A 72,089-nucleotide genomic window follows, 5' to 3' on the forward strand; every position below is an offset into this window, starting at 1 on the left:
ACTTTTATGGTAACGCTGAATGTTTCGGTTAACACGAGTAACGTTAATTCATTTCACGGTCGTGATTAATATAGCTAAAAAAACACATTTTTATTGAATCCTTCACGCTTTTATTGTTGAAGGTTACATTAAAGGTGCATTATGTAATAGATCTAAAGCAACTGGCCATAAAATCCTCTTGATATGTCACAGAGACTCAAGAATAATGTTCATATAACAAACTGAACTCATCAACAACAACAGTACAGCCAAAATATTTGCATTAAAAAAGTATTTTGCAGACTGCAAATCAGGTTTATGTTTTGAAATCATGTTTTGGCATGTGGCGCCACCTACCGCCGACTATCAGTCATTGCAGTCAGTAGAGTCTCAGCTGCCGAGCAACCATGGGTTGCCAGTTACGTCAGAAAAACGAAACCTAAAAGTTAAAAATTTTGAATTTGAATGTAGTAACACGTTTTTGGCCACATTCTTACATATGGCGCCTTTAAATGTAGGTTAACATTTTTTAGCCTGCTGTGAGGTGGCAATCAAATCCAAACTGGTTTCATTCGGTGGGTTTGATCACCAGAAATAAGAATCCCATTTCGTTTAATGACTTTAAACGAAAGTCATTAAACTTTCGTTTAATGACTTTTTTAGAAATAGGTAGCTAAGCACTTTAGACTTAGCTACCTATTACAAATTCCCGTGAATGAACCTCATTCATGAAGTCAAGAGCTTATCTGCAGCAGAAATACTTGGTGCCAGTTTCGGCGCAACTTTGTCTGCACTTGGTGCTACTGCAAGTTGTTTCTGAGCTAAGGTAAAAAAAAAAAAAAAAAAAAGGAAAAACCTTTTTTTGGGTGGGGTTACCTCATTGACCTTATCAGTCTCGCCTGCCTGAGCAAAGGAGAGCTCCTCTCACATTCTGTCACGTTCATTATTCACAGAGTCTGCAAGTGTAGATTGAGCTCGACGCGGCCAATGAAGGTCAGGGAAGGGGTGAACGATGTGTCAGGGACCCAGGGGGTCAGCTGGAGGAAAACAACGAGTCAAGGAGCTGCACGGACCAGGAGTATCTTAAATAGATAATAGAAGCTCATTAGATTTATATGTAAAATATATATATATATATATATATAGGGACATGTAGGCTACATTAAATGTAGGTTAAAAATGGTCGGCCCATGGTTTTAAGTAAGTTGATTTCCATATGCTTTACAGTACAGCACTTTATGACTACAGCTCATCAGTTTTGACAGGTGACAAGTAACAAGGTAAGTGAAGTGAAACTGACACTTTGATGTGAAGGCTTTAACCTGGTTAAAGGGCATATATATATTCCCTTTATTTAAGCAGGTGAAAGCCTCACTGCATCCATCATTTTGGCATCTAAAAAGTGAAAATAAAATGTGTCTCCCCCTCATTAACCAACTTTTTATGATCATTTTGGGGGGGAAAAAAGGAGAAAAACTGAGTTTTAGGCAATCTACGCTCCAAAAATACAACCTTTTTACATGTGGTTGTGATCATTTTTACATGTTCGCATTTGCAAATACAGCTCCTATATTACGTAGAGGAGCAGAGATTTGTTAGGACTCAGAGGTGAGCCAGGCCACGTCACCGTCAGCATCGCTGGTTTTGGGTCTGACCTGGGCGGACTGCTGTCAGGTGGGCGAACTTTGAGAATGAGCTTATTAATGAGGTCCCGAAGGAGTGGCGTGAGAATTTTTGAATGTCGTGATCATCGCTGCTGTCACTTGTATAGTTATGTCCATACATCGAGGGTGAGAGGTCAGTCGTTGTTGTTGTTGATGAGGATTCTGATTGGCTTGTATGGCTTTCTCCTTCTTCCTACGCTGCCGCCCACAGGCTTGGCATAGTTATGATGGCTCTCGACAGCTTATTTATACGGGTTAATATAAATCATCAATATAGATGATGTGTGCACAAAGTTATTTTGGAAAATATCCGTTTATAAAAATATCCAGCGAGTGTAAACGTAGCCTTAGTCTCAGTGCTATCCGCTCTTCATCCCTGTCCCGGCCAACTCAACAGCCTTCCGTCTGCTTCCCCCCCCCCCCCCAACGGAGTCTCTGCCTGTCTGCTCTTTGCCATAAGTGTCGTTCTAACCTTCCTGAAGCACTTGCCGGGTCTGTCCGCGCTCTCCGTGCCCTGCATTCTGTTGAGCTCCGGACTGGAAAAAAAGACTCTTCTTTGGGAGGTCACCCAACTCTGCGGTGTCTCAAGACAGTGAATTGTGTAATAACTTCCAACACGTGGGGCTACACTCTGGTGGCTTTTTCATGAAAGTCCATTACAAACTGCCTTTCTGTGTGACTGTGCTGCACTTGGGTCCCATTAAGTCGGGTTTTTACGCGCGTGGCCTGTAAAGCCTGTATATACTGCACCTGCTCAAGCCGTCACCTATTTGACCCTCTCTTTTCATTTACTTTCACCTTCTGTCACCTCAAAGCATTGACTTTTCTTCCCTCCCCTTGTCCCTTCCTATCCAGTAGCATGAAGGTACATGTGAGGAGAATTATAACCACCTATAATTCAGCTTGTATGAAGTTTAAACGTGTCTTTTCCACAGGTAAAAACCACACGTGATATTCTGCAATGGGAAATTGTGGAAGGATAATTCTTTATAATGCTCGATGCTGACGATATTGCCCACAGAACTCATTTACAAGGACACATTGTGGGCTCATGGGAAATTACACTCTTGAATAAAATAGAATTTTTGTAAGAAATAAAGACATGAATCATTACTTTTATAAGCACACTGTTGCACCAAGGCTGAATCTTTAGTCACCTGTATTTTTGTACGTGTTTCTTTCTTTCCTGTTTCTCTGAAACCGAGGTGTTTTTTCCATTTTTCTCTTTTTGACACCCTTCCAACCTTACAGCCTCGGCAACATCGCTGCTCTCAAATCAAAGAAGATACTGAGGTGTTAAATCGTGCACAGAGATCGCCGGAGGATCAATAAAGTGGTATAAGTCTTTCTTGTGGTTTGTACTATTTTTTTTGTGTGTGTGGAGCATCTGTTTTTCTGTTGGTCACTCATTCTCTCAGCAAGTCATGTTATTTATGTTCACTTCAGAAACTTATTTCTCACACTAATAATAATAAATGGTCTTGTTGTTACCATGCAACAAAAAGCTGCAGCCAACCTGTTCTGTGGTGAAATATATTCTAAGACAAATAATTGATGGTTATTCATATTATTTTACATCTTCCATGGTCTGGAAATGACATAAAACTGTATTTTGTTTGTCAAACCATACTGCTATTGTGACTTAAGCATTAAGAATGACAGTTAGTGCCACAAATAATAATATCCTTTTGTGTATTTATACTTTATTTATATCATTTATGTAAATGTACCAGATTGACTGTATCTGTATTACTTTCATCTGCAGTCCCATGTAAAGTATTAATCTGCATTATTGATGACTCAGTTGATCAGTGTTTGAGTGTCTAAGTTCATACAGTTGTGAACGCATACATATTATTTCAACTTTAAACAACCATATGATCTTATGCAAATAAGTTAACTATAAGACAATAAATCATGTTTGTAGACAAATTAAATATGTGATCTGGGTCTGATTTCTACATAGTATGTCAGAAACATACATCAGGTCGGAAGATGGGGATTTATTTTTTTTGTTTAAACTATTTTCCGCTTGTTTTTCCCCCTCCAGAATGACAGTGTTTGCATTCACTTCACAATTCAAAGACACATCACAGCAGCAGTTACCCTCTCTGCTGGAGTTGCCTCTGCCTTTATCCAAAGTGCCTCGGATATAGATCCACACACAATTGTAACCAACAACTTAAATCTTTAGTGCGTAACTTTTAAAACGTAAATGTCCGTTCCGTTGCTTTCGTAGTTCTTATGTCTCATACGAAGCGAGAATGGCGCGATAAAAAACTGCATCTGTGTTAAGAGTCGGTACAGAAGCACACAATGCGACAAATCGTTCGATGACATCAGAAGAAGCATCAGTCCTGACAATGATTCCTCTTTGTGTTGTTCTTCTAACAAATGGCTGAAAATGTGTGGTGCAATTAGACTTCCCTCATGTCGCCCTGACCTGAGAAAGAAGCCAAACACATCTGGGCCTCTGTGACATTTGTAATCAGTGTCTGTCCAAATTATAGTTGTAATTGCATTTCATTAGGAAGGAAATTGCCTGTGTTATTTATAAAAAAAAAAGAAAAGGGATTGTGCTGGATGCTATTTATATTATTTCCCGCTACTTCAGAAGCGATGGTCAACTTTTCATACGCAGCAAAAGTCTTAATAGCCTTCCTCCTATTACTCTGTGAAGCAAACCTATTTCGTTTTGATTTTCGTTGAGACCAAACAGGCTGCATCAAATGCATCCCATTATCCATACTGTCCATTTCCCTCACCAGTTTAGTTCCCATTATATCTAAGCTGTACATTTCCATGAAGCTGGAGGCCACAGAAAACCCTCATGTGTGTGTTTATGTTTGAGGAAACCTTTCTTTTAGCAATTTCAAATGGCCCCAAATTGGAGCAATTCACAGAAACATATCATCTCTTAAATAATTGTGCAGTGTGAGTCATAAAGAAAAAAAAAAGGGTATGACTTGCTTGCAGCTCATTTACAATCAACTTCATCCAATTGTAAGTATCTGAATGAAATATGTCACAAATATTGATTTACATATTCTCTGAGGCTTTCATACCCAGCGGAGATAATTAAATGTACGCGCTTCCGCGGCGTTGCAGAAACGCGTGAGGTTATTAAAAAACGTAGGAAACGGGAAACACGACAACTGCAGTGTTAAATACAACCGTGAGATAATAAATTGGAGCTTCTTTAGTGGGGCAAACCGCCACTGGGGGGCACCAGGGGGTCATCAGGTGAGGAGGGTGCCAAATTTATCAAAGATACGGAAAGTATTATTCTCATAGTTCACAAATAAAAACCAGTACCTGAACAAAAAGGTTGGGTAAAACATCACTAACCCACTCCTGTGTCTGCACAGCTGGTAGCTTTTAACACTGACTCCATTATGTTTACACTATTAAACAATGCTATTAACCTAGACCCTCTAGTAATGCTTGAAAAGGTTCATACATAAAGATTTTTCATGTACTGTGTATTCTCAGCGACACACCAAATTAACCTCAATCCCATTGTTTAGATACATTAACTGAAGTGCTCTATTGAGTCAAAGACTGTCGCTTACATATCCTTTATGTGTTGTGCGGCTCTTCATTTATTGTCTCGTTGGGTTTAAATAAACAATTTAAATCTTTCAGACTCCTGACAGTGTGTTTTGGATTAAATGGATACATAGCCTTAGGGAGAAAAGTGTTTTTCAATTTTCTCCCCCCTCCCGTGCTCAATCAATAAGTCATTACAGGCTTTGTACAAGTCACTACCAGTCGGGTTCCGCAGATTTGTGAATCCTTCTCCGCACAAAAAAAAGTCACAATTGCTACAAATTCAAAGCTATTATGTCTTTTAGCCTCTCGCGTTAGTGTGTTTTAATCCATACAATCCATACAAGACTGAGGATAAGGTGAAAACTCCGGGAAAAAAAGGCAGTAAATGAATGCAGTAAATATTGTTGACCTTTCTAGTTACAAAGGTCAAAATTATTGATGTTATTGTATCTGCTGTGTGTCCAAAAACATCAGTTTTTGTCATTGTGAGTTAACCAATATGAGTTCCTTCTCTACTAAATGACTATAGACAGTTTATCTTGCCTTTGGCTGTTGCAATGCAGAACATTTGGTACTGAACAATGTAGCAATTAACAAAATACAGTATTTACATGTGCTTATTTTCATTTTAAAAATAATAATAAATAATAATAATATATCTCCCAAGTTGAAATCTCACTTTTATCTCGCAATATGGGAATTTACACTTGCCACTTTATTAGGTACGCCTGTTCAGGCACTTGTTAACATAAATATCTAATCTGCCAATAACATGGCATCGACTGAATGCATCAAGGAATGCAGACCAGGGCAAGATGACCTGCTGAAGTTCAAACCAAGATTTCGGAACGGGGATGAAATGTGAAATTGAACGGTTCTTGTTGCCAAATGGGCTGGTCCGAATATTTAATAAAGTGGGATTTTCACACAAAACCCTTGGTTTTTACAGAGAATGTTCCCAGAAGAGAGAAAATATCCAGGGAGCAGCTGCTGTCTGGGCAAAAAATGCCCTCACATATTTAATTTCCATTTCCATTATTAGACATCAGACCAGTTATCAAATTATAATTTGAGGCTTCACACAAAAGTAAAATTTGCATGAAATTTTCCGTCAGCCTGACAGACCTTGTTGGATATCTCCAGCAAAGAGCCAGTATCTGGACTCAAGGACAAAAGAAAATATACATGTGCATCTCTGATTACTTGGCGACAAAACAGGAAGACGCACCATGTACCACATAAGGACATGCCTCAGACTATTACAAGACACCCAACAGCTGTTTGGAAATGTAATGTACCTTCACGTGACCCGTCTCAGAGGCGACCATGCCGCTATGTGCACAGCATACTCATGACACTCCATGTTATTGTCCATTGATTGAAGTGCATCGCTCTCTCTCTCTCTCTAGTCTGCACCAGTGAGGCTTTCAGTCCACTTATCTGCTGTGATGAGGATAATAATGGTGACTTCACTCCCTCATGGGCTCATCCAAGAACAGCCGCCGGTGGGCTGGTCAAGCCTGTGACAAATGTAAAAAATTGTTTATGCATATTTCGAGATTCAACTGACACACGCCGTCTTGCAACGGGGTCATTTCATTCAAGATTTGCTGCGTGTTTACCATTAGTGTATCAAAAGGAACTCGACAGATAGATGTCGGCTACTTTATTATTCAAAGGCCACATTGACAAGCTTTGTCTGGTCTGTTTTTTAATTGAGTTTCAGTGCAATCACATAGATTAAATTTATGATGACAGATTTTCATTATTATCTGATTATAATAAGCTTAGATGTAATATCTAAAAATGTAATTTGAGTTTAAAAACGGGGGGTTCCAGCTATAACTACTAATGTTAAACAGAACAACAAATTCAAATTTAGGAGGCTGTATAAAGGTACATTTACATAGCAAGTAAAGCTGAACTTTCTAATCATGAACGTAGGATTTATTGCAGCCTCATTACATTCAGCCCCAATCAGCAAAATACATTTATAAATCAAATGTGATTGTCATCAAGACATTCAGATTTAAATGTGTCATAGTGTAATGACAGTGTATTTATAGTGTTTTTATACCTACTTACCTACACATTTTTCCTTATCAGCCAGTGAGTAAGGTTTTACTGTTCTATTCTTTTCACAAAACATTAACCATCGGTTATAATAAAACCAAGTTTATGCAGAACTTGCTGCAGATTCTAAAGGCCAATGTCCAAAGATAGACTTCATCATCATTATGAAGACAGTTACCTCACGTGACGCCTGCTTTTAAATCACAGTAGTCGCAACTGTCACGGAAATAAAATAAACTTTTAACAACTGCAGACACGTTATTGAACTATTTAATGCAAAACTAAATGTATTAGCTTGAAAAATGCAGCAATTTAACACTCAAGCTCTTCTTCATCTTCACATCGCTGCACTGTTACTTCACTTCCTGGTTGGGAACCAATGACAGTGCACACACGAGGTCACGTGTTACGCTCTCCTGCTCTACTCCGTCCACAGTGTTGACCTGACCGGAGGGTGAGTGCGTTTCTATCGTTGTTTCGAATAAGAGGCTGTGGGTACATGTTACAAGTTATACGTTATATATTATACTGTTTATAATGACACTCTGTGACGTGAATATTCAACGGTGTTACGTAAAAACGAGCTGCGTGGCTGCTGTACGTGCTGTATACTTGTGGTAAACTTGTTTTTTTTACAAAGTGTGAAATTGGAAAGGAAATATGTGGATTCGTGTAGGACACATAGACAAAATGCTCCCTCTATCGAGTCCAATTTCGTCCAAAAACCATCAAGAAACGTAAATGACGTGTTCTTCTTACCTAACGGTACAAATCCGTTAACCTGCAGCATCACCTGAAACCCACGACCCTCTTTTTCGCACTTTGTGTTAAAAAAGGTGACACTCCCCCTTGTGGCGGGAGGCTGACAAAACAAAAACAGAAAATAAACCAATGAAATTAAGTGTAAATTGAATATTCAAAACTGTATGCTGCAATGGTTTACCCTACTTGTACCAAATCAAATAGCAATGAATTAAACTCTAGTAAGCAGTAAACCCATTTTCCATATTCCTATTGTGTCTCTTTAAATATATAAAATACTGCAACATGTGTCTGTTGTTTATAACCCTGTGCAACTTACTGTATAACAGTTTTTGTAGAAATTAATGGCCTGTTAAGTATTTCAAATTAAACTATTACCAGCATGCACAATACTGATAATGTTTCCCATAAATTGCTGCTCTCATTTCAGTAAATTAGAACAATGGGAATGTCCTTAAGGTTCCGCCTTGAAAACCAAACACTCTTTTTCTTTTCATCTATTAATGCAGCGTGGCAAATGTCAGTTTTGGTTTATTGAAAAAAAAAAATGGACCACTGCCTTATGAATATGGATTCAGAAGCTCTGGCACAATCTAATCTCCATTAGAGGAATAATAATGTACAGTAATGTATGGGTGGTCACTTGTAATTCTTCCCTGAAGCTGTAAGGCTTCGGCCTACTGCCAAATCATTATATGTCTCTGCGACATCTGTTGAGACACAGCCTGTCAATTATTACATCTTGGCTTGAAAGGTTCAAGGTGGAGGTTTTTTTTTTGTTTTTTTTAGCTTTGCTGTCTTATTTTACATATAAATCACACGATTGCACGTTATGTGTGTTTGAATTAATTAACTGTGATTATTTCTTATTACTTTCTGCTAAAAAAATGAACCCTGCATACTGGGAGGTGTTTCCAGTAGGAAAAAACTAAATTTTCTTTAAACAAAATGAAACTTGTTATTTTTCATGTTTTGATTCCAGAGAAACGGATCACTATGGGGCGCCTGGACGGGAAAGTTATTGTGCTGTCGGCCGCGGCGCAGGGAATTGGACGTGCCACGGCAATAGTAATGAGCTTCAATAAGCACTTCTCACAGATTTGTTCATTTGATGGTGGCATTCCCGCTTAAATGGATGTATATTTTCAAACAACGTATGTGCATGCATGGCCATGCATGTTCTCCCTGTGTGTGCGTGTACAAAAACATGCAGAGGATAATTAGACACTAAATAGCCCATAGGTCTCTATATGTTGGGCGCCTTTCACCCTATGTCAGCTGGGATTGGCTCCAGCTCTCCACAAACCCTCATGTGGAGGATAAAGTGGTAGACAGCAGATGGATATGTGCATGCAAACTGAAGGTTTTAGTGCATTTTTCTTTCAAATTACTGTTTCAAAAGAAAAATCATACATATTGTTTTATACATTTTGAAAAAAGCATTTCTGTTTTTTTATGATATGCTGTCACTCTCTATATATATATGCTGTAAATGACTGCCGTAATAGTGATTTCTTGAGTTGACTCAAAAACCATTGTCGAGACACTCCTCATACACAATCCTCTTTCCAGAGAGATGGCAAACAAAACACTTGAACATCTCACACCCATGCCTGTAAAGACGGGGGTCATCATCACTTCCATTCCCTTCAAGTGATGTCTTTAACTGTAATGCCGCGGCTCGTATAACGGCGGCTTTGTGTCATGTGGTGGAATTCAGCTGTAGAGATGCGATGTCTGTTTACTCTGTCTCAGACCATTACTTTCAAATGACATAGCATTACCGGTTGCATATGGCGATAAGTCTTTTTTTTTTTTTTTTTTTAAGCGTTTTCCATTTCAACCTTAAGAGTGATCTTTCGTTGATGCGCCCTGCTCTGTGGTTAATGATGCAGCCACTCTGCTGTCTGCTGTCAACTGACCGGAGAAATGGTTTGACAGTGAGAGAGTTGTGTCTATGGATACATGGAAATCAGTAGAAACCCGAATGATCACGTCAAATCCCAAGAAGTGACTGTGTGTGTGTGTGTTCGGGCTAGCGATTCAGAATTGATGAGTTGGGAAAAAACAACGCTCCTAATCATTTTCTATAATCAAAAAAAAAAAATGTCTTTGACTGATTCTTTTCAACTGTAGGCGTTTGCAAAGGAGGGAGCTCACGTCACAGCCACGGACATCAATGGAGAGAAGCTGAAGGAACTGGATGTTATTCCAGGTAATTTCTCTTGGTCTGCAGCTGCCACCTGCTGGTTAACCGGTGTGATGCGCCCAAAGTGACAGCTAGAAATGACTAAATATTTTTACAAAAACCCAAGAACAAGCAATTATAAGGGAAAAGAGAAATGAAAAAGAAATCTAAGCCAACTGGTGATTGATTACAAAACAATGTTATTCCTAATAGACTGTTTAATTGAACAGAAACGTTCTATATATATGTAACTATTTGGACATATGAGTGTTCTCCACACAGCATATTCATATTATTGTATGTTTGCATTGACTGTATATATAAACGTAAATAAAAGTGATTTAGAGGACATTTACATGTGTGGAAAAAAAAAAAGGCAAGTAAAACAATATCTTCCAGTCTCTGCAGGAACAGGTTTGAATAAATCCAAAGTCAACACTCTTTCCCCCTCTCAACACCTCCTTTCAGGCAACTCAGCGGAAAATCATGTCACCTCCAACTGCTCTTGTAGAGCTGTTGAGTGGCCATGTAGGAAAACACCGAGGATGTAGCAGTTACTCGGTTCTGAGCAACAGATAATTGACTTTGAGGCTACTGCAAATAGGAAAGCAGCTGGAAATTCAATAAATGTTATCTGACCATGCCAAGTCTACATTAATCTCATAATAATATAATAAAATTGGTGTCATGATAATCAATTAGTCTCTCTTTTCCTGGTCATTAACAGGGATCAAGACCAAGGTGGTGGATGTGACCAAGAGGGATCAAGTGGAAGCCCTGGCCAAGGAGCATGACCGCGTAGATGTGCTGTTCAATGTAGCTGGGTATATTTATTTTCTTCTACTGATTGAGATTCATAAATTAGGTTGCGTTATCTTGCATTAACTTTCTCGTCCGTCACGCACTGCACACAGGTTCGTACACCACGGCTCCATCTTGGACTGCGAAGAGGCCGACTGGGACTTCACGATGGACGTGAACGTTAGGAGCATGTATCTGATGTGCAAGGCTTTCCTGCCCAAGGTGACCTTTGCCCACTTCCATCGCACGCTTAACACAGTTTATCCTGTAATTGAGCAACTGAAATAGGTTGGAAATTGAGTGACATATGTTCATATATTGTTTTTTTCTCTCTCATCCTTTGTTCGCTGGGATTACCTGCATTACTCTGAGCCTATGACATGATTGGACAGTCACTGCCCAATCACTAATCCAGCTTTAGCTACAAACGCACCAAACTGGCACTATGGGACATTTTAGTATGGATGATTTAACTTTGTCACATAAAAAATGTCGACTTAAATTTGGTTTTATAGTTTCATAGTTTAAAAAGTCAATGAACAGTTTATTTGCCAACTTTTTGATTTGTCTTGTCATTGTAGATGTTGGCAAATAAATCAGGAAACATTATCAACATGGCCTCTGTTGCATCAAGCATAAAAGGTAGGAGATATTCTGCACATCTTTCCAATGTAGATGAATGGAGAACAAACATTATGCCCAATTTGAGGAACACTTAAGTATGACCAAGATCAGTGTAATCCTCTTATCTTAGATTATTGCTTGGCGTGTGTGTGGGTGACATGTGTTTCCTTGACACAGGTGTTGTTAACCGGTGCGTGTACAGCACCTCTAAGGCCGCAGTGATCGGGCTCACCAAGTCTATCGCGGCTGATTTCATCGATCAAGGCATTCGCTGTAATTGTGTTTGTCCTGGTAAGTATACAGTATTGTGCAAAAGTCTTGGGCCACCATTAGGTTTGTCCTAATTAATGTCACTGGTAAAAACACATATTTGTCCTTTTTGATGTTGAAAAATATCTGCTGTGAAAAAGGTTTATTGTACCTGTTTTATGCAAGATATTTTTAGGCAGGATAAGAGAGTTTAGGCTGCTCTTTTGTATTTATTCAGGGACGGTTGATACTCCATCACTGAGAGGCAGGATCCAGGCCCAACCTGACCCAGAACAGGTAACTGTAGGCTCCGATGTGATACAATAGGTCCTCCATTGTTAATCCAAACTGTGTAATGCCTGTTGAGTCATGTTACAGGTACATCTTCACCTGTACTGCCTCCCTACAGGCTTATAAGGATTTCATGGCAAGGCAGAAAACCGGCAGGATGTGCACAGCTGAAGAGGTGGCGTACCTGTGTGTATACCTGGCTTCAGATGAGGTGAGGGCTTGCAGAGTTAGTGTGTAGGGTTAGGGTAACGTAACCCAAGGTAACCAGTAGTCTGGAAAATCTGAAATGTTTTAAAGATGACAATTGTCAGTAGTGAGAGAATGAATCTGATTAATGTGTTGGATCCTCCTCAGTCGGCCTACGTGACAGGGACGGAGCAAATCATCGATGGAGGATGGAGGCTGTGAGAAGCATCATGGCAGTGGTGGAAACACTTGTTTGCTTTTTGAAATAAAAACTACAAGTGCACGACGTGATTTTTTTAAAATCCGCAAACGAGCATACACTTTAGGTCTTGTTTTTCTGCCTGTTTCTCTGTGATCAGCATAACTCAAAAGATGAAGAATGAAATGAAAACATGCTACACATGCCTCATACTTTAATAAATCAATCCACACATTAAATGTGTTCTTTCTTTGTTTTATGCTGCAATCAATGCAAATATGTGTTTATAAGTTAATAGCATAAGAGATGTAGTTTCCACTTTTCTTGGACTACATATTAAAAACAGCAAAGACACACTAACATAACTATAGAATACACACAGTTTACAGTCAGACTGATGGGTTTAGGAAAAATATGCAATTGCAAGTTTTCTAAACAGATATTATAATTGCAATTTGATAAGTTGCCTGGCTAGTTGTCCAGATTCCTTCATGTAAACTACGATACTATTATCTATATGACTGAGAACCTTCATGTGCGAATGACTTATATTACTAAGGAATAATGGCAAGCGTTGTGATAGACTGTATATGAAAGTGTAACAACCTATAAAGTAAAACATCCACTGTTATACTTTAAAATGCACTTTACATTATAATACAGTAACAACATGCTAATAGCATCTTCAGTAGGTAGCTAGCTAGCAAGTGGACTTGCTTGAGTCCAATTACACACAGGTGAAATATGATGTGACCTCGGCGACTGAAACCCTTCACATACACGTTAACCTATTACCTTATTGTCACTGTACTGCAAAGTTCACCGACTTCACAAAGTATTTTCTGTGAATCTCAGCGTGGCAGATAATGAACGCCTCCCCCGCCAGTCACCACCCCCCAACAAGCGCGCCTGTGCTCGGTAGTTCACACTCGCTTGGACACACCACTAATCCGCCTCATTCCGATTTCCCCAGCCGGTAAATCTGTCTCGGGAGAGGAGCCAGGAACGTTGCCGCTTCTCGTTCACAGGAGACGACGGCGACTACGATGTGAGGTGAGCTGCCTTCTTTAAAAAAAAAAAAAAATTACATAAAACGCCCAGTGTATCTGTGATTCTCGTCACCGGGAGGCAGTAGCTGTGGCTACTGTGTCTTTTTAAGTGGGAGTGGAGAGAGCTCCAGGAAGCGCATGGGCAGCTACTGTTATGAACACCGCTTTGCCCTCGCGTAACTCGAATACCAGCAGCTGTTAAACGTGTCTGTGCCTAAAGTCAAATTGCTGTTTTTTCTACTACAGACACATAACTCATTTACTATAAAAACGTAAGCTCACGGCGGTAATTTAAAGGACATTGTCCGATAATAGATCTACTGCTAGGTAAACGCTATGGAGCTGCTTCTTCGCCGACTAATTATAATATAACTTGAGCAATGACTTGAGTTGTCGCTGTTCCCACAGGCAAAGTGAACCGTACACAGTTCCACAGATATAACACAACTATAAATACGTCTTCACTCAACCCAGTCCGCCTCCAGGCGTCTAGTTGCCTGCTAGCTTAATGGCTTCCCAAGGTATAGGTTTGTTGTTGCGAGCGCCATATGGCGCACCTGTAAACATTGATTAGCGTGTTCTGTTCCAAATTGGATTAACCAGCGTCTGTCACTCCAAGCAACTGTCAAAACATCGTAGTAACCTCAGATTAGAGAACACTAATATTTATATGGATAGCTTGACCAAAGGTCAGTCAGATACTTGACCAAAGTTTGTCCAAAATAAGAAGTTAGCTCGTCTATGTTAACTTTGCTGTGGTGAGGTGACATTGAATGTAAACAACTGTCATTAACACAGTGGGTCCAATACAGTCTCCTACACAGATCCCCATTCAAGCTTTAGTCATGTGACTTGAATTGAGGGTTATTTTCTCTACACTCATTGGCCACTTCTTTAGGTACACATAATACACTTACATGGTCCAGTGTGGTGCTTTGCTGCTGTAGCCCATCTGCTTGAAGGTTCCAACCCAGTGTTGATTCTTTGCATAACCTAGTTGTAATGAGTTGGTATTCCTCTCCTATTGAACCAAGAAGGCACTATTGCCTCTGATAATTCTCTATAAACTCTTTGGTTATGCATGAAAATTCCAATTGACGGATTGTTTCTCTATAAAATCAGTCCACCCCGTCTTGCACCAACAATCATGCCAAAGGCTCCATCAAAAGTAATCAAAGTCACCTTTCCTCCCCATTCTGATACGTGCTTTAGTAAGTTGTCTTTACAGAGTTTACATGAGTTTATTTATAACGGGACAGTGCCTATAAATGTAAGTATGCAATATTATTTATTTTTTTATCTGTCATGATGTGCAAAAGTCCACACCTGTATCAACATCACCTCAACAATAATTTGTTTTTCTACTACAAAAAAAAACGCTGCTGTACAAATAGGTTCCTGACATCACACAGCAGACGTGAAGGAACTGCCCCTCAAATGGCCAACCCAACCCCTCAGCTGGATGTGCTGTGACAGAGAGAGAGAAGTGAGTGGACCACAGAAATACTGACGCATACTACCATGGAAGACACTCAGCCCAAACTTGCTACAACTGAGGCCAGTCCTGTGCCCAGTCCTGCAGCCAGTCCTGCTCCGAGTCCGGCGCCCAGTCCAGTACCTAGCCCACTTCTGGACAGAATTGCTGTACCTGCCGGAAATCATGTGGAGGTGAAGTATTTTACTAATATCATTCCACTATTTGCTCAAGTGTATCCCAATTCAGTTCAATCATAACTGTCTTTATCAAAGGTAAACATGTGGTTATATTTGGTTGTATATAATAATACCTTTTGTGTTTTTTAGTCCTCAGTAAAGAAGACATTTTATGCCACAGATAAATGATGTAGTGGTTGTAATCTGGCGCGACTTCTTTGTCTCCTCTATTTCGTTGTTTTGATATCACCATGTTTTATTACACTGTTATTTTACCTCATTAAATTGATTGGATGCGGTCAGTTCCAAAGTCATAATACGACATGGGGAGTCCTGGGATTTATGAATGGATATCAGAGATCCTGGGCAAATTCATATCTCCACTCTTTTATTTGCCAAGAAACAGCTGGGTGTAATCTGCTGATAGGAAGTACCTTTGTGTCAACAGTATTGATAGTGCAAAATCCAAGGATTTTTCAATTAATGTTTCACGTGGACATGGACGAGAGTTCTCATCTTCCCAAAAACACTGTATTTATGTACTGCGTAGGACGCCTCATTTAGACAAGCTTGATGGCCTAGTTTCTTTAGTTTATTATCTGCTTATTCTTTCAGCAAATGATAAGAGCTGTAGGCTATTCAATAATTGAAGCTGGAAACTAAAACATAGATAAAAATGAAAATTGTGTGTTTACAGATATGGTGTGTAGGCAGCAGAAAGTAACACATGTTATCTCTATCCGTGTCCTGATTCTTCTTCTCCAGCACCTAAGCGTGAACCAGATCCAGGTGGTGGTACGGCGCTGCTCCAGTCCAAATGTTACAGAGGAGACGACATATTTTCTTCCCCGAAACCCAGTGGTGGATACTGGCACGAACACGGACCCACCAGTGGTCTGCTGCCCCTTGCTCCGCAAATTTTGTCCATGTCCGCCAAGAGGCCTCTGGGCCTCTCTTATTACCAAAGGTAACAAAGCAGTGAAGGTCTTGTAGTGGCTTTTTTGTCAACAACTGTCTTCTTGTAATGTATATAAAGGAACAATAATTATCGCTATTAACATGGTGTGTCTTTAATTTCATTCACCTCTGTCCTCTACAGTCCTTTTGGCAGCTGTACTCTTTGGAGTGGTTTGGTCAATCACGGAGGACGAATGTCTTCCAGGGGGAAACCTGTTTGGCATAACGGTGCTCTTCCTCTGTGCGCTCATCGGTGGAAAATTGGTGGCTCTCATCCGTATTCCCAAACTCCCGCCGTTCCCACCACTCCTGGGTAAAAAAACAGAGAATTCACTGGTGATAATACATCATGATAATGTCTGTATTTGTTTGATTAGACCAACGAGATAGATTAAAACGTTCAAATGTAGTCATTATATACCACTGCATTTACATAAACGGTGTAAAATTATGTTTAAAAGTGCGTTCATTGGTCATTTAGTTTAATTTTCAGCAATAGGCAGATACATGCACTGCACTGGCATGACATGAATGGACCACATCTATCATTCATGTACACGCACGGCAGCGCTGCTAGAATTTGCTGCTTCAGTAGACTCCAGAAGCACATAGATGGATATGGGGAATCACCAAATAGGTGGTGATGCAAAGGATTGCTGTGTTTTATTATTTTGTATTCGGCTTTAGTGTGGGAAAAATACTCTGTCTCAACAAAGCTCTCGTATGTTGGTTTACAAAACCAAAGTATAACAATGTACTGTGAAGATATGATTGCACATAGTGGGAAAAGAAAAAAACGGTCACTGTTATATTAGTGTTTTTCCGTCCACGCTGTGCTTCATTGTCTCGGGTGTCCGGTTGAAGTACTGTAAGTTCATAAAGCAACAGGGGGGGACACTCTTGTTACATAGGTACCCTAAGCAACTGCCCTGAAGAATAAACAGCATTTACCACGTTTGAAAGGATCATTCTCCTCTCACACTCTTGTGCTGTGTTGCAGGTATGCTGCTTATGGGCTTCATGCTGAGGAACACCCCAGTGGTATCAACAGGAGTGAACATTAACGTCAGATGGTCGGCGTCACTGAGGAACATTGCTCTGGCTGTCATTCTTGCCAGAGCTGGTCTTGGGTTGGATTCCACGGTATGCCTCACACCCCACAACTGTAGCTTAGTGCAAAGTTTACGTATTACTTGAAGTTGTGTATGTTGGTCGATAAAAAAAAATAAAGTATGGATACCACTTAAAATAACAAAGGAATCTCTGTGTATCTCTGCTGTCAGGCTCTGGTGAAACTTAAGTCGGTGTGTATACGCGTGGCAGTGGGACCCTGCATAATAGAGGCATGCACCATAGCTCTTGTTTCTCACTTCCTCTTGGGCTTGCCCTGGGTGTGGGGCTTCATCCTCGGGTAAATATAAAACTACTGCATTTTCTGTTCTGTCCACAGCACCATTGTCCATAATTGTGTGAGACACACCCACACACACACAGTTTCAGTTGTGCATGCAGTAGCTCCAGGAAATGTCCAAGAGCTCCTAAAAAAATAAAAACAACCAAAAAACTAATCACAGAAGCAATAGAGGCTTATACAGAGCAATTTTTTGTATTTAAATAATTTTCTTTGTATTTGGTCAATACGTCATTTATCAGTTGTGTGAGCAGGCTTTCCAGCTCTCTGTGGTACAGGACTACAGTATATTCCTTCTGTAGATAGTTATAGAGCATGTGGAGCTTTAGTAATTAGACATGAAACATTTGGAGCATGTGGAGCTTTGGTAATTAGACATGAAACATTTTTTTTGTATGCTGTAAAATGCACTTTGCAGCATCACATCACATCACATTACATCCTCTTATTTACATGCGGCTTACTGCTGAGGGATGTTTTTCAGTATTCATGATGCAGCACAAAGATTTGTCTATGTTGGCTGGACTTTTGTGTCAGTGCAATAATGAAACAAAATGAAAGCTGTATTTCTTTCTTATCATTTCACGTTTGCTTTCCTCTTCCTAAGTCACTTGCCATATGGAGGCTGTTCTTCCTCCGAATGCTTTGCTTATCAGTGGTTTGAGGGTGGATTAGAGCCAAAACTAATACTTTTTCAACTGCCCAACTCAAACTCAGTTTTGAGGCCCACTTTCAGCCTTTGAGCAAGAAAGAATATTACTGTCATTATAAAATGGGGAAATCCTTTTCTGTTAATTCTGGTCAAATTAATAGCAGAGTTGTACTTGAGGCACATTAACAGTACCATGATCAAGGCTTCATTCAAGAATCATAAGATTAAAAATTATAGGCAATTTGATGAACATTCAGTTTCCTCCCCACTGTAGATTTGTACTGGGTGCCGTGTCCCCAGCAGTGGTGGTTCCCTCCATGCTGCTGCTGCAGAAGGACGGTTATGGCTTGGAGCAGGGCATCCCCACTTTGCTGATGGCTGCAGGCAGCTTCGACGACATCCTTGCCATCACTGGATTCACCACGTGCTTGGGCATGGCCTTCGCTACAGGTAACCTGTGACTACCTGTACGTATAAAAAGACAAATACTAGAGTTCTGACTGTGACTTGTATGAAGCTATTATTGCTTCCTGTGTCCGTTATGTGGTGTTCCAATTACTGTAATCTATGTCACAACCTTGTTGGACTAGGATATGTAAAGTTCTTGGTAGATTGAGCAATGTTTACTTGAGTTGTCCGAACTTCCTGTTTAATGGTGAAACTTTGAAATTCACCATTTCACTATGGCAACACCGTTTACATTGCAAAGTCAATTCCACTCTGTGCTTGGGTCGGAAATAAGCCACTTTCATACATAGTTTGTCAGGTGCTCAGCAGGGGGTGTAAGTGAGCTATTGTTACAGTGTGTTTTGCACAGCAATGTCTTGGAATTGCTTGAATGAAGGCTGCCATAGTTTACCACGTTAAACCTGTCAGATCATACATTTTGTACCCAGCTCCTGACACACACATTTAAATGACATGTATGTTATCTACCGGTCCTTTCAGGCTCCACGTGGTACAACCTCCTGAGAGGTGTGCTGGAGGTAGCTGGTGGGATGGTCGCTGGGATTCTCCTCGGCTTCCTCATCCAGTACTTTCCTAGCGTTGACCAGGTAACCTAAGCATGGTCTCTCAGCATGAACACAATGTCAACCAGTTACACCTGTTTCATTCATTCTTGCATGACAACCTATATTTACCTACATATACGACCTTGAAAAACTTACATGCCTTCATAACTTCTGGCTCCCAGTAAACCACAGGATCAATTTTAAGTTGCTATTGTCTGTGTACAAGTGTCTCAATGGACTTGCTCCACCTTACTTCAGCTTTACACTCAGGCCTCATCACTTCCTGTTTGTATGTCTCTCTTAAAAAATTGATTAGATTGGATATTAGGAACAAATTATAAAGCACCAACAAATGCATGTGAAAATGCACTTTATGTTAATTTCAGTGTTATATTTCCCCTCAGTGTTTTCTTTCATAACAGGAAGTTATTCTTCACTATTTTGTACATATTTCCTTAAAGTTAAATATTCTTTATCTATATTAATCAAACCTTTTCTTTCTGCTAGAAACATTTAGTGATGAAGCGCTCCTTCTTGGTGCTGGGTCTGTCCGTCTTTGCCGTGTTTGGCAGCAACGTCGCCGGCTTTCCTGGCTCTGGAGGCCTCTGCACCCTGGTGTTGGCCTTTCTGGCCGGGCTCGGCTGGGGCGCAGAAAAGGTAACATTTGCATAGAGTAACTGTTGCACACGCGCAGTATTGTTTTTGTGACTTTAATTCACATTCGTCAAGTTACAAGAATACATTTTTAAAACTGCTGTTAGTGATGTCTGTTTTTTGCTAATCATCTATTGCTCCTGTTAAGACACCCCTCCTCATGTTACTCCAGTAATGTGTTTGATCTCCCAAGATCAGGATATAGAGCTATAATACATATCTTTCACTATAAAAAAACATTTATTTTCCATTTGTCTAAAGGCATGTGTGGAGGAAGTGGTGGGATGGGCGTGGGATGTGTCTGAGCCACTGCTCTTTGGACTCATCGGAGCAGAGATCCAAGTTTCTCAGCTGGAGGGACACACAGTTGGTGAGAAGCATTCACACACACACTCCAAAATACACACACACACACACACACAATGTGATGGCTCTTATCGCTGTCAGGGATTCAAATATGACTTGATACATGTCAACATGTTTGCATATTCAAAAAAGGAATACTAATGCGGAGCTTTTCATCCCTGTATCAGTAGATAATGATACCTGTGTTAGTAGTAGTTCCAGTATGAGAGTTACTGATTGGACAGTTTTTAAAAATAAATAAATGTAAGGTTCACTACTGGTGTGTAAAAAAAAAAAAAAGGGTGAAATAAATGCAATCAAATTCACTATCACTAATTGGTGTGTGTGCAAAGAAACCCCAACTAATTCTAATCAATTCTATCTGGGAATGGTTTCCAATGTGTATTGGATCAAGGCCTGAACTTTTTCTGTTGCTTATGTCTCTGGGGAGGAAAAATCCAGTGTGACATCTTGTTCGTCTATCTAGGTCTGGGCATCGCCACTCTACTCATCGCCCTCACGGTGCGAATCCTGTTCACCTACGTGTGCGTGTTGTGCGCGGGCTTCAACATGAGGGAAAGGGTGTTCATAGCCCTCGCATGGATGCCCAAAGCCACAGTGCAAGTATGTCACTGCTGAAATATTCGTCTTTCTGTCTATTTTCCACTTTTATAACACAGCATTATCCTTACTTCTTGATGTTTATTTTTCGCTCATTAGGCAGCCATAGGCTCCACGGCTTTAGACATGGCCAGAAAAAAGGATGACGCACATCTGCAGAAGTACGGCCTGGATGTGCTGACAGTGGCCGTGCTGTCCATCCTCCTCACAGCTCCTGTCGGAGCGATTATTATAGGGCTTTCTGGGCCTCACCTATTACAGAGACCGAAGAACTCAGTCTGTGGTGAGCGAGTCAAACACAATTTATCGGCTTCTTTCTTAGGTGGGTAAACGTCTACATTCAACTCTTCCAACTCAGCTCAACAACCCCATCCTGCCAAGCTTCGTAGCTGTGTTCCGAGTAGTGAAAATATCCTTTTCCTGCAAATCATTTCCCTACTGCTCCTTGGTGATAGATGTGTCCAACCAGGATTTTGCATAGCTGTCAGCAGGCTGTTTACACTGGCAGTCATTGATTTCACGTCTTTTACATCTTCTCCATGCATGTTGTTTTGTTCCTGCATGAATCTACTCTCGGATTAAACTTTCCAAACTGCTCCATCTTGCAGGGACCGAAGCAGCAGCGGGAGAAGACGAAAACGAAACTCCCGTCACCTACGAAAGTACACTCTGACACGACGCGTCTTCGCCCAGCAAGCAAGGACATTCAAGAACATTTCCCGTGTGCTTTCATGCCGAGGATATTTGAGCTTTCTTTTTTTTTTTTATTGTTTTTTGTTTTTGTCTTTGTCTAAATCTGCTCGTCAGCTCCTGGTGCTCACTGAAGGGAGACATGCATCACCTTGTATTTATAGCCACCGGTGGTTTCCAGGCCGAAGGCTCCAAACAAATGACCTACATGCAAGTTGTCTGCACTGTTAAGCTGTATTTGAATACAAGCAGTTTCTACTACTTCACAGAATGTACTGACCATAGCCATATTTTTGCTTGAATTTACATTTTAAATAAATTAGACCACACCCAAGTTGTAGGGTGTTTTTAGTTCTGTACTCGGTACATTTTGTGTTGGTGATTTTTTTTAATTATTATTATTGACATGTGTACTAGGTGATTGTCTTGTTTGTATAGTTTACAATGACTCAGGAAGAGAACAAAATATTTTGAAAATACTTTCTAGTTAAAACAGTGTGGCTGCTCATAAATGACACTGTCTGATGTGTAAATGTCATGAATACTCTAAATGTAAGGTAAACATGAAGCAAAGTAGTTTTTCATGTTTGTTATATTGATCTTTTTCTTTTTTTTTTTTATTTGGATTTACATCTGAAGTATTTATTATATTCTGATAGCAATATTTGATCACTTTAAACATGTGTTGTTTGTTTTTTTTACCAAATGTTATTTAAACAATAAATGATAGTAAAATCCAAACATACTGTCCTGAGTTTGTCGAGTAATAACATAATCCGATCATCTCAGCTGTCATTTAGACAGCTGCCAATACTAATTAACTCATCAGTATCACTTAATTTGAGTGTTTGACTGTGATACTAACTCCACTACTCGATCTATTCCAATGAACAGGAGTAAAACACTCAAACTGGCCAATCATGGATCACTTTAAACTACACAAGATAAATGTGAAGGTCGATCTTGATGGAAACGCAGGTGCAATCCGTTCATTTATACTTAATTCAACTCCAGGTTACATGCAGTGTTATCTCGTCATAATAATAATAAAGAGAGAGAAGAGGCTGAAGCTGCAGTTGTATGTGCCAAAACGGTTGAGTTAAACATCTTGACTATACCTTTGCACACCTCAAATGCAGAATTAATCCAAAATCATTACAAAGATCAGTTAACATACAGTCGGCACACATCGTCATAATGAAAAGACCGGATCTCACAATACAAACCCTTCATGTATCAAATATTACGGATGTATTACAAAAGGAAAACGCTCCAGCATGAATTCAACTTAAATCATAACTACAACAAAAGGGAAAACCTCACAATGTTAGTGAAGTTAAAAACTGGTTTAACTGGATTTTTTACTCAACAGTGCAGTGGTTTGAAATGTATCTAAGGCAAAAGCTGACTTCAAAATGTAAAACTCGAACGCTTAAGAACTATGGACACACGATATTTGAATAATAAGTAGCCTTCCACACACACACACACACACACACAATAACTTATAAGAGAGTATTTCACATCCTGACACTAAGTTAACATTTTGGCACACAGAATATCTGCAGCAAAAGGAAGAAATCATACAAAAAAAAAAAATACACGAGAATTGAATATGAAAACTTTCTGTGCAAAATGTTGATTAAAGGCTGGACTAGTAAGCGTTTCATTTAAATAGCCATTCGCCTAGTTTAATTAGAAATACACATCTCCTCTGACGAGTTCTGAAGACTGAAGTTCATTACAACATGGTTGACATTGTGTTTCAAGTTTTCCACCTCAAAGTGGTCCCGATGGTTTCTGACAGATTCCCAAAACGGAGTGAAAAAGACTGGAGTTTCAGTCACATAGAAAAACAATAGTTAACGGTGGCCATAAAGAAGAAAACCCTTCCTAACTGCCATTTAGGAACGTTCACACAGTGTTATTGCCGAAGTACGTCTTTTTATGTGTCAGGATCACTTCAGATATAGACTCACCGACATAAACCAAGCAGAGATGAAGAAAACCTTTTCGATAACTGTTAAGAAATGACAACTACAGGCTGGGGGAGGTGAGAGGAAAAGTCCTGTTAGCAGCTGATTATAGTATCTTCTTTTTCAGTATGAGTGGTCCGACGTTGTCTCCAGTTAGCTCGTTGTGCTTTAAATGCGACTTGTCACAAACAGGAAACTGAAAGAGGAAACAAATTAATATTAGCCGATCGGTGAGACGCTGATATTTTAGAAAACGTTTTTTTTTTTTTTTTAGAAAACAACGTGCAGGACTTACAGTTTTGGAGCGCCAGCAGCGACAGTAACACACGTTCGCGCTGTTCAGGTCCTCGATGTCTATCTCGTTGACCACTTTGGGGTTTTCCTTCTGGATCTTCAGGTTGATCAGACTGTCCTTCTGCTTCTTCTTCTTGGGCAGGAATGGGCGGATGGTCAAATAGCCCAGCAAGGCCAGGATACCCAGGAGAGGCAGCAACCGGAGCCACTCAGACACTACACGCGCACAAATAACATACACATTATCAACAAGATACTGTGTGTGTGTGTGTCTGTGTGAGTGCGTGCGTGCACATGCAAACCTCATAGTCATATCAGCAGATCTTGACCTGTTTGCCGATACGATAATACATCTTAAAGCCAATTATCTGCCGATTCAGATATTGCGCGAATAATATCGTGCATTCATACTATCATTGATATCAATGTGTCACTCAAGATTGACTCTCAAAACATGCAGGAGTGAGCACAAAAAGCTGCAAAATAAGTAAAGAAAAGACAAGAATTCCTAATCGACAATGATAATTAACTCCTTCGTCCAGAGGGAATATAGGCCGTGCGATCGTGGTATCTTCATGGCCGCTGACAACAACACTGGTGGTGAGAAAAATTCTCACAGCATATAAGGGAGTCTATACTCCACTCCACTTATCGCTCCACCCCGGTTGGAATAGCTATGGAGAAACTATTTCACCTCTTATCTGTATTTCTACTCTGTTTATGCCAAGTGTCATCCGACAAACCAACCAGGGGGGAAATGTCCAACATGCTCACAGGGCTTTACAGAAACCCATCGTACCATTCCCCAGACATGAAGAAGACAGACAAGTGAGGATTAACCACAGCGAGCTAACAAATTAAATCCCAGCTCCAGGAGCTTCTGATAATACTCTTATTGCAATTAGAATACTTTCAATAAAAGGATTTTGATGCCAAATGAGGCGTCGCTAATCCCTAACGTCTAAATGATATTAAGTTTACGACACATGTAGAAGCATTTCATAAATCTTTCAGCTGCTATCGTGGACTGACTTACTTGCCAATTTTGTGACTGAAATGGTTTTTAACATCGGGCAACATCTGGAATCATCAGTGTTGAGAGCCAACAAATCGTGATCACTTGGTTATAAGTGCAGTCACTGAAATCTCTTAGTTCCGTGGTTTTTTTGCAGTTTTATGTACTTCTCGGAGAAGCACATACCAGACATCCCAAAAATATTTTAACAACGCGTTATACAAGTTATGCTTTTCAACTTTTTTTTGCAGGCCATATTTTGTGTTTATAGTTGCAGGTTGCATATGACGTGATTATATAGGGCTGCATCATTTAATCTGTCAATTCTTTTCTCGATTTATCAAATATCCACAAATCCACAAACCTCAGTTTTAATGATTTCTTTGTTAAATGGAGCAAAGAAACCAGTAAATATTCACATTTAAGAAGCTGAGAAATCAGAAAGCTTATTTTGATTATTGAATAAACTAATACTAATTCTAGTGCACTTGCAATTATAGACACCTGTGTATTTAATTCAGTGAAAAGGACCAGTAAATACGTAGATCTCACTGCAAAGATCTCACTGCAAACAGCTCTTCTGAGTTATACGAGCACAACATAATGACTGCTGTGGCACTAAAAGCCTCAGTGAGCTGTCGTGACTGAATGAATGTAACTGGATTCTACTATTTTAACAGTTTTTATAGGGTCGTCTTCAGCAGCAGACATTTCGACACGTTGCGACAAGAAAACCACAGGTGTCAGTGATCACATTAATACAGAGTCTGTACAGTTAGGGTAAGTCAGGGCAATGTGACAGCGAGCCTGCATGCAACCTGAAACTAAGGAGGCGAAAATCGAACTGAATCACCATTAATGATTTGATTATTTGTGCTTTTTTTCTTTGAATTGTGTAAGCATTGATAATTAAATGTTAAAAGAATCCTGAAATAATCTTTCATTGTTCCTAAAATGTGTCAATGCATTAGTCTAATTACCCATTTGTCAATGATCATTTAGTATACATATATACATATATATATATATATATATATACACACATATATATATATATATATATAGTACTTTCTTACAGCCAGATCTTCAAATGTCTTGCTCATATAAACAAGTTGCATATCAATACATGATGTGGTCCATAGTTCAGTTCACTTTAAGATACAACAGATTGAGGTCAATGTATTGATTATACTGTTTGCATGTGTCACATTTGCATCACAGGACATAGTGAACTTCTGCGATGCACACTTTTTAACGGTTAAAGTCACTCCTCTATCCACATTTGAACCTAACTTGGAAGAAGTCTTGAGAACACCACTGCTGAACTAATGTTGCTAAACAGAACTACAATACAAACGAGCTAATTATTGGCTAAGCAGCAGTTTGGGCACATATAGCATAGGTTAGCAGGACGTACACACACTTACAGTACAATATTTAGCTCACAGGCTAGCAAGGGTAAAGAGCCCTGTGGTGAAAAGTGCCCGATTCGTTCTCAAACCATCTTTCAAGACAGACAGAAGTACAACACAGTTCCGGCTAATTCACCTGTTAGCCTTGCAAATCCACCGATGGTCTCCGGCAGCGGGAGCTTCTTCAGATAGGCTGGAAGCTGCACTTTTATTATCTTAGAAATACTTTCTAAAACCATCTTGAGTTTGCTCAAATGGGCAGGTTTGACTTGTTTGGTCCCTGCGGTTCGTTTATGTCATTGCGTTGATTCCTGAGCGTAGAGTCCCGCCGGTACGTACACGTCTCCCGTAAAACTGGGAAATGGCCGTAAAAGATGCGGAGATAGTTTCGTGAATGCACGTAACACAAATCTATGACGGCGGTGAACGCAACCAATTAGCGTTGAAGGAGTTGGTGGCTTCTGATTGGACAACTTGAATCAGCATGGCGGAAGTAGTGTCTGCGTACTTCAGGTGCTCCTCGTAAATTTCAAATTCTTTATCAGCGATTAAAAAAACAATAACAAAAAGACACCACTATCTTTCGACAAAGTTAGTTTGTCATGGAAGAGCATTCATTTTAGTTTAAGATTTAATTTTAGTATAAATTAGATAATCCATTGAATTATTTTGCACTCATTATTGTCTATTTTGCCTTGACATTTTTAGTCTTTAGTCCCTATCAATAACTTTTTATTACTCACATATTCAATTTTTGTTCACCAGAGAGACAACAACAGCCAGCAAATAATTATTTGTGTGTGCCTTTGTACTTAAGTCAGATAAACAGAGAGTCCTTTATTCTATCCATCATGGACACCATGCAGATAAAGGCTTTGAAAAATGATTAATAATAGTAATACTATTACTTCTACCACAACTGCTACTACTACTACTACTACTAATAATAATAATAGTACTATGTAGTCAGATATTCATAAATATCCCTGCTTCTAATGCGCCCTCTGGTGCTGACAGATGTATCTTTCAAGTAGTCTCTGGGAAACTTCATTACCCAGAAGTCCTTGAAATTGGGTGTACGGCACATTTTATTGCCTGGAATAATTGCTCACCTTATGTTTGTCTTTTGGACACAATTCACACCTTCTTAAAAAAAAATCAATAGAATCGCACATGAATACGAAAATCCCGGCGTTTATTAGGACACAAACGGGATTTAAAGCTAATTAGAAAAATTTACAGGAATGTTTTTGGTCTACTAACATTGGTAACGTCAGGCCCTCAACCTCCGGTGTCATTGGTGAATGACCGAAGATGTCTCACTGCAGGTTGTTTACCAGGCTGCTTTGTAAGTATTTTGTAACAAATTACAATGTTAATCGCCTGGAATCGTCGATGGTGTCGTTTATATCACATGCCTTTATTCGTTAACTGTGTGGTGTACGTTTACTCAGCGTTGCAGGCTCATACAGTCTGGCGCTGGCTAGCAAAGTTCTCCTAGGTTGACTGTCAGTTAGCCTACAGCACTATATAGCTACGCAAGCCTGTCAGTCAAATATACCAATTAGCAAGCAAGCTAGCTAACTAGATTGTTCAATTGAACACTATTTATAACCTCCCGACATTCGGCAGTCAGGCTGGGGTGTGTTTTGATCTTTAACCTTGTTCTCTGCACTAAATGGGTCGTGTTCGGCGACTGCTATATATGGAACTCTTCATTCAGCTGTGATAGTTGTCTGCAGCCTTCCTGCTAGCAGCTTTGACTTCTGAGTTTGTTCGACATGGTTCGTTGACAAGAATACAGGTGGTGTCATGAAAACACTTAATATACTTATTTAGCACCCAACACTGTCTTTTAAATCAATTTTGGATTGAAGTGACATTTGGGTAACGATGACCTGCATGAATGCAGATTCTACGCAGACTGTCACTCTGATGGGACACTGAGTTAGTGGGATGAACTTTGTTCAGTGCGATTGGTAAATTGTCTTACAGGCACTGGAGGGAAAAGTTCAAACAATCGAGGGGAGATACTGTTGGTCATACAAAACAAACTTGCCTCCTCTCATTTACCAAAGGGCATATAATGTACTTATGTCATTTAATTAGCATAATGTCTTAGAAACGTTGCATCAGGTTGGGTAAATGTGTCCTCTTTGCTTCGTGGACCTAAACTTGCAGCTAATCATTTTGTTTTACTGAGTTGAGGCAATTTCAAAACGTTCACATTGATGAGCTGAAACTAGCCAGTTTTCTTAATAAAGTGTTCATTTTGTCAATGTTCTCTCTGCACTGCTGATCCATCAACTACAAAACAATTTTGAATCACCAATATGTAATAACATGTATTTATGTCATGACGCTTTATACTATATAAACGCATACACACACTACACAACACACATAAAATTGAACTGATGGTTTGATGCAAGGAATCACTTCACGGCGAAACCACTCGAAACAAACCTACATGAACGATATTACCACAATAAAGGCTCAGTTGAAACTTTATGTCTAATTATGGACCACAGTGTTCAGTAGACATAAAACTATATACTCCAGCCTCTTCAGTTGCACTTTGACCAACCATGTGTTGTGATGTGGTTTGTCTAAACCTGTTTTTCGACATGAACTCTGGACAATGTCCAGATAATTGTGTCCGGTTATTCTCCATAGTTTGCCTTTCACATACCATGTCAAATGTCAGCATGAGATAGTCTGGTTGAGGTATTTTCATCATGACGGAAGGAGAATCAGCCATTTGTTTGGAGTTTTGCTTGCCACTTTCTCAATGAGCTCACTTGGACGTTATCCGGAGTGTAGACGCGGGAGCTGGCAGGGAAATCTGTGAACATTGTCCTCAGAGACTTCTGTGGTCATTTACATTCACACATAAAGCCCCTCTGGACAACCTCCTCTGGATGAATATTAAGACTTTAATACATGGCTGAATAACTTCCACATCACGTATAACAAGTTATTCGATACAGTATTAGTGTAAATAACTGTCAGGTGTTGTTTCACTACCATAGCAGCACTACCATTGTTTCACACTCAGGCAGTATTATTAGACAAAATGTTCTTAAGTGTCAAATTACCTTCAGTAGTTGAAAACAGATCAGTTCCACATCATAAGCAACCATCTCTAATTTAAAAAATGATGCCTGTCAGGAGAATCTCTTGTGTTATTTGATCCCAAATGCAGTAAACATTATCTGTAAAATCTGATTGAAAATTAAAATGGTTGCATGCTCAGTAACAATACATAACAGTTGCAGACGGCAGGAGATTGGTGCCAAAACACCAAGTATAAAATACAAGGGATAATTTTGTTGGATAGATTACTTGTCTGCTGTTATTTTAGTCATATAATATTGTTTATGGAAAGAATGCTGTTGAATATTTAGAGGAAATTATTTTTTGATTTGTCATCAAACCACTTTAAAACGACAGCATGTCTTAATGTGTTTTCCCACCTTTATTTATGTTACACATGTGTGCGTAACAACACAGTCTGCTGATCCTTTGTCAATTTGATAGTTTGTAAAAACATTAGATTTTAAAAGGTTTTAATGATTAATCTTTGTTCATCTGTCAATCAGTGCAGCAGAGTGGAGTCAGGCACTGCTACACAGGATCCAGAAAGCACCTCTACATCGACAAAAATACAAAGGTCATCTGCCAAGGGTTCACGGGGAAGCAGGTTTGTAATGACAACCTCTTACTGTCAAACACGCTGTTCCTTATTATTGCCTCACATTGGATTAGGTTACAGTAATGTGAAATTGCACAGATGAACACATTTCCTCATATTTTGTTTGTAGTCTGATTCTTTCTCTCTGTATGACTTATAAGGAGTTTTAATATGTTTGCATTTGCTCGTTTGTCCGACCTCCAGAAATGATGTTGGTTCAAGTGACAAATTATGTCTTACAGCATTTTAAATTGTCAGAAAAATACAATTTTCTCCATTCTGTGAGCCTCGGGTCAGATAAGGAGAAAATCTTCTGTTGCCTCAGGAAGAGCAAAAATTAGTCCCACAGGACATTTCATTTTCTGGCACAACACCTGCTCAATTCCAACTGGATTCTTCTTTGACTGAAAAACATCCAGAGGGACTTCCCTTGTCACTTCTGTCAAGGAAGACTGTAATGAATGTCATACTTTATACACATAAGTTTCAATTGCAATAGAGAAAACAGAATTAAGATAACATAGTCAAAGGTTTTAAAAATGATTCTTAATGTCAGTATTGTACTGACTACTACTACTAATAATTATTAATTATTTATAATGATAATACTACTTAATATGAGTGATGATATATGGTCTGTTCAAATTCTTAAACCCGCTACTGGATCAGTAAAAAGAGTTGTAATTGGTTAATTGATCTAGTTTTTTTGTTGTTTTGTTTTCATTTGTTATGGAAAGTAACTTTTCCTTTTTTTTTTTTCCTAAATTAAATCTTCCCCATTGACATCCATAAATCATTGTTTCACACATGAATACCCTGAGTGTGATTGCAGATGCTTACCGTTGTTTTTTTCAAGAGCACAATAAAGCTCAGATTCACTTTGAACAGCGTCCAGTCAAGGAGAATTGGAGAAAATAAATCCCGGCAAGTGTTTAACAAGCCAGAAACATGGACTTTACAGATTTATATCTCTTCCTCTGTCCTTGTGCACTTTCAATTTTTCATCTTCCACTTTCTCTTCAACATAATAAAAGGTTGTTAAATACAGTTCCAGTGAACACTCCGGGTAATTAGAAAAGGATGAGAAATGAAGTAAGTGCTGTTGAGTGCACATTGTCGTTTCCTTCTGGCTTGATAAGCAAGCCATTTTTCAAATTTATTGTCCCAACGTTTTCGATAATAATGACCGGAGAAAACAGCAAAGTTAGCACAGGGAAGGAGTATAATACACTTGGGGAAAATGCTGATGCATTGCTTCTAATTCCCCTTAATGGGCTAGTTATAATTTTTACATTAAGGTCATTTATTTGCACTCGTACTTATGACCCTCGGCTACTTTATTGACATTGTTTCAGCATCTATTCCACAATAATGGACTGACTGCAGGGGGATAGGATCTGTGCAGCTGAGGATCAGCGTGCACAGACTTTATTCACCCATTTAGTCAAGAAAAACGGAGATTAAACTGTATGATATTTACCTCCAAAAATGTATTCAAACGTGTAATATTTAGAATGGGGTTATTGATATTAACTATACTACTTAAACTGAAACTAAAAGAGCAACATTTAGATCAAATCATTTCCATTTTGAAGAAATTGAAGATGAAAATAGTTAAACTTTTGTTAGTGTACAATCACCTAATTGTATGATTATTATAATTTTTTCTTTTTAAATACCCTAGAATGAGCCTTTTTATATTTATAAGCAACGTCATTGTGGACCACCATGTTTTTACAATATACCACAATAGACAAACTAAATATCTGCCAACTACATTATTTGTCCAAATTCACAGATGTATTAGGTATATGTTTGTTAACAATACAATCCAGTTAATAGATGTAGCTGTAACAGTTTGTGTGTATTTGATGTTCAACAAGAAATTGACACAAAAATGACAGGATATAAGATATTGAGATATTACGGTGGCCCAGAGGTGTCAGGCCAAACACAAACGCCACAACACAAATACAAAAGCCACAACACAAACAGAAAAGCCACAACACAAACACATAAGCCACAACACAAACACAAAAGCCACAACACAAGCCCATAAGCCACAACACAAACCCATAAGCCACAACACAAACACAAAAGCCACAACACAAACACAAAAGCCACAACACAAATACACAACTTTTTTGTGTTGTGGCTTTTGTATTTGTGTTGTGGCTTTTGTGTTTGTGTTGTGGCTTTTGTATTTGGCCTGACACCTCTGGGCCACCGTAAGATATAGTTCATAACAAGAAAAGTGTTATAATTGAATATTGTAAAAAAATAAAAAAATAAATAGACATTTACTGGTCTTGGCTGCAAAAAGCCATCACTGGAGAATACATAAAGTCACCTTTGATTTGTTCTTCAAATGCTCAGTGGATAAGATGCAACCCTGAAAGTATATTTACCCGCAGTTGCAACCCTAAGAGAACCCAGCATCACTCGTGTATGCATCCCTTAAGTCGCATGCATAGGTGATTAATCCTGGGTGGCAGCATATTTCCGCCCTCCACTCCGTCTGTAATGATATTTCAAGGTTGACGCTGCAGAAGTGACTGTCCCCCCCCCCCCCCCCCCACTTCACTGCACACTCACCCACACTGACTCTTCTTCCCCTCTCTCTGCCTACAGGGAACGTTTCACAGTCAGCAAGCTCTTGACTATGGCTCCCAGTTAGTTGGCGGTGTTTCCCCTGGTAAAGGTGGAAAAACACACCTCGGCCTGCCGGTCTTCAACTCGGTCAAGGAGGTATGAATGCGTGGTTCCTCGTGTGACTTTTAGCACGAAACGTAGCCATAGTGTTGCTGTAAAATGCAGCTCATGCCTTGTGATGAAGTCTGAAGCTTTACTGATGATTTCTTCAAGAAACATTAGGTGGCACTGTTTCCTAATTTTACAATTTCTCTTTGTAATAACTTTTCTTTCCCACTTCAGGCAAAGGCGGGCACAGGGGCAGATGCTACTGTGATATATGTACCTCCGCCATTTGCGGCAGCAGCCATCATTGAAGCCATTGATGCAGAGATACCCCTGGCTGTCTGCATCACTGAGGGCATCCCCCAGCAGGACATGGTTAGAGTCAAACATAAGCTCCTCCGCCAGAGCACTACCCGCCTCATTGGCCCCAACTGTCCAGGAGTCATCAATGTAAGCTCACTCACACTGACACACATTCTTCTTTCTTTTTCTTTTTTTTTCTTTCTTTAATTTTTGTTGGTGTTATTGTTGTTGTTCAGAGGGTTGGCAGCCTAAGCTCCCTCTCAAGGGTCCAGCAGTAATTCAGATTTACTGCATTAATATTCTGCACGGTCCAACTGAAACCCATAAGGAGCATGATGTTTATACCGATGTTTATAGTTGCTTGTTTCTCCTTTGGCTGCAGCATTAATAGCATCAGATGTTTGGTTTGAATAACACAATTTCCAGATATCAAAATTAGCACAAATTTGCATTTTGGTCAAAGAACAATTGAAGAAGTTAACAAAGAAATAAATAGCTGAGGAATGTTTTGTTTAACTAAAAGTCAGAGTGGGGGCGAGTAAGTGCCGTAGGGAAGTTAAAAACACAATTGAATGACAGTTAATGGACCGTTTTTTTTTATTTGCAGCCTGGAGAATGCAAAATTGGGATCATGCCTGGTCATATCCATAAGAAAGGAAGAATTGGTGAGATTTTTGTCTTGAAAATACACATTTTATTATCTTGTTTGTATCTTAATGCAATTTACATAATTTATACTTGAAATTAAAGGTTATTTGAGTCTTCACAAAGATGATTGAAGGTCCTCTACAAAAGAAAATGGAAAAGAATTTTCCTTCCAAATCATTTCTTTTAGACCTCAACAAAGACCTGCTGCTTCTTTGTGAAACTTAACATGAAGTTTGTTTTTATAGTAAATCGATTGCCATTGTTCCCAAAGCACACACTGTCGTTAACATCTGTTGTGGAACTGTGATGATGATGGTGTGTTTTTTCCCCTCATTGCTGTAATGTTGATAACATGTCAGTTCAACTTTTAAACAGCCTGGACTCATTTCATCTCACTTTATCGCCCTTCAGTGTTTTTGCAGTCTCATTACCAAAATAATTATAACATCACAATTTTTTTTATTTTTTATTATTATGATTTGTCTTCTAGGCATTGTGTCTCGATCAGGGACCCTGACGTATGAAGCTGTACACCAAACTACACAAGTCGGCTTGGGGCAGTCTCTTTGCATTGGTAAGCTTGAAATGACCCAGTGTTTTATTGAATTTAAATTAAGCACACATATCTTTCAGTTTTAAAAAATAGAGATTATGAATGAATTAATAAAGTGTTTTTGTTTTTTTTCATTTCATATTTTATTTTCCTTTATTTGTCACAGAGCGCGCATACCAATAATCATTTATGAATGATTTAGTCTAGAAGACAAATTTAATAGTATTTTAGTATCTGGAGTCCCTGGACAGTCAACAATAAAAGCAGTTAAAATGTGCAAAAACAACGAAAAAAAAGAGAGCCTGCAGAAAAAGATGTTTTATATGACCCGTGAGATTGACAATAGCATGGCAACAATCAACTTATCATGGGCTCGGGGACGACATATGAATATTATTTTGACTTAATGATAAGAATGTTTTCTGTCATTTCCTTCTGTTGTTTAGCAACACTTGCAGCACGTCGTGTGGCTGGGAATTTATATGAAACACTCTTTGTTGCTTCAAACCATTTTAGATGCCAAAATTTCTCTTATGCTGCCTTGTGTTGTTAGATATTCAGAACATATAGACTACTGTTTCCTTACCAATTTACCCAACTCTCTTAATTCTTGGCAACATAGTGTATTATCTGTGAAAGACTTAACTTTTTTGCTCAAAGAAAAACTTAATTGGCCACCAGAAAATCGATATTATAGGGCCGGTTGGCCACTTGAATTAAACACCAAACAACTTGGCTTTGGCGTAATTGTTTCGACATGTTAATTATGTCCTTTTAACCAGACTTCACACAGCACAGGCCTGCCACAATATTAACTATTGTAGAGTTCATTAACAGGGTTTGTTTGTAATCCAATTCAGCCTCGATTCAATTGTATTTGTATAGTGCCAAATCACAACATGGATTATCTCAGAATCTGCAGAAACCTTGACAATATTATAGAAGAGAGAAACGAGAACCGACAGTTCACACAATGAATAAACACGAGGCATCAATGGAGAGAAAAAAAAACTGTCTTTTGACAGGAAGACTGACAGAACCAGACTCAAGTTATAGAGAGGACAGGACCCTGTGAAATAGTTATGACATGTTTATTGTACTATAATACAATTGATCCACACAGTAGCATAGAAAAAACAAGGTTAATAACGTGCAGTAATGTCATATTCTTACCCAAAGTGTGAGGAAGTGAGTTGCAGTGCACTAGTTCTATAGCAAGACAACTGGTTCAGGTTTCCCTGAGCCAGCTCTACCTCTAACCTTCATCAAAAAGAAAGCTTTTAAGTCCAACTTTAAATACAGAGAGGGTGTCCGCCCCCCGAACCGACACAATGTCTTCTAAGTCTCAGTATAATCCAAAGTCTACAGCAAATTATAGTTAGTACAATATTTAATATCACTCTCAACTTTGATGCTGGTAATGTGGTTCTCTTTGATTGTTATTCATGCATTTTCTTTCTTGGGTTTTTTTAATGGTATGAATATCAATTTAGGTGACATTTTGTCTTTGATGTTTTCTTTTGTGGACGTTTGCCCAATCTTTTATAGAGACCCTTGTATAATTTTCTTTGGAAATTATTTATAATAAAAAAAAAAGAAGTAATTATTGGGCTCTTGTGATTTGGAGAGGCGCGGGAAGTCATTTTCCCTGGGTACGAAAAAGGAGCAGTGTCATTAAACTACCATGCAGAGATAAATGTGGTCTGGGACAGTTATTAAACAAACTTTTGAAGTGACTTTGAAGTAAAAGTGACTAATGGTGTGTCTTTAACCTCAGTCTTGTGTAACTTTAATATATTTTAACAAAATGCTGTTCATCTAGAGTGACTTTGGAAAGTGACATTAGCTAAGTCCATCAATCTCTCTTGTTTTGTGTTCTAGATACAATCAAAAGCAGCTATAATCAGTTTTTTTTAAGTGAATATAGCTACATAGAATTATTCCCTGGCTCTAAGTTCCCCTCTGAATTAGAGGCAAAGGACTATTATTAGTAGACTAAGAATATGCATTAATATGAACCCTAATGTTGCCCCAACCACACAGCGACGCGACATTTTGTGATATTTTTTGAGAAAATAATTGTTATTTGCAGCCCTAAAATGATTTTTGCCCTATATCTTCTGTTAGTTAATGAATTGCTTCAAAAACTCTACACACAAATGTTTATTTAAAATTCATTATGCACATATAATCACTATCAGATTTTTGTATTTAAAAACAACAAATTCACTCTATGCCTGTTGGAAACAAAATCCTTATTTTCATCTGTATAAGAGGAAAAAAAGTGGAGATGCAGAATATATTAAAGTCATGTGCTCTAATGAAATAATTCATGAACAGCCGTGAACAATCTCGGCGCTGATTATCCGACCACATCAGCATAAAGTAGCTGTTTATTCCTCAGGCTCAACCACCGAGCAATGCTCAAATATTCACAGGAATTGTCCTTTGAGAGTTTTTGAGTATAACGAGTGTTTGCTTTGTCCTCCTGTAAGGTATTGGCGGGGATCCATTCAATGGCACAAACTTCATAGACTGTCTGGAGGTGTTCCTGCAGGATCCCAAGACGGAGGGAATCATCCTTATTGGAGAAATCGGAGGCAATGCAGAGGAGAATGCAGCAGAATACCTCAAACAGCACAACTCTGTAAGGAAATAAGTCATGAGACACCCATTATTCCACTTCACTCTCTTTGTACTAATCTCTTCTACAACACCTCACCTCGGCAGATGTATCTGTTCGTATGAAACATTTATTCTTGACTGAGTTAGCTCTTATTCATTCCCTTTTAAATCCATCAGCGGTAGTGAAACCATCGTCCATTGAGAGCAAAGTAGAAATATGAAAGTGCCCTTTCTTTTTGATCACAGCCTCAGCTCTCCCCTCTTAGTTTCCAGTGTCTGTGTGATTAGTGTGGTGAGGTGTAATAGATAGACTGTACGTATGATTCACGGGGGCCTTTTGTCGGAAATCTGCAGTGAACCTTCACTGTTGCCAGCATGTGATAAAGAAAACCCAGGGAGTGGCTGAGAACATTAAACCATGGATTTCAGGTGGCCAGTACATGATATTTTACTCGTTGCAGATTATTTTTAATCTGCTAATTTTTTTAGTGTGTATTTGTGCGTTTGCTTCCATGCACATGCACGTTCCTGTATTGCTCTTGAGCTGAGAAATGGATTTGATTTGCTTCTGCTGCTTTAATGCATGCAAATCTCCTGCTAGCGTCTTAGGAGAATAACTTATCTCACTTGACGAAAAAATAAAGTGCAAACACCACCACCGCCGTCCAACCCACCCAATCACCCAGTGTTTACTGTGAGGGACAGTGCAAATGAAACCTATGTAAGAAAAAAAAAAGTCCATCAGAGCACGAGGTTAAGCTGCAGATCTTCTGTTGAAAGTGTGTAGAACATCATACATAAAATAACTAAGTACTAACGTACTTGGACGGCACTTGTTGTACTTTGGTGGAAACTTAACTTTTCTTAATTGGGATATAATTTGAAATTTGAAGTCAAGTCGGCAATACACTAACCCAGGGCAGCTCCCATATGTGAGTATTGTATTCATGTGAAGCAGTGTTGCTGGAAGGGAGCAGCAGACATCCGACTACATATCCCACAACATAAATACATATTACAATCCAGTTGATTTTCTCAATTAGACGAGAAGTATTTTTTTTTATCAAATAAATGCAATAAATTGGTTAAATTCAACAAGAAAACCGTCTGTTTCCCAAACCTCAAACTAATGTTCTCAAATGTGCATATAATGAGCAGTAGGTTGTATAAGCCGGGGTTAAAAAAGACGAGCTACGTAAACTAAAGCACTATCGTTCTTTTTGTCCTTTATTCCGGGGTTAGTTTTTGTTTCTTAATATATTGCAAAATAAAACGAATGCGAATAACATAGGCTACCGTACCTGCCTGCTTGGCAACGACCACGAATAATGTCCTCGCAAATGTGAGGCTACAGCAGCTGGAAAGGTTGTTGTAAAACTGACCCAAGAAATAACAGTGAAAACCAGCCTATTTTAAAATGTCCAAAATCAATAAGGAGACGTCGGCTGTGCTTGGTGGGATGGAAACATTGCTTAACCAATGGAACAGAGACTCAAAGTTAGGCCAAATGAATTAAGTGAAACAAAGTAACTTTATGATTATGAGACAATCAAAACTATTGATTCAAATATTGCTATAATGATGATGGGCAATTCTATTATTTTATTTATGGCGTTTCGTAATATATAGCAGCATCTTGAATTACATTCTAAAATGGTTCCAACAAAACCCGACCAATGAACTAAACTGAGTGCAGATGTGCTGTCCCATATTATGCAAAATCAACTTTTTAATCATTTAAATCCTTATATTTGGGACTCTGGAGGCCCTATCAGTCGGCGAAGTGCGAAAAAAGATGACCCACTCATGTTTTTGTGGTCCTCCTCGGTCTAAGTACAGGAAATCAAACACACGATGACTTCTGCACTCATTGTGACGTCAACAATTGTTGTCTCACAGAGCTCCAGTTTGTCCGTAAAACACGCGAGAGTGCTGGTGAGGGCAGAGTTATCCGAAAACCCTGAAATCCGCGAAAAGTTTTATTCTTGGCTCCACAGTGCAGCACAGAGTTCTACACAAACTTCCAGCCTCAGAGGATTTATCTGTCCAGTGGACACATGTTATATATGAAGGCAATGTGCCTGCTAGAGCCTGCAAATGATCAATTTTCCAAATGCTAAATGCTGTTAGCTCCCAGTAGCCTCTGTGTCTGATGGAATTTCCTGTCCCTTAAGTTTCATTTTACTTTTTTTTAAGGTGGACCTTTTAAGGTGGACCTAAAGAGATACTACTAAACCGAGTGTTCTGAACCGGGCTGTTTTTGGCAGGGTGATTGAACTGCTGTGGTGCTTCATCCTCATGGTATTTTGACCAAAGCGTGTCACAGACATGTTCATTAGGACACCAGGGAACTAGGTTCACCCCTTTAAGCTAGCTATTTCTAATAAACTGCCAACTAAACACGTCACCTTAATCGAACCGTCTCTAAAAAAACACAGAAATGTCGGTAAAGACATTAATATCTGGTGTGAAAGGAGGGAGAAAAAAAAACTGTGTTAACCTTGGCAGTAAAATGTTGGACCACATCGCTCATTGTATGAAGTTAATTGAGATTTTTTTTTTTTTATGCTTGCTTGGTGCTTCACATTAACGTGACAAATTCTGCCACACTAGGCACATTATGTATTGAATGCTCAGTGAAATTAAAGGTCTGGTGTCGTGATTGATTTGTGTCATGCGACATAAAAGTATATTGAGCTCCTGTTTGAGAAAAAGACACATTATAGTAGAAAGGTGAGAAGGTATTGATTCCAGTATCCGTCGGTGTTGCAGCTGATTTACTGCAGACTGTTTATTATGCCGACACCTTAATTTTTTTTTGTAAAATTCAGGAAAACAAGCTTATATTTCCTACCAGGCTCTGCTGTCAAAGTTTATGATGCAGGACATATTTCAAAATCCAGTCTTCTTCAGTGTCTTGCACTGCTTGCCAACATCATATGGTCTCATCTGAATCAAAGCTTCGCCTGTCATTACCAGAGCTTCACAGGCTTTCTCTCATCAGAAATTGGTTTCACAATGAAAGACCATATAATTTGCCTCGTGCATATGAAGTAGGTCAGAGTCTTTGGCACCTAAGCTGCCATGAAGTTTTTTTTTTTTCAGCCTCTTGACTTTTAGCATTCCTGTCTCCATTGAGCTCAGCTAAGTCCTTTGTAATTCGGTGAAAACAACACAAAAAAATGAAAACCGGTTGTAGTTGAGAAGAATACTGAGACTAAAGAAGTATCAGGAGGCTCCACTTGTGTCCACAGGTGTGTACCAGTGGTATAATTGTCGGACTTTTAAAATTCGTAGTTGTAATTCCTCACATCAGACCGGGATTTATTTGTGTTTGTAAAACAAAAAAACCCTCCACTGGCACACAGATGTTGGTGGACTACCATACTGGTTCGTAATGAGGTAAATATTTACCAAATGTTACCAAAGGAATCGGAGAGAATCATTGTTAAAATTAATGATTGTCAAGACTCCCCTTACTTGGTATCCAGGGGTGCTGCGCGTAAGAGTAATTAAAGCCCTTTTTTTTATGGCAGATTTAAGAATTGATACACATGAGGGTGGTCTGTTGATTCAGGACGTGACTTGACTTCCGAGTCTGGTTGTGTTGCTAATTTGTGATGCGCGTTCAATTTTTAAGTGCAAATAACAGATGCTCGGAAAAAACATTATTTAAAGCACTAAAAAAAGTGATATTCCTTCTCTCTCGCTCTCTTTTTTTCTTGTTAACGGTGCAAGTGTTAATATCTCATTAGCTCTCTCATTTCTCGCCAAGGTCCTCGACATTTCCCTGGTTGATAACACGCCCTTCTACTATTAATTATCAAACGTCATCTCCACTCGATGTCCTCGGTTGATTCTGTATTTTTTCCTGTCGGTGTCAGATTTGAATTTAGAGCTAAAAACCGTGTGTGGGTGTCTTTTGAAGGACCTCGCGGCTTTGCGTCGGCTTTACGCTGCATTCGGTCCGTTTCCTAACTGTGAATTATTAGCCGCTATATATACGTGCACACAGACAGACACCACGCCGGTCCCTCTTGCTGGTAATAATGTTATTGCTGACGATGAAACATTAGCTCTCTTCACCGTGGAAACGATCTTAACTGTTGAACATAGCATCCATCAATGAGCAAGCAGCACAGACAGGCTGAGCTAATCAGTGCCTGCATGACTAATTACCATCTCAGAAATGAGATGATATGAAATGGCAGGAGTCCCTATCTGGTCTTACACCAACCCATGCAATTAAATGGCTTGATTGACCCTTTTGTTTTAATAATGCAGACCGAGGCAGAGATGGCTGTTAGACAAGCCTGTTATCGTGGGGGCTGTGAAATGAATGGATGTGGGATGTTTAATTCCTAATGAATGAATGAAATGCTGTTGCAGAAAATTCCCACTGTTTTTGTACACCCACCTTCATCGTTCTGCTTGATTTCCCCCCCCCCCCCCTCTTCATCTTTGTTGTTGCTTTGCCAACTGTGCTAAGGTCCTCACTTTCCCTTGAGCCTCTTTTCCTTTTTTCCACGTTACACTCATGTTTTTCTTCACTCTCCCTCTTTTTTTTTTTTTTGCATCCAGGGCGCTAATTCGAAGCCTGTGGTGTCCTTCATCGCGGGGCTAACTGCCCCTCCCGGCCGTAGGATGGGCCATGCTGGTGCCATCATCGCTGGTGGGAAAGGCGGAGCCAAAGAGAAGATTGCAGCCCTTCAGTCTGCTGGAGTTGTAGTCAGCATGTCTCCTGCCCAGCTGGGCAGCACTATGTTCAAGGTGAGTCCTTTTCCCAACCAGATTATATCATGGACAAGTGCAGTAATTGGAATTATGGTAATGTGATAATTGTACTGTTAAATGGGCTGTAGAAAAGGACAGGGCCACATATTAAAGTTTATGGCTTACTGTAGTTATTCTATATAGCCTTGTAAAACACGTAGCAAAACATTAATTATACGAGTTTTCTCTATTGAGTTTCCAGTTTCCACACACACAAAAAAAAACATTTTCCCCACTCAACCTTTTCAGATTCAAGTCAAAATTAATTTACTGTAAAAAAATACTCTTGTCTCCATAATAATTGTGTGACATCTTAATAAAACTAACATTTATCTAAGGAACTCTTTACCTCTGAATGAGATAACTTTGACAGGCAGATGAAGACGGCAAAGTTCCCTGGGTCTGTAAAGGATTTTAAGAGACTGGAATTATTCATGCGTCACACCTGAATTATTCAGTGTATTTAACATTGTCACCATTAGAGACGTGCACGAGCTAACTTTCTCAAAGTAATATTTGAACTCATTATAAAAACATGACCCCAGATGGATCCAGAAGCCCACCCCTGCTCCCACCACGGTGGTTTTTACTCCGCATTCATCCGTCTTTATGTCTCTGTGTCACTTTTTATGACTTCAAGTCTTTTCTTCTGCCAAACGCTACCATAACAAAAGTTGCTTTGAGATAATAAGAAACAAGAGCTGTGAAACAAACACTTTACCAAATAATCAAGAGTCAAAATTGAGAGATTACTGAATTGTTTATTTTAGCTTTGAAAAAAGCAAACTAATAACAGTTTATCATGACTAATTAGAGGGTAAAATGTAATCCCATGGCAATAACACGTAGTCATGTTGTGATTGAAGTTTTAATACTAAATACTAAAGCAAAAAAAAAATGACTGACGGTGGCCGTGTTGACTTCACTGCCTCTTAATTGTAATTCATCTAGGGAGGCACTGTTAACAAGATGTATAAAAAGTGAAAGTCGGTATTACACCCATTCATCATGTTATACTTTGATTACCACCACTGGCCCCTGCTACACACGAATATAAATGTACACGATGTTGTTGTTGTTGTTTTTTTTCCTTCCAAAGTTTAATTCATGATCATTGTGTGTAATGATGAAAAAAAACTTGTTAAGCGGCCGCTCGTTTGGCCGCGCTCATTGTGTTCATGCATCTCCGTTAATCTCATTGACCCCTGTAATCAAAGCAATAACATGTAAGAGACATAATGCTGCGGGTGTGGGAAATAATGTCGACCTCGGTCGCAGCTGTTCAGAGCATCAACACGAGTGTCGGGAAGGGGGAAAAAAAATTCACAAAACCGAATGCACGCATCATCATGTTTAATTATAAGTTGATGAATTATGTATACTGCTGCAGCAGATGTTTTTTATGCCAAAAAAAAAACACAAGCTAAACAAAATGACCTTGTTGTCTAGACTGCACAAAATGTGTGAATCAGAAATGTGCAAAAAAAATGTTTTCATTTAAATGAAATGTCAGATGGCAGAAATATTGCTCCATCCTTTCTGATGAAACACAGTGCTGGAGATGCTTTTGTCCTCAGAGTTACATTAGCACACTATTCATCATCATAGTAATTGCAGATACACAATGCAGAATCAGTTGTAGTGTAATCAGGATGTCGCACGCCAATGTTTGTTTTTTTGTTTTTTTTTCTATCACCCTCTCATCGAGAAATACATTTTCAGTATGGCAGTATGGTGAAAGTAAAAAATGTCAGCCGGAATGATGTTTGTTTCGGTTCTTGTTTGTCCACTAATGGACATTTGGTAGCCAGATTAGAAAAATGAAACCATTGCAACAGAATTCCCACTGTCAGCACAGTTAATTTGAAATATGTTCATATTGCTTTTCAACAATGGCGTTTAATTACAGACGTACAATCAAACTATAAGTAATGTGAGCAGGCTTTTAGCCAGCAAGGGCGTCCGGGCTTCCTGGGGACACCCTGTACTGAAAATAATAAGAAATTAGACACCCTACATTTAGGCAGGACGCCCAAAAGACACCCTATTAATTTCCTCCCGTTTCCCCCGGTAACCACCGAAACGATGTTGTGATGACGCGCGGGTATAGACAGGCGCGTGCTGGCCGCAAAAGATCCAAAGACCATAAACCATTCCAACAAGATGTAAGGACACGGTGGAACAGCACCTATTAAATGCTGGAAAGTCCCTTTGCGCAAAATCGAAACTTGGCTGCAGCGCAGATTATGAACTCCCAGCGACAGAACTCTCTTCTCTCTCACTTTGAGCAGTTAACTAAATAGATCAGCTCATCTGATGCATGTGTTATTTCCTTAATTACAGCGCTAAAGGTCTTCTACACAAAGATTGAGACCACGGGGTAAAAACAATAAAAAGTGCGCTCTTGAGAAGCTGTCAACACGTTTTACTAAGATTTACTCGGATCCCCTGTATTTCATCGCGACTGTACTCGATCCTCGTCATAGTCATTGTCGGCGCACAATTCAGGAGAGAGAGAAGAACAGTCAGCAGGGGCGGTGCACAGAAAAAAAGGAGGGCAAGGGGCGGGACACCCTCTAAAAAAAAATCCTAGCTAAAAGCCTGAATGTGAGGTATCTAACATGTACATATTGTTATAATAGTTCAAGTAAAAGCAATACTACTAATAATAATACATTTATTTTCATTATACAGAAAATAAAAGCTTTGGGCCTTAAATAGTTAAAAGAATGTTGTAACAGAATTAAATATGCAGTTGCATCCAAAGTCATTTTCAGTTCCACTGGTGCATGGACAAGATATTGGAAAATATGTGCTTTTTTTTTTTTTTTTTTTTTTTTCGAGAAGCACCTCATTTATATTCAAGGTAGAGTAATTATGACCTTTTTGGTGTTTACAAAATATCTGGAACACGTAATCGCGGCGGCAGATAGCGTTATCCTGTCCCTGCTTAATATTCATGCACGCACACACACACACACACACACACAAACGGCATGCAGATGTGTGCAGGATTTTCCCTCACATCACAGTCTTGTGATGAGTGATGCTCGCACTGACTCGGCACATTTGGCCTCAATGCCGCGTCAAAAGCTGTTGTCATCGCGAGGCCTCGTAAAACGGCCCCTGTTGCCGATTCGTGTCATGTTCTCTCCTCTGCTCTCTTCAAGTGGAATCCGCGTGTATTTTCTCACATCGCGTTTGAGTGGCAACCTCTACTTTTCTCATTTCACTCTCCCTCTTCCTCTTGACTAGTCTTGTCAAGTGTCGGGAGTCTGACTCGCATTTTTTTTTTTTCTTCCCCCCTCTGGCTTTAACAGCTCTACTCTTACCTTTCCTGTCTTATATTCTTGAGTTGCCTTCTGTTGCTATGAACCAACGAGGCATTGGTCTTCTAATGACAACCACCCTCCTCCTCCTCCTCCTATATTTATACCCCCTTTTCTTTGTTCCCACATTTTCCTCTGCAGCCCTCTTTTTATCTCACCAATCTAGTGAACTAGGTCACAGTGCTCTGATCTGCCCACCTCTCCCGCATTCCACCTCGTTCATCTTGTCCTTCACAGAATATCAAGCAACGAAAGGGCCGAGGTTGCCTCCCTAGCATTTCAGATTCCAGAAAAAAAAAAAAGAAAAATGTCCTCAAGGGGGCAGTAGACCCTCAGGTATTCACAGGGCAGCAAACGATGAGTCAACATGTGCATTTAATGAGCACTTGTGTGTTCTGTAAACCTGATAAATGACATTTGCATTAAGTTGCTCCCCCCCCCCCCCTCCTTGTGGAATTGGAAGTTCTCAGGAGCAACATACTCTATCATCCTTAGGGTTATGTTATATTTTCCAAAATTGAATATATAACGGCAAACATAATACTTTCTCTCATTTAAAGTCACATGGTTGGACCGCGCTGATAAAACACAACGCACTGTAACGTCGCATAAATCACGTTCTTGCAAACGCGGAGAGCCCGTATCAGTCACACGGAGTGAGCTGTCTTAACGTTTTTGACGACGCGAACTGAGCGACGTGCGCGCTCGCCACTTGATTTGCGCTGAACAGGAACAAGCTCTCCAAAACTGCAGTCGCCTCTTTTACCCTCGCCCGCAGCAGCAGCCCCTCCTCCACTCCCTCCCTCCCTTCAGCAGCTGATCTGACACACAGGATCATAGCAGATAGCTGTGTGTGAATTTCCGTGCGAATAAATTCACTTCATTTCACATGGTTTCTTCCTCCCCTGTTGTCCTTCTCTGTAGGAGTTTGAGAAGAGGAAGATGCTGTAATTTCCCGAAAAAAAAAAAGGAAGACAGGCACCCAACCTTTCACTCCCTGCTCTGAAAAAAAATTGAGATGAACAGCCTGATTCTGGAAGGTGGATGTGTCCTACAGTGTCTTCACACCCTGATTACCGCAGACACAATGCGCACACACACTCACAGTGTTTATATTGTAATTTCTGCCATGTACTTGCACATAATGAGAAAATAAAAGTTAGTGTCTTAACGGTGATATCATAAAGAACTCATTGCAATGTCAAAACTTTATAGGTGTTTTATCCTCCTTCTTCCATATTGTTGACAGCTAAAGGAAAAGTACTATACTCAGTGACCTGTTCAGTTCTGTTTTATGACTGTAAGACATGTTCCGTTACTTATTTGACTGGCTGTCCACCTGAATAAGAGAGATTTCTCATACCATTTTCTTTGCTGTTTTGTGTCAAAGTTTTTTTTGTCTTCAGTTTCCCACTATATTTAGTAACTTATTAATAACAATATAATATTTACAATGCATAATACATCTAACTCCCTTTTCTCAGTTGTGTAAGCTGACGTAAAATCATTACACATGCCTCTGTGTTGTCAAATTGTTTTGATTGCTCAATCGAAAAGATTTATATATGGCCATCGTATCACTAGTGATATAAAACTAATCCAGGAAAGTCTGAATATGAAATGTTGAAATGATTGTTTATATATATGTATGTATGTGTGTATGTATATGTACATATGTATGTTTGTATGTATATATATATATATATATGTATGTATGTATGTACATATATGTATGTATAAATATATATATGTATGTATGTGTGTATGTATATGTACATATGTATGTTTGTATGTATATATATATATATATATATATGTATGTATGTACATGTATGTATGTACATATATGTATGTATGTACATATATGTATGTATGTACATATGTGTATGTATGTACATATGTGTATGTACATATGTGTATGTATGTACATATGTGTATTTATATGTATGTATGTACATGTATGTATGTACACATATATATGTATGTATGTACATATGTATGTATGAACATATGTATGTATGTACACATATGTATGTATGTACACATATGTATGTATGTACACATATGTATGTATGTACACATATATATGTATATACATATGTGTATATATGTATGTATATACATATATATGTGTGTATGTGTATATATGTACATATGTATGTGTGTATGTGTATATATATATATATGTATGTGTATATACATATCGAAATACAATTTGTGAGATAGGCAAGTGTATTGACCCTGGGAAACTTACCTTAAATACAATTCAAAAACATATATCACTCGATCAATGGAAAATCCAAAAGCCGCTTACTTTGTTAACACATAAATATGAAATAATATTAAAGAAATACGATATTTTACACTAGCTGATGAGAATCAAGTTCTCAAACACAACATGAATTGAATCCCATCAGGACGACTTGGCGTAGCGTGTTAACTCTGTGTTGCAGGATGCAGTTTTAATCCAAATCTTTTACAACCTTATACACAAACCTGAATGGAATTCAGCCATCTTACATTAAAACAACATTTTTTTTTACACCCGCGCTTTTTTACGAGTGACGACAGACACGGAGTCAAATTGCGACTGTGATTGGCACAGCCGAGAGACGGTTATGTTATTCTAGTTATGGAATAACATCATGTGAAATCCTGAGAACAGAATGTGTGGACAAGAAAAACCTGGGAAGATGGGAAGAGAGCAATTCTTCCCAGCTTGGTCGTCTGTCAGTGGTTAACTTGACAGCTGCACTGGTGTTGGGAATTGAGAGTGTTATTCTCCCTCAGTGTATATAATCCCTCGAGGTGTGTACCTCTAAGTGTATTGAGTGGAGTGCTGTGCACTTTTTTTTTTTTTTGCCAAAGAGTGGAAGTAAAACTAATATTCTCTATCCTCCCAAAACATAACGTTTTTGAGTCTTGGCAAGATTGAGAACTCAAATCAATTTTTAACAAATACGATGCATCAGAAAGAGTGATTTTCAAAAAAAGGCTTTTTACACCTTTGTAAGAACATTTCAATCATGTCAGAGTAAAAGAGGCCTCAAGTGGCTCATGTAGCTCGGGTAAACTGATCACACAATCAGCGAGAAATCAAATGCTCCGACGTGTTTTTCTTTGTTTCAATACCGCGCAGAAACTCGACAAGTTGTAAAAGTTACTCCGAATGAAGTTGGAGAAACGAGAACTCAAAAAAAACGCTCGCTCGCCGATGCGATCTGAATGTGAACTTGTCGCAACTTGGCAAAATGAAATGATTTATGATTTATGGCTAAATTAAACTTTGATGAGACCTTTTTGAACTATCGTACTCGCCAAAATCAGTCCGCCCAGAAATGCACAGTAATTGAAATCTATTTAAATAATAATTGGCAGATGATTGAAACGTATTGAATGAAAAATTCCGTGATTAGGTTTAATATTGACAGCTCGTTACTGTACGCTAAGTGAAATCGGAGTGCGCGGAAATAAGATAAAAGTTACAGTTGCTTCTGCTGCCACGGAATCGTGTGTTTTTAAAATGAGCTCAGTGGGAGTGTAGTGAAGCATATACACTGGACATCTGTACTGTGCCTATTCTTATCTGCTCCACAGCAGTCAGCCAAGGCAGATTATTCTGTGTACACTTTATTAGCAATTACTTTTTTTTTTTTTTTTAATCTGCATTAGTGAATTAGCATAATCGCCGTCAGTGGAACGGAGAGGTTATTTGTTTAAAGGCTCAGATGTTCCCTCTTGTCATAAAGTTGCCACAAGACACAAGATTTTTTTTGTGTCTGTTGTTTACGTCTTGGCTGATTCAAAATGCCCTTTTCAACATTTGACGAGATAAAAGATTAAAGTTATTTATTTTTTACTCTGCTCTGTGTACAGATTGACAATATAGAAATGTACTTCTTTTTCCCCATTCTATAAAGTTGCCACTGCACGTCGTAAAGAATTGCTGGTGTTATTTACACATATTATTTACTTACCTAAACCTGCAAAGCATTCAATCAAATTGTGGGGCTTTTTGTCACGCTCCGCCTTGCAATCGGTTCACCTGTGGCGGGGAGCGCACTTGCTTTACTTTATTTCCTGGTTCTCCGGGCTCTCGTCGCCAGATTGTTACAGAACTCTTGTGTGCGGTCAACGTCACGGCTCTCTCTCTCTTGAAGATATCGCAGTTTCTCCGGTATTTACTTGTGTTAATTCCTGTGCCCAGAACTTATCTTCTCTGCCATCTGTTAAACTGCCTTTCCAGTGTCTGCTCCTTTTTTGTGTTAAATGACGATAGTCATTCTGCAATGAAACTTCAAGGTGCATTATGTAATGAATCTAAAGCAACCGGCCGTAAAATCCTCGCCGTCTACCAATCATTGCAGTCAGTAGAGTCTCGGCTGCCGAGCAACCACGGGTTGCCAGTTACGTCAGAAAACGAAACCTAAAAGACCTCTGTATTTTGAATTTGAATGTAGTAACCGTTTTCGGCCACATTCTTACATATGGCACCTTTAACTGACAGTTGACCACATGTTTCAGTACATCATGTCAAAGTTAAGTGATTTGTTAAAGAGGAACTAAACCTCCGAATCTGAGCCTAACTCCACCCAATGCCCGATTTTTGAAAATCTACAAAAAGTGGACAGGAAGTATTGTTACTGACTACTAAATTAAGCCACATGGTATATTAAAGGTGCATTATGTAATAAATCTAAAGCAACTGTATATGTCAATATGTCACAGAGACTCAGGAATAATGTTCATATAACAAACTGAACTCACCAACAACAACAGTACAGACAAAATATTTGCATTAAAAATGTATTTTTTTGCAGACTGCAAATCATGTTTATGTTTTGAAATCATGTTTTTGGCATGTGGCGCCACCTACCGCCGTCTACCAATCATTGCAGTCAGTAGAGTCTCGGGTGCCGAGCAACCACGGGTTGCCAGTTAGGTCAGAAAATTAAACCTAAAAGACCTCGGTATTTTGAATTTGAACTGTTTTTGGCCACATTCTTACATATGGCACCTTTAACATCATACATAATGTCACGGATGGTCGGTATAGACATGAGAAAGATGTTTCTGTTTCCGTGCACGTCATCCGCTTGTGGACACATTTTAAATAGGCTAATGTGTTCATAAATGCCGTCCAACTTTATCCGGGATAAGAAAAGGTAGTCCTTTATTTGTCCCGCCGTGGGGAACTGTACATCGTTACAGCGGCAGAGACAGTAAAGATAAAGATAATAAATAACAGACATGCATTAGCCAAAAAAAAGTACAATATATAAAGATATTAACACTAAGTTAAAAATAGACTAGAATAGCAGGAAACATGTAAAAAGTGTTAAGGGGAAAGAATAAAAGAAAATAACACAAGTAGAATTTATGCTTTTGTCAAGTGGATCCAGATCATTGTTGTTTTTTTTATCCAACATTTTTTTCTTTTTACTTTTGAACATAACCTTCAACTAACACTAACAATGCAGCTCTGTGAGTCAGAACGTGTTTCATTTAAACTCGCAATGTAATTCTCTCAGAACACACAGTTAACTTTATTAATAATACAGCCATTAAATGAATGGCTTTGCAGGAACCTGCTCACAGAACCTACAGCAAAGGCCTCGTTACCAAGAGTGTAAAACCGCAGCCGAGTCACTCACCTGATTTTGAAGAAAACAAAGAACATTTCTCGCAGCAGACGGCGGTCGTAATGAACTCAGCGGGGGTTTCCCTTGCACAAGCAGCAACACCTTATGACTAATGTATGCAAGCAGACGTAAACAGTGCCCAGCGTGTCAATTAGTCTTTTAATTAAGTTGCTAAAGAAACACACGAGCTGTATCTTGTGTTAACAGGTAAGCAGCCCTTTTTTTTTTTCTCTCTCTTGTAATTTCCATGCGATGATCAGGCCCGAGCAGAGGTGCATGTGTCAGGTCATTAACAACGCTGCTAAAAAAATGTAACAACACAGGCTGCTACCAGCCATTTAGAATAATTATGCTTCTGTTTCCCCTTCCCAAAAAAATGTGCAAACTGGAAAGCTGCACGGGCACAAGTTCGATTTGTTTCCCCTTGCTTGTAATTACCTGGTTTGTTGGCAGCCGCTCTCAATAAACCACTCATCCGTTCAACGTCACATATTGTGCTCTTTAGCCTGAAAGTGTTAGCGATCATTGTCAGATTGTTTTATTGATACAGTTGATCCTATCTGATGTCCAAAAAAAAAAGCCAGTGCTGGCACAGTTCCCATTGGGGGCGAAAAACAGCAACGAGGACTCGGAAATAAAAACCAAGCGGGCTTGACAGTAGCTATTTGCATGACGCAGGATTGTTTTAATAGAACTCGCTAACTTGAGATTGCTGTGGGAATTGAGGGGAAAGAATGAGGAGGACAAAGGAGCCGATTTATTGGGAAAAGCAAAAGCCCCCGTTCCGTTTTTGAAGTCAGCGGTGGATTGGCCTTATGCGACGATAGGAAGACACAAAACAATGTTGCATACAAAGAGTAATCTGTTGCCTTTTCATTACCGTTGTTTCAGATGACTTCATTCATGTTGTCGGCATCTATTCAATGCGGGCCAAATAGGATGGCCTTGTTTTTTTAATTAACACAATTAATGAAATACTATTCCGAATTTTAGTTTGTTAAATTATCACTTCACGCCACGGAGTGAAGTATTGTTTTTAGTGCCTCTGTCTGTTTGTTTGTGCTTCCACACTTGCACTTGCCAACATGACCAGCAGAGGCCGCCAGAGGCTTTTTGTGTGAATGGGGTGAATGAAGTCTGCCGTCATCCAAAGTTTTAATGGTTACTGAATCTGCACCTCGTGTTTTATAAGTCTATCATAAATCATTGAGTAATAGTTAAGGTCATAATAGCTGGGAAATTTTCGGAAACTTCTTTGATTTGGTGAGATGTTGATGATTAAAAACAGTTAGTTAGCACAGTGATTGGAAACTTGTTTATTACTACATACACTTCACAGCGTTTTGGGGGCTTAAAAAAGCAAAAGAAATGAACCCACCCTCCAGATTGGAAATGTTAAAAACGTTGCGTTCCTGTCTAAAGGGTTAAAAAACGCAAAAGTGCGCTCTGAGCTGCTCACGCTGACTATCCTCCCGTACGCGTTGACGTCAGATCCATGTGCAGTAACAGCCATACAACAACAACAAACATGTCGGATTATATCCATCAGTCGGACATTCAAGTAGCCTTAGCTGCTACTTCGCGCTACTAGAGAGAAGTAGAAGGAAGTTTCAACGCTCCTACGCCCCTGGTGTTATTGTATGGCAGTGGTTCACAGTGCCCCCTAGCCACCTGGCATGCAAACTACATCAAATTTCACACACTTTTGTGTCACCGTGTGCGTGCAGATTTCCACCCAAAGACGCTTGTCTAAACGCGAAATAAAAAGTGGGAACGCAGCGCCACTTTTGCGATTTGTGTTCAGATCGTTGTCGTGTAAAGCTAGCCTACGAAATCAAAGTACAAGACTGTACCTAAAAAGGTACAAATGCTTTGTCGCTCCAGTGGTACCCTATCAGGGTACAAGCACTGTACCTTTCTCAGTGTGTACCAATCAGCACATTTTTGGGTACATTTTTGTCACTCGTGGTGCAGAAATGTTTCTTTAGAGGTACAAACAAGCAGGTACAAAAATGTACTAATTTTATAGGTAGGCCGACTCTCGTGCTGCAGTCCTGGGTCAAGGGACATCAAGCAGAGTTGAGTGATAGTGACTTTTACAGTGACATACTTAGTGTATAGTGACTATAGTGACACTTCACCGTCTCTCAACAGATTGTTTACAATGTTGAGAAGAGCAGGAAAAAAAGGGAACTTTATAATAGTTTGTCACAAGTGTGTAAAGGGTATCATCGACAAGATGCTGCTTTGACGTCTGCAAAAACTCTGCCCCGAACTCCATTTAATACCATCTTAATGTATTAGACTCCAATCTGCCCTGAAGAAGCAGTGCTGATCACTCACAGGTCATGTCATAACCTCTTGTCTGGTAATTGTGCTCGGGGCTTTACGACAAGTGACCCCCGACTGCCACCGGCTTCAGGCAACAAACTGCAGAGAAAACATTTCAAGTTAATACGCATCATTTCTGCATTAAAATATCGAAAAGAAATGGCATGACTTCTGTTCCATTTCTCCAGTAGTGTACTTACATTAGCCAAAATGTGTCAAACAATCTTTAAATAAACAGAAATCCATATTTATATTGAAAGCAATGGACCGTTTAATTCATTTCCGTCTCCTTTTAATGATGCCATCTGCATTTTGGAGCTGCTGCTACGTCTTACATAGGGATTGCCTTTGACAATCACCATCAATATAAACACTTAGTAAGAATCCCAGGCCTCTTCAGTGTGAAGCCACACATCTGCTGGCCCTTAAAATATTTCACAATTAAAGTGTGCTTTTACATGACTTTACTGTACTAGGCTATGGGCTGTGTTTTATTTGTGACTCGTGCGACATATACGGGCATATTAATGAGCTGTAGTGAGGTGAGGATTCACTCATGACTGAAGAGAGGGGGAGTCAGTTGGTGTCACATTTTTTTTTTTTTTTTTAACTCATAGTTTTGTTGGAATACAAATCAACAGGATAATGCGAGAGGATCAGTCACTTCATCAGGAAGTGAGCTGAAGCTCATAATCCCATGTTGCTCCCCCCGTTGAACCACCCATCAAACGAGGTCTTTTGTTATTGTTTAAAGCTACAGGACACAGGACTTACTGTATTCTTATTATATAGAGTTCCCCTGACTGCTAATGTTTCATTAAATCTTATCTACTTTTTTTTTTATACGGCATGATTAGCAGCTCCAGGCGATGCCCGAGGATCTGAGGATGTCTTGCCATAAAAGACGAGTCGTGATACATTGTGCAATAATCCATCAACTTTAACAAGAGATAAACAAGAAGAAGAACCTCACCCGGAGAATTATCTGTCGGACTTCTATTGAACTGATTTTTTTAACTCTGTCGTGGTTTTATCGATCCTCTTGTTGCCATTTTGTGAACATTTATTCCGCAGCCGTCCTCCTCGCAGCCCCCGCGTCGGCTTCATAAACACTGTCCCACTGATGATGATATGATATTGTAACTCTTATTTCGCCACGAGAGTGAGTGAAGTGGATGATTTATAGGCGAGCGCCGCCTCGAGCTGAAAACATCTTCTGATTGATGTATTGATCGCATATGTGGAGTTCCTCTCAGCAGAGAGGGGGGGTGAGTTTACTTGTGCTTTTTGATAAGAGCGAGATTGTGCGACGTTTGTATTTTGCCGCATAACGGCATCCTGTAACGGCTCGGAGTCTCATCACAGAGACAGTGATCTCCTCCTGCAGCTCATTCTGAACCCCACGATAGCACGCTGCTGTTAAGCATCGCCTCACCGCTGCTTATCCATCCCACCGTAACCCAAATTAAACACAACACGTCCAGTTATGTTAGACTTAACACAGTTTAACGGTGCATTATGTCATAAATCTAAAGCAACTGGTCATGAAAATCCTCCTAATATGTCACAGAGACTCAGGAATAATGTTCATATAACAACCTGAACTCACCAACAACAACAGTACAGACAAAATATTTGCATTAAAAAAAAACTTTTGCAGACTGCAAATCATGTTTATGTTTTGAAATCATCATTTTGGCATGTGGCGCCACCTACCGCCGTCTACCGATCATTGCAGTCAGTCGAGTCTCAGCTGCCGAGCAACCACGGGTTGCCAGTTATGCCAGGAAACGAAACCTAAAAGACCTCGGGTATTTTGAATTTGAATGTAGTAACCGTTTTTGGCCACATTCTTACATATGGCGCCTTTAAGCTTTTTAACCTCTATGTCGTGGCTTCACTAAATTCGGGATGCAATGTTGGTACAGTGTTACTGGTTGATAGGTAGGGAAAAAAAAAATCAAAAGAGGAAAAAAGCTCCCGTGTAATACGTTGGCGGAGGGGAAAGGCTGAGGAGGAATCTCCTCTTACTTAAAGGTCACCGATTTCAAGCCCGCACAGGAAGAAAATCAGCAGTTTCCTCCTGGTGAGTACTGTATACACCTGAGCAAACGCTGACACACAAGTCTGAAATCCTCAAATCTTCAAAATTGTGTGCGTAAAATCGCAGTTTGTTGCCACTAAACTTTAAATCCAGTAGATAAACCAAGCCTCAAAAGTACTCTCACTGTACATTCGTCCTCTGTTTGAACCATAACCAAGGTGATGTTACCTACTGGACTCAGTGGGCAGCAGACATTGACTTCCAATGCCCTCATCCTCATTCTATACTCCACTGTGTTTTTACAGTAGCCCACAATGGACAAACTAAAGCTCTTTAATACATTTATCGTTCCTTTTTACGTGAAATATCATCATAAATATTATTATTTTGATGTCTTTTCCTCATAAGGGTGGACTTTTTTTCACTTGCCCGGTCTCCTATTGACCAACCTAGACAATCAATGGCCCCCCATTTGCATTTGAGACCCCTTTCCAATACACTCTTAGAAATAAGGGTTCCAAAAGCATCCTTCTACAAGGGCTGAGGTTCTACCTGGAACCATTTGCAGAAGCAGGGTTCTTGGTAACACTAATGGTTCCAGTAAGAAACATTTTGATCCATAGAACCCTTTAAAACCCCTTTCCTGAATAAAGGGTTTTAAAATGTGGAACCGTCCAAAAGGGTTCCAGGTGGAACCGTTATAAAAAGTTTCTACCTGGAGCCAAAAAGGGTTCTCCTATGATGACAAGCTGAGGAACCGTATATGGTTCTACTGAGCGCTTTTATTTCTAAGAGTGTATAAGCTTTTTAAATATTCAGCTTTAAAGGTGCCATATGTAAGAATGTGGCCAAAAACGGTTACTACATTCAAATTCAAAACACCGAGGTCTTTTAGGTTTCGTTTTCTGACGTAACTGGCAACCCGTGGTTGCTCGGCAGCTGAGACTACTGACCGCAATGATTGGTAGAACGGCGATAGGTGGCGCCACATGCCAAAACATGATTTCAAAACATAAGCATGATTTGCAGTCTGCAAAATATATTTTTTAATGCAAATATTTTGTCTGTACTGTTGTTGTTGGAGAGTTCAGTTTGTTATATGAACATTATTCCTGAGACTCTGTGACATTGGATTGGATGGATTTTATGGCCGGTTGCTTTAGATTTATTACATAATGCACCTTTAAATTAACAATTAATATAGATGTTGCTAAGTCCTACACATTGTACCTTGAAAGTAATGGAGATGGAAACACCACAACAATAATAACCAACGAGTTAGAAACCTGCTCGATGGCACATTTTGACAATATATATACATTTTATTAGCTAAATCTAATATAATAGTGATCGACCCTCAAACATAATTGAATAATGACACTGTTGGTGCATCATTGATGAGTCTCACCCACTGGAATAAGGTGAAAGCAATATTTCCTGACTAACTCTGCTCTATAAATAAAAAAGATGGGACAAAAAATCAAGTTGTGTTGTGTCAAAAGTAATTCATCCAAATAAGATACGACTGCTTTATATCTGAGAGGAGTCGTGGATGCTGTATTGTCTTCAAATCCAGTCAGTGTTTATCAGCGGCAGATGGAGGGAATGCATATGCTTGACGTAGACGCGCCGTCACATTTTAGGACAGTGCATTGTCTCTGAAATATCTTATGCTCGGCATCAATCAGCGAGCTATAGTTGTAGTCAGTTTTTACATTCCGGAGTCTTGTTGTTGAGATATATATACGGCTGTAAGTGGTTGTGCTGGAGTCAAAGATGAATAATCCATGTGTCCACAAAAATTCTGCTTTCATCCAGCTGGGAAATAAATAGCAAACCTGCGGTGCTCAGCGAGGTGTGGGACTCGAATCCCTGGCTCTTTACTTTTTATCTTTCGGTGCAAATATTTGTCTCGCGATTCTCTATGCCAACTGTTCCCGGAGATATTATATCCCCCCAAAGATAAAGCACAGGTCCTCCTCGACATTTATTTGAATCTTTATTATCAGCTCAGCCTCGCCCCTTAAAGCATTAGCTCAGGGGAATATTGCTTCCGATACCTTTGCTGTAGGAATATGTACACACACAGGTCCTCTGTGCTTCCTCCAGGGGTGAAATGAATTCATCCGAGATGTCGGTCGGTTGGTTAAACCTCTGAATGTATCACTCTGCTAAGATTAATTAGTTGCTGCTGCAGGTCTGACTTAAAGGTTGCAGCCTGGGGAATCAGTCAATATAGCCATAGCTGCTTTGGGACAACTGTTAAACAAATCAAATGGAAATGGAAGAATCGAGTTGAGTAGGGTGAAACAACGGGGTGCCTATAATGTGTGTGTATTAAGGGGTTTATACGCTGTCAGGGATATAAAGGATCACTCCTTTAAGTTATGGATACTCCAGAGGCGATTCTAGAGTCTGTAGGGGCCCTAAGCAAAAATTTCCAGGGGGCCCCTTCCAACCAGTGTTCATCACCAAAATTTTTTTTTTCCTGAAATGAATGAAAAACTTAATTAAAAAGTATGTGAAAATACAAATGTAAAGAACAATAAAATACTGTAAATAGCTTTTAAAAAACTATATAAACTTAGCAAAAAAAAAAAAAAGCATTACACTGTAAAGAACCCACATTATAAATGAATATAAATATATAGAACAATAAAATACTGTAAATAACTGAAAAAACATATATAAACTGAGTAAAGAAGATATGCATTACACTGTAAAATAACTTCACACAGGTTAAAGTGAGGTGGGGCCCCTTTAGGGGGGTTTACTACTGAGATGTCATTGCAAATCGCCCATTGTTGTTTAAGGGGGACGGGGAGGCGGCTGCTCACTGCACATTTCAGTAAAAAACAGCCCTCAGGCTTCGAGTGTTGGGGGGGGGCCCCCCTATCGGCTCGGGGGCCCCAAGCAGTTTCCTGTTCACAAACTGCGCCTCTGTACGGGAGTTGCCGGGTTCCCTTCCTTACGCAAACCTCCCACTTATAGAAATATATGAAATTGATACTCTGAGTTAGCAAATAAGGTAAAAATCTTATATTTTGAAATGTTATATTATTTTTACCACCACATACTGGATGTAAGATAGATAGATAGATAGATAGATAGATAGATAGATAGATAGATAGATAGATAGATATGGGGGTTATGCGGGGTAAACTGTACTAAAATATGCATGTTCTGCATCTGCGACTTCCCTGCAACCTGTACATTAAGCACGTGGCTCGCGGGACCGTAACACGTCAACAATGATGTATGTACGGACACACGGACACAAGACCCAGGAAAGCGTACAACACCGGCGCATTAATCACGACGGCAACAGGAGGAGGATTTCACGAGATTAGACGTAGATTTGATAAAACAACGTAAATATCGCTGTCACAAATGCGAACGCAAACATTGCTTAATTATACTCACACTAAATAAACTTTTGGGGAATTAGCAAAAGACGAGGAGTGGTGCAGCTTTGGATACGTTAACATATGCAAGTGATATTTATTATTTAAAGAGCATTTTAAGTCTTGGACCTAGACAGATATTAGATATATAGATATTAGGAAGCTCTGCCCATCATCATCTGGCACGTACACTATCATAATGATGTCTTAGAAAAATGTTTAGCTACTTTCAAGTCCCTGAGTGGATTATTATCTCTGTACCTTTTTTCTTTTTGTTTGTTTTTTCAATCCAACATCAAAAGATGACTCAAAATCCTTGAGGGCGCATGTCTCACAGATCTCTGAGCAATAATATTCTCTGCATGTTTTTCCCTCATCTTGACAATCACGGCTATAGATAATGTAAGCAAATTGTTTTCTGGGCGTCTTAAACAAAATGGCTCTAATTTGGACGGCTGCGCCGCGCGCGCCGCATTCTAATTGGCCTTCCCCACGGCGCGGCAGGTTCTGTATCACTTCACTTCAGTGTGGTGACTGTCACTGTGTGGGCAACGGGCTAAATTGCTGACATCAGATCGGCACATTAATAAGGACATCGCTTCGGTTACCATGGACACAAGCATCAAATAATAGCATCAAAACTCCGTCCACTGCTGGAGACTGAAGTTAACTCTAACTTCCACCATATGAAGGACCGTACGACACAGATCACTCTGCCAGTTTGTTCCATTCGGTCGACTATAACATATCGACTTGCGGTCTACTAGAACGGCAGCGTTCCTAATTTTCTGTCGTTCCCATCAAGCGGAGGCGAAAAAGACAAGATGGAGAATGATGCAAAGAGCATACAAAATCCTCTCTTCCTGAATAAATCACTGCACTTCCCAGGAAGTGACATGGATAGCCTGACACACATCAGGAGGCACCGAACCATTAGCAGAGTGCAAAAATGGGATGATGAAGACATATTTTGTGTTGTGGTACTCTAAAATTACAGTTTGGAGAAGGGAGAAAAAGGAAAGTGGCAGAGAGGATTTTGGTGCGTGGGTGTACGAGCAATAAGCATGAATTGTGAATGAGCAAGTGTCTAAGCTGAACACTTGTATTACAAGTTTGCTGAGAGAGAAATCTGGCTCAGCCTGGAACTGAGCAGAATGCGCTCGGTATCTTCGAGACATCCTCGTCGCCTTGTTCAGATTAAAGGATGAGAGGTCCTCGGCATAATTATGGTTTACACGTTGAGCTTATTCATAAATGATTCAATGTTGTCACGAGTACCATCCTCTTACTGGAACATAAGAGACAATCTCTCATTTTTTTTCTTTCTTTTTTTTTTTTTTTTTTACTTTATGAGGCTAATTAACTCAACTGATTGAGCAGATTACCTGTGCTCAGCTGCAACTTGGGAAAACGAGAACAAATCATGGAGAACAGCTGACTGCAATGCTTAAGTGTCACTTCATACGAACTTCATCATCTCGCTAATTAACCATTAAAAAAGAGCTATTGTTTCTGCTTTCCATTGCTGCGGAGCAACGCCTTTGTTTTGTATTCTTCAAATGAAACCATTCCTTTGGCATAATCACACTGCAGTCAACACGCTGTAACTCATCATTGGTTTCGATTCGTTCGTGGGGGTTTACTGACTCCAGAGGCGTTCATCCCGTTCCCAGTGTCCTGTCCTCTGTTGTGTCTTCGGTGCCTTTTCCAAGGTTTCTCTTGACAGTATCTATCTATAATGCAAGTTGCGTCTGTGTTTCCGTCTGTCTGTCACAGGCATATCTTGCAGACCGTTAGTCAGATCGCCCTAATTCTTTGGATATGGGTTTAGCATGGCTCGATGGTGTGCATCCTTGATTTTCAAATTTTTTGGAGGAATTTTAATTTTCGCCGATTTATCATGCTGCACCAGGCAGGCAGTGGCTCATCAGCAGCAGTTGTGCTGTCTGGGGCGGAGTGAAGAGGCTGTCCTCACAGTGGGTGTTATACTGAAATGACAAGGTGTCCATTCACCAATACACGAGCACATATGTACTTTTCATTAGCATGCTATTACTTTGCGGCTAACTTGGCGAACTCGGCCAAGCTACGATTAGCATTAGTGTAGGGCTAACGTAATACAAACACTGTTTTGTGACTTCACAACAGCTAGGCTAATGCTAATCCAAAATGAAAACATGTGAGTTGTGCCTAATGAGGTTGCACAGTGGTTGTATTATGTTATCCCTATGCTAATGCTAATCGTAGCCTTGCTATCTTACCTTTGGAAACAGGTTTGCCAAGTTAGCGGCAAAGTAGTAGCATGCTTATGCAAAATAAATATGTGCTCGCGTATTGGTGAATGTACTTTGTCGTTTCAGTACAACACCATGTTCTGCGGTGAACCGTGTGAAAATGTCTCACCCACCGCGAGGACAGCCTCTACCCTCCCACCTCACCGGTCCAGACAGCGCAGCTGCTGCTGATGAGCCGCTGCCTGCCTGGTGTAGCGTGATCAATCAGCGTAAGTTCAGCACGATAAATCGGTGAAAAATTGTATTTCCTCCAAAAAATTTGATAATGAATTATGTTAGACTTTACGTTCCTTATCATGCATTACCATAACTGAAAAATCTTCTTCAGTTCCCACTATAGGAATACATACTTCCTACGGGCACTGCACTAGAACACAAAACCCACCAGTATCAGAGTGATGTCTGAAGAGCGGCCGTTTATTACAATATTTCACTGAGGTGATGGGGGCCGCGTTCCATCGTGCTAAATTTAGGTTCACCGTAGTTCAGCCAGGAAGGAACCTGGAAAACACTCTCTTGAGTTGCTTTAATGAGGAGTAAGAACTCAGTGTTCTCTCAGGTATTATTCAGTGACCCAGCGGGGGAAAGTCATAAGAGACAGATTTAAGAAAAAGCAACGGTCAACATATGAGAAAATGGGATCTGCTGATTTATCGCCTCCAGTGTGGGCAACGCTCCAAACTGAACTAATAATGCATATTGGGGTCGTGCAATACACTGTTCTTTTTTACGAACGCTGCTCATTTATTTAATTTATTTGACTCTTGCTGATATTTATGTTGTGCTGCGTGTTGTTTTCAGTGCACTTGACTTTGTTGCGCAGCTGTGCAATGACAATAAAGGCATTTGGAATACACTGAATACCACCTGCCCCATCAGCCTTATCAATGCCCATAATTTTTCTATCATTTTAATAAGTTGCCTGCACCTTGCACTGTTATTAATTTGTTTAATCTCACAGCCCAAGACAAGGACAAGCTGATGACACAGCTTAAGCAAAGGTTTTCATTAAAAAAGTTCCTCCCAAAGCACAGAAGATATTATTACAGGTGTTTTCACAAGCTGACGAATAACCCAATCTACATTTGGAAGAATCATAGAACGACCAATGTAATTGTGGGTAAAGCATTTTATTTATGGCTGCCTCTGCGTGTACTGTGGAGCATTTGTAACCGAGCGCATCACCGACGACACTGCACTTTGCATTGCAGCACTTATTGCACGACAGTTTGTTCTATCAGAACAATTCCAACAGTTTCGGGAAAGCTGAGACGTTGCACATTAAATCCAACACGTGGTTATTAAGGTAATTGCACACGCACTGTTGCAGGAAACCGGAGAATCGGCGTCTATGTAGCCACAGAGGAGAGAGTTGGAAAAATGCCTGTGCATAATTTACAAAATTGTATGTTTTTTATTGTTCAAAATTCTAATGTAACATGAACATTTTTTTTCCCCTGTACTTTCAATTGCTAATACACTATTTTAACATGCACCAAATTGTAAATAACTGCCAGATATTGGAGGTTATTCTGGAAAAATGGGCAAAAGCACTCAGTCACAAGACATTTTTTATGTCTCTTTTAAGGGTTAAGTAACTGCTAACCATGAAAAACGAAGAAATTCAACGATAAAAATAAGTTTATCACGTTGTAGACGGTATTACGTATCATTAAAACAAAGCCAAACATGAAAAGGTTGTTGTGTTTTATCATGTTTTCAGACATATCATCAAATAAACTCAATAATCTATTCATCTGCCAACTATTAATACACTCAGAAATACGACATTGAATGTGAAGTTTATTTGGATGATGCATTATTACCACATGCAGTGCAATGTGATCTCAAATGGGCCGGACCATTAAAATAACAGCATAATAACATATGAACAACAAGAACTCTGAATTCTATCATTTTGTTTTACATTTAATGAAGTATCTTTTTTTGACAAAAAATGAGAAAAATAACTGCAATTTCAATAACGTTATCCCTAAATTTTACCATTTACACATCACACAAGTAGTTTAGTATTAGCATTTCAACAACAAACCAATCCCGCGGGGCCCGGATCAGACCCTCTGGCGGGCCGGTTCTGGCCCACAGGCCGTATGTTTGACACCCCTGCTCTAAAGAAACATTTCTGCACCCCTAGTGACAAAAATGTATCTGTACCCAGGTGCTTATACCCCGATAGGGTACAACTGGAGCGACAGCAAAACGTACACGGTCTCGTACTTTGATTTCTTAGTGTGTGTGAATGTTACAGCGATTTTTAAAACTCTTAGTAACAGCCAGCATTTACTTTACATTGATTTTTCCTAATGCACGCACACAGCACAAATGTTGGATTTGCTGTATGTCTCTGCATGACTCCATTTCACGAGAAAAAAAGATTCATTTATATTACGTCGAGCTCACACTAATACTATCGAGAAAAGGTCACACAAGATTGTTCCGAGGTAGTTAAGCCTCAAGTTGCAAATCTTGTCACATTATTATCATCATAACCTATGATGTGATTGCACAGCAGGGTGATTTAAGGTAAAAGTTTTGCCATTAAAACATCGTGGGTTCTATTCCCATGATTTGCAGCATGTCTCGTCGACGGTACATTCACTGGATAAAAAAAACTTCTTCTTCTTCTTCTTCCTTTGCCCTTTGGTCGCCGCCTAACTGTGAAAGTGAGAAACGCGTACTTTTGATATCATTTAGCACGTTTTTTGTGGATCAATGATCTTCCAACTTCCAACTGGATTGATGTTTCCCAGAGCAACACTACCGAGTAAATATATCTGCATTCATTGAGCTGCCCTTCTCAATCACACCCTCTTTGGCTGCAGCACTATACAAGATAGCCTGCACCCACAGGGAGATACTGGCAGACTCTGTAAGGGCGTCTTGCTGACTGCTCAAGAGCCTTTATCTGTGCATTTCCTGATGGTGTAGTGCTTGCATAGACTTTTAAGTTTAAAAAAGAGATAATGTTCAAAGTGATTCTTTTCCCCCCCCTCATGACTTAATTAGTGATAATTACGCCAAAGAAACTTGGAACTCTAACTCTCTAACTCTTCTATTTGGTTTGGTGTGACTGAAAACTCCACACATTTTCACTTATTTTCCATGTGAATGTTTTTGCACATTTTGTTTCCCCGAAGCACCTGCCAATTCGTCCACGAGTAGAAACACGATTTAGTCGCTTTCGTCGGATGCCATTTATAAATTAAGAATCGTAAAATAAGTGTGCTGTCATCGTTTCTTGCCGTATTTAAAATTTCCGGGACACACGTCAAACCCTTCACCTGCGAGCGCCATCTCATTAGATGGCCTTAATGTAGCTAATATACAGTATATCCTCTGCTGTTATTTGACAAGAAATCAATGAGTCCTTGAAAGGACAAAAGGATTCTCAGTAGAGCATCATAATGTATACATACTTTGACTTGTTTAATAGCTCGGCTTGTCCCCCGGTGCCTGCCAGAAAGGGCGATGCCATCTGTTTTGAATTAGGACCGGACAGAAGGATGCGTTTGACAGTGTTGTATAAATCAATCAGATAGGGGGTATGAAGGGGGGATCGTGTTCCAGTTGTGATTATCATGGGAATCAAACACAGTCCAGAAGAGGTTTTTTTTTAATTTAATTTATTTTTTTATTTTTTTTGGCCTGGTTTTGGACCTGCACTCAGTTTATCATTTGACAACTTTCCAACATGGTCTCAGAATGTGAATAATGAGGGAGTCATTCATGTTGAAATGTAAACGGAGCATCGACTTGACTTTGTTTGCATGTGTCATATATAATGTAGTAAATAAATAACCTATATTTAAAATATATGACATATGACATATTAAATTAAATTCTATGTATATATAGCTTGTATACAAATAAATTCTAAACATTTTAATAAATAAATATTTATTTCCTACTCAGCCCTAAAAACTTCCTTGGTGGAGACCAAAATTGAGCTAAAACGAATTTAGATTCATCATTTAAAGAGAAAGATATGCGCTAATGAGGTTGCACAGTGTTTGTATTGAATTGTGTTATGTTATCCCTGCGCTAATGCTAATCGTAGCCTTGCTATCTTACCTTTGGAAACCGGTTCGCCCAGTTAGCGGTTAAAGTAGTAGCACGCTAATGCAAAATAAATGATGTGCTCGCGTATTTGGTGAATGGACACCGACTGCGGTGAACCGGTTGAAAATGTCTCACCCACCCACCGAGCGGACAGCCTCTTCACCCCCCCCCCCCCCCCCGCTCCAGACAGCGCAGCTACTGCTGATGAGCCGCTTAAATATGATTATTTAATACATTTGTGCTGGACAATGCAGCTGATCTGACGCAAACAAAAGTGTGTACACATTCCCATCTTTGTAGTTCTTTACACAGGTAAACAACTACTGATGCCACGGGATTAAACCACCATTCTCCAAGTTCAGGTTAGACTTACTCTAACCTAAACCATAACTACTACCGGTTAAACCTAAACCGTAACCTATCCGAACCATACAGCATGTCTTCACCTTAAAATTTAATATTTTGTGCTTTTTGTCTCCACCAGGAAGACACGTCCCCATAACGTGACTGTGCAAACACATTTAGGTCCCCACAACATGACTAATACCTGCAACACACACACACACACACACAGGCTTATATACCACATAAACAAGGCTTGGGAGATAAAAAAAAAAAAAATATATATATATATATAATAAAAGGCCTGGCAGAGGAGGAATGTTTTGAGCCTCCTCTTTAAGTTGATAAGATTAGGGGCACATCTCAGGTCAGCTGGCAGGCTGTTTCCACGGTTGCTGCGCAGAGCGACTAAAAGCTGCTTTACCAGACTCGGATTTCATTCCAGGAACAACGGGAAATTCACCCCACCAGATGATCGTCGGCAGAGGTCTGCGGCTTATAAACAGTGAGTAAGTGAAAAGAAAAAAAGTATCGTGGAGCAGCCAGGTCATTCGGTGCTTTATATATCAGCGGTGCAATCCTGAATAAATAAATAAATAACAAAAAAAAGGAACCCATGTAAAAGTGTGAGCACAGGAGTGATGAGCTCAGCACTTTGTGTTGTGCTCCATGTGCAACAGCTCCACTGAGAACAAGAGCGGAGGGATTTTCAGTCATCTACTGTAAGTGCAGTGGTAGACACCAAGGTTATATTTGTTACGTCTATAATGATGTAAATCATGCGTAGTGTTTCGCATTTGTCCCTTTGTGGCTCTTTATAAGTCATTGCCTTCACCTGTGTTCCCCTGCCTCACGTATAAATGTAAAATCGTCCCCGTTGTCTTATTTCTCGGTCCTGTCGTCCAAGAACCACGTCATCAAGTACAAGTTAAGTTTTGACTTTTTGTTTTTAAAATTAGTTCGTTTTTGTTTGTTTTTGGAGCAGGTTTGCGTTGAGTTTTTAATGAGTTAATTTTTTTTGTAAATGCTTAGTTTTAGTTTAGTTTTAGTTTGTTGTAATATTTGCCAGGTTTCAAGATTCAACCCTCAAAAAGGTGATAAGTATTGTCTTAAAAAACACTTAATATGAGCCCAAAAGGATTATGTGTGAAATTTACAAAGGTGAAAACTAAGCACATTTCTACGGAGCCCCCGAAGTGAAATGAGGTAAAATATATATATTTTTTTAAAAAGCATAATTTAAAAAAAAAAAAAAAAAAAATGATATGATATGATATAATATAATATTTTTTTTATATTTTTTTAAAATATTTTTTTCATATTTTTTGGAAACTTCAGACTGCCAGCCGCTCAAACATTTTCAATTGCACCATGTTCAGGGCTTCTTTGGTTCAGCACCATGGACAGTTCAAAAAAAAATTGAAAAAAAAAAAAAAAAATCATAATTTTTTGGAAACTCAAGAGCTCGAGTTTCCAAAAAATTATGATTTTTTTTTTTTTTTTTCAAATTTTTTTTTCTCATGTCATGTCACTTCGGGGGCTCCGTACTTTAGATAGTTTTTATAAAAAACACAATTCACAATTATTTTGTTAGTTAACCAATGTTGGTGCCAAGTGAAATGTTAACAGTTTCATAGTTTCTGGACCTTCATACGCTTCTATATACGACCACAAGTGCAGCAAGTTGTAATTTCCGGTGCACATTTCAACACTATTCTGACAGCATACACCATGGGGGCTTTTTGTAAGCAGACCCTTCAATGATTCCATAAGTTTAGACAGACGATGTCATCTTGCATCTTCCACTAAGCATGGACCGTAGCCTCCTCGGGGGATTGGCTCGAATACGTGATCTGGATGACCGACGATTCACTGAGACAGCTGTTATTCGGTCCATTCTTTACTGCTAAGACTCTCGGAAAAAACTTCAAAAGATTTGTCTCGTTGCTCCTTTTGGCTCGACAACCATTGATTGAAATTGAAGGGTGAAAGACCACTCCTCTGTTTCAGAGCCTCGGGGTTTTTTTTTTTTGGCTCACTGAGAGACAGATGGAGCAGCGGTGGAGACTTATTTAAGGGGCTGAGGCTATAATTAAGTAATAGCTGAGAGAGGCACAATGTGTGCTCGCGGTCTCATCATTTACAGAGTTTGTATCTTAAAACAGAACGTGAGCAAAGTGTGAATTAATTTGAGCTCTTGTCGTACTTTTCGTGGGTTGCTCGGGTTACAAAAGTTGTCATGTCTGCGCCGTTATTTGTTGAACTCTAGGTGTAGACTGCAAGAAAACACAGCTTTTGGAATCTAAAATGTCCATAAAACGTCTTGCAGGGCTCCAGCAGACACCAGTTAAATCGCTTAACATCCCCAGCGATGCGAGTACTAATCCCCTAAACTGGATGAACTGTTTTAGCAGCTCTGCCTCCACATAATGAGCTTTCAGTATTAATATTAGCATATTGTATATGAACACCTGATGATAAAGTAAAACTCACCGGCACACTGTGTGGGAATTTAATCTCCATCCACCTCCTCCTGTGTGTCTGCTCCACACCTGACTATCCTGGAAGATGGTTCCACCTCAGCAGTTTGTGTATCGGCCTCTTTCTTCATTTTGGTGATCTCATGTTTGGGAAATGTTTTACAGATGGCCCTTTGTTCTTGTTGTTGTTGTTACCTTTTAATTCAAGATACTAATTAGAGCTACCCTTTACTTTGATTTAACCTGATCCAAGGTTGCCGCAAAGTAAATGGGGAGCGACTGTGTTACAAGGAAGGAATTCTTTTTTGTATTCAAATCCAAAGAAACCCAACAATGTTCCAATGACACCAAACTACCTCAAAGAGACACAGAGGTAGAAGAAACAAATGTCTGTGAGACCAAAAAAAATGACATTTTTAGAGAAACTCTACTCTTGAAACTTTTGGGAACTGTACGTAAATAGCACATTTGGTGGCGGCTATTTCCAGCTATTGATTAATCAACATGTGTGCTCATTTGCATGTATGGCAGCAGGACTGCGCATATGGGGAACGAGTGTAAATAAACCCGCATAGTCCCCCAAGTTTGTTTGTAATTAATTATCAGGCTGCCCATTGCAACAGTGTGTGACACAGAGGAATAAGACGTATCCGGTTACGGCTTCACAAATAGATTTGTTTAGAAGGATTGTCCATTCATCTTCTATCACATGTGGGCCGCGGGGGGTAAATAAAGCACATCGTACACTTGCACCTATTTAGAGTGTCCAATTTTCCTTAATCCCTAAATCTGCTCGTTTTTGGACTATGGGAGGAAACCAGAAAACCCGGAAATAACCCACACAGTATATAAAGTATATACAGAATATACCAAATATAGTGTTAAACATGAAGACTTTACCTGCTGTAAATATTTACCTTGCATCAAGAAATTTTTTTTAGTTTCACTGTATATAACTCATTAGTTACCACCAAAAATATTGTTAAAGGTGCATTATGTAATAAATCTAAAGCAACTGGCCATAAAATCCTCCTAATATGTCACAGAGACTCAGGAATAATGTTCATATAACAAACTGAACTCACCAACAACAACAGTACAGCCAAAATATTTGCATTAAAAAAAAAAATATTTTGCAGACTGCAAATCATGTTTATGTTTTTAAATCATGTTTTGGCATGTGGCGCCACCTACCGCCGTCTACCAATCATTGCGGTCAGTAGAGTCTCAGCTGCCCAGCAACCACAGGGTTGCCAGTTACGTCAGAAAATGAAACCTAAAAGAGATTTTGAATTTGAATGTAGTAACCGTTTTTGGCCACATTCTTACATATGGCACCTTTAATTAATAATAATAATAGCTAGAGCTAGTGATCTCCTACCATGAAACATGCCTAGACCCTCGATTTGACACATAAATAATAAGCAATAAATATATTTATGAAAATAAAAGGGAGATATTTGTGTGGAGGTCTTTAGAAAATGAATAATGTGAAAAACTGTAAAATAATGAATCTTGAAAAACATGTCTTGTGTGTTCACTTCAGCCAAATTCACCTCTTACGTCAATTTCTGCTTCGCCTTGACAGAAGAAGGATGAAAGACAGAGAGCGAGAATAGCTTTGGGTTCATAGTTACCACCACTGTTGTTTTCCTACTTAGACACCCGTGTGTAAAAATGAGCCACTGAGTGGTCTGTAATGTTTTATCCAGACATGACACGGTGCCCGATCTAAACTCACCTGCACTGCAGAGAGGGAGGTGTGGCTGTGGCGATATGTACTATATACCACTATATTGGAATGTGATTCCTCCTTCTCCAGCAAATTATTTTTATTCTCTCATGCTTGACGATCATTTTGTTGTGGTTGCCAAACAGTGCAGCACAGAACACTGAGAGACTTTTCCCCCCTCTCATTAAATTTCAAGATGCCAGGCACATAAAGAGAGAGAGAGTGAGCAAGTCAGAGAGACAGAGAGAGAATGATTCGATGTATGTGTGTTTGTGAATGTGGTTTTGGTCCATGTGTGGTGCATTAATGGGGTGTGCTACGTTTTTTTTAAAGACGCTTTCACGTCATAGCAGTTGGAATTACACATCTATCTATAAAGCAAGTTGTGTCTGTGTGTCTGTCTGTGACAGGCATAGCTCGCTGACCGCTAGTAGGATCGCCCTAAGATTTTGGATATGGATTGAGCATGACCCGACGGTGTGTATCCTTGATTTTCAAATTTTTTGGAGGAATTTTTATTTTCGCCGATTTATCACGTTACACCAGAAAGGCAGCGGCTCATCAGCAGCAGCTGCGCTGTCTGGAGCGGGAATGTCAGCGCAGAACATGGTGTTGTACTGAAACGACAAAGTCGAAGTCCATTCTCCAATACGCGAGCACATATTTATTTTGCATTAGCATGCTACTACTTTGCCGCTAACTTGGGCGAACCTGTTTCCAAAGGTAAGATCGCGAGGCTACGGTTAGCATTAGCGTAGGGATAACATAATACAAAAACCGTGCAACCTCATTAGGCACAACGTCACATTTTTTTAATTTTCGATTAGCATTAGCGCAGCGAGGCTGCTGTGACTGTGACATACCGTGCATTACCATAACTGAAACTGCGCTAATCATATCAATCTGTATCCAGATATAAGTAAAAAAATACTTATATGTTATAACTATTAAATCAAGCATTTATCAAACGACGAGCAAGATGACAAACAAATCAGAGAAACATTATTTGATTCATGCTGGCCAGGGTAAGACTGGTTTGTTCAGTGAATCATACACTATGACGCCGACAGCATACTAAGTGCACATTATGATGAGTCAGGCTGTTGTTTTGCCACAACATGCACGCATGAAAGTGGGCACAGCTCATAAATAAAGTCGCATTTTTCCAAATCAAAGAGAGCCGCGCGTTCGAATCACTTCAACGGCCCGATAAATTATCCGCCTTTTGCCTGTAAGTATTTGCATAAGAGGAAGGTGAGGCGGGCGGAGTCTCTTTACTACTAAACAGTAAAGTGTGAACAGACACGGTCGCCGTACAATAAAAGTCTCAACGACTCGGCTGAAGCTGATTCCAATGTCTGTTGGAGGAGACACAGGAGACGTCGATGCATTCATACAAGAATATAATATATATCAGTAAAGCTGCCGAGAGACCTGATAACTTCTCTCCATATAGTAAATTCCTTGGTGTAAATGATCTGTTCCATATTAATGGGGGGTGATGGGGGGGGGGGTTTATATTTCTCCCGCGCGGCTTCCTGCCAGCTGCCGTCTCTTTTGCAATTAATTTAATTCCATTTGTGTTGTTGAAGAAGCGCTTGGACAGGAGACTGGAGACACAACAGTCGGGAGAAGAAAGTCGGCAACGTCTTCCGACAACCGGGGCCTTTGATGTTTTGCCGGTGCCCTTTTAAAATAATGATGAAACGAGAGGAATGAAAACGCGGGGCGCACATCCTGCTCCGCATCTCGGAGACAATGCGGCGTGAACCTGATAAATCTGTTTACAAGACTTTATTTATTTAAACTTAATTCTCTGGAGAAATCGTAAACAGCGTGTTTTTTTAAAGGTAGAATTTAAGTACAATCTGTATAGTTATAGACATCACAGTGGGGTAATGCTGTTTTTCACAGTCGATCCTGGTTACCATGAGCAACCAACTTCACCCTGGAGTAGGCTTTGACATCACTGGTGAGGAAGTAAACTGGAGGTCGGTAAAAACTATTTTTTTTTTTTTAATCGGCTTGTGTCACATGGTGACTGTAAAGCAGTGAGGACAAAACAGACCAAAGGACCAGAAAATGCAGAGATGGAGACACTTAATCCTCGAGGTTACACATAATGTAAACATGTAAAGAAATGCAGGGGAAATACACTGAAAACTGTTGTTTGTCAGGACACATTTAAGTTACTCTTTAGGTCCATGGTTCTCAAACTGTGGTACGGGTACCACCAGTGGTACGCCAGCTTCCTCTGGTGTTGACTTTTGACCTGAGTGTGTAGAAAATTAAAGGTGACATGTAAGAATGTGGCCAAAAACTCTTTTAAAACCCTTTATTCAGGGGAAAACGTGTTCTCTGGATTCTCTGGATCCACTAATGGTTCTTTCTGGAACCATTAGTGTTACCAAGAACCCTTGAAAAACAAATGGTTCCAGGTAGAACCTCAGCCCATGTAGAAGAACACTGTTGGAACCCTTATTTCTAAAAGTGCACGGTGGTGTAGTGGTTAGTGCTCTTGCATTTGCAGCAAGAAGACCCCGGGTTTTTGCGACCAGTATATTCTGATTATACTGACTTGTCTATTATAATAATAGACGTTGAATTATAAGATATTTAAGCTGTTGGATTAAGATTTGGTATTTATATAAGTTGCTCGGAAGCTTTAGTGAGTAGTTTATTGCCTCAACAATCAGAGGGGAACATGTTATTATTATATTCTTCTGGCAAAGTTACAGCGGATCGTCTTACCCATCACATAATTATATTTAAGCTTATCGTGTAAATGCAGACAGCGTAGATTTAGCA

At 39.5% G+C, this 72,089-nt stretch overlaps 4 protein-coding genes across 4 annotated transcripts; 3 read left to right on the plus strand and 1 right to left on the minus strand.

Moving 5' to 3' along the window:
* The first annotated feature begins 7,660 nt into the window (after positions 1 to 7,660).
* bdh2 (3-hydroxybutyrate dehydrogenase, type 2) lies at positions 7,661 to 12,795 on the plus strand. The gene is made up of 10 exons (XM_083909525.1): positions 7,661 to 7,722; positions 9,013 to 9,098; positions 10,167 to 10,245; positions 10,946 to 11,042; positions 11,133 to 11,241; positions 11,601 to 11,661; positions 11,821 to 11,934; positions 12,131 to 12,189; positions 12,302 to 12,394; positions 12,538 to 12,795. Exons 2-10 carry the CDS (start codon positions 9,027 to 9,029, stop codon positions 12,589 to 12,591), a joined length of 738 nt encoding a protein of 245 aa, XP_083765651.1. The 5' UTR covers positions 7,661 to 7,722; positions 9,013 to 9,026; the 3' UTR covers positions 12,592 to 12,795.
* A 768-nt stretch (positions 12,796 to 13,563) lies between these two features.
* Positions 13,564 to 21,664, plus strand: LOC310943558 (sodium/hydrogen exchanger 9B2). Its single transcript, XM_083909159.1, has 13 exons — positions 13,564 to 13,621; positions 15,012 to 15,285; positions 16,036 to 16,237; positions 16,370 to 16,540; positions 17,228 to 17,370; positions 17,511 to 17,638; positions 18,565 to 18,740; positions 19,239 to 19,345; positions 19,811 to 19,960; positions 20,219 to 20,327; positions 20,790 to 20,926; positions 21,023 to 21,206; positions 21,532 to 21,664. Exons 2-13 carry the CDS (start codon positions 15,139 to 15,141, stop codon positions 21,594 to 21,596), a joined length of 1,719 nt encoding a protein of 572 aa, XP_083765285.1. The 5' UTR covers positions 13,564 to 13,621; positions 15,012 to 15,138; the 3' UTR covers positions 21,597 to 21,664.
* A 2,031-nt stretch (positions 21,665 to 23,695) lies between these two features.
* On the minus strand, positions 23,696 to 26,554 carry cisd2 (CDGSH iron sulfur domain 2; the record flags this gene model as incomplete). The annotated part of the gene is made up of 3 exons (XM_083909571.1): positions 26,447 to 26,554; positions 23,885 to 24,099; positions 23,696 to 23,785 (listed from the first exon to the last, which is right to left on the minus strand). The coding sequence occupies exons 1-3, from the start codon at positions 26,547 to 26,549 to the stop codon at positions 23,696 to 23,698; spliced, it is 408 nt and encodes a 135-aa protein (XP_083765697.1). The 5' UTR covers positions 26,550 to 26,554.
* A 1,042-nt stretch (positions 26,555 to 27,596) lies between these two features.
* suclg1 (succinate-CoA ligase GDP/ADP-forming subunit alph) lies at positions 27,597 to 46,337 on the plus strand. Its single transcript, XM_083909589.1, has 9 exons — positions 27,597 to 27,658; positions 29,913 to 30,013; positions 32,636 to 32,752; positions 32,939 to 33,151; positions 33,612 to 33,669; positions 34,143 to 34,226; positions 36,701 to 36,852; positions 41,412 to 41,600; positions 45,857 to 46,337. Exons 1-9 carry the CDS (start codon positions 27,625 to 27,627, stop codon positions 45,881 to 45,883), a joined length of 975 nt encoding a protein of 324 aa, XP_083765715.1. The 5' UTR covers positions 27,597 to 27,624; the 3' UTR covers positions 45,884 to 46,337.
* Positions 46,338 to 72,089: the final 25,752 nt, after the last annotated feature.

Source organism: Microchirus variegatus (assembly GCF_963457635.1).
Source record: "Microchirus variegatus genome assembly, chromosome: 23".
Lineage (NCBI taxonomy): Eukaryota > Metazoa > Chordata > Actinopteri > Pleuronectiformes > Soleidae > Microchirus > Microchirus variegatus.

Bases quoted from the DNA above. Each gene is read 5' to 3' on its own strand.
- bdh2 (XM_083909525.1), top strand. From the start codon at position 9,027: ATGGGGCGCCTGGACGGGAAAGTTATTGTGCTGTCGGCCGCGGCGCAG. The intron at 10,246-10,945 runs GTAATTTCTCTT...GGTCATTAACAG, and splicing joins GGAACTGGATGTTATTCCAG to GGATCAAGACCAAGGTGGTG. The intron at 11,043-11,132 runs GTATATTTATTT...CACTGCACACAG, and splicing joins GTGCTGTTCAATGTAGCTGG to GTTCGTACACCACGGCTCCA.
- suclg1 (XM_083909589.1), top strand. From the start codon at position 27,625: ATGTCTCACTGCAGGTTGTTTACCAGGCTGCTTT. The intron at 27,659-29,912 runs GTAAGTATTTTG...TCTGTCAATCAG, and splicing joins GTTGTTTACCAGGCTGCTTT to TGCAGCAGAGTGGAGTCAGG. The intron at 41,601-45,856 runs GTGAGTCCTTTT...CCTTCTCTGTAG, and splicing joins TGGGCAGCACTATGTTCAAG to GAGTTTGAGAAGAGGAAGAT.
- LOC310943558 (XM_083909159.1), top strand. From the start codon at position 15,139: ATGGAAGACACTCAGCCCAAACTTGCTACAACTGAGGCCAGTCCTGTG. The intron at 20,328-20,789 runs GTGAGAAGCATT...TCGTCTATCTAG, and splicing joins GCTGGAGGGACACACAGTTG to GTCTGGGCATCGCCACTCTA. The intron at 21,207-21,531 runs GTGAGCGAGTCA...TCCATCTTGCAG, and splicing joins ACCGAAGAACTCAGTCTGTG to GGACCGAAGCAGCAGCGGGA.